Source organism: Parambassis ranga, chromosome 15 (genome assembly GCF_900634625.1).
Source record: "Parambassis ranga chromosome 15, fParRan2.1, whole genome shotgun sequence".
NCBI lineage: Eukaryota > Metazoa > Chordata > Actinopteri > Ambassidae > Parambassis > Parambassis ranga.
The window spans coordinates 9,380,833-9,440,427 of NC_041035.1; the positions used below are offsets into that span (position 1 = coordinate 9,380,833).

Sequence of the window (59,595 nt, forward strand, 5' to 3'; positions counted from 1 at the left end):
TTTGTGTTTAAAGGTTAAAATTAATGAATATGACTGGATATGATATTATCAACATCAGCTCGGGGAAAACAAGCTGTTTGTGATCATCACTTGTGTCAGCAAACATGCACACTTATCCTCCAAAATGGAAATTATCTATTGCTGTTGAATAATAAGTGCCATAGTGCCATCTAGTGCACAAATTTGCACACTGTATAGAAAACATACAATCCATATACGACAGCTTTCACATGCAGGTGCAGAGCTGAATGATAAAAAAAAAAAAGTCAGAGGAGAGAGTGCGGTATACACTGACCGCTCGTGTGTTTCAGTCAGAGCTTTAACTCCATAACCACACTGAAAATTTCCACTCATGTGGGAAATGAACGGTAAGACAAAGGTTTGTCTTCCAAGCCAGAGTCTTTGACAACCCTCAGCGGTGGAAAGCCGCAAGGATAATCTCCTTCAGACAATGAGACAACGTTGAAGGCTGTGCATGCAAATGATTATTCTGCCATCTAAATTACAAAGACGTACAAAGACCTCAAGTCATCAGGCCTCATATCTCACTGGTCTGGCCTCCTAGCTGTTAGGTTGCCAGAGGATGCTATAGAAGCAACAGAACAGAAATAATAAGAAAAAAAAACACACGAGCCAAAACAAGAGTCTTGAATAATTGATTGTGTTTGTCTTTGCTGTTTGTGTGTGTGTGTAAGAGAGAGAGAGAGAGAGAGAGAGAGAGTTAAGACTGAGAGTCTGGACAGAGCTTATGCCCCTGAGCAGACCAGACACATCCACTGGCCAATGGTTTGTGTTAAAAACTGTCTGATGGACCAAATGTGGGGGGAAGGGTGTGTTTGTGTGTGTTGGGTGCAAATGAATGAGTATGGGTATTTATGCTTCTGTGTATGCATTCAGATTAAAACAGTACTGACATTTAGTAAAAAGAAACTTGATTAGCTTGTGTTAAAATTCGCTTGTGTTACACGTGAAAACAACAACAAAGTAAAGGTCTCCAGGATAACAAACGCTTGTTGTTAAATGGCCCAGGAATAGGTGTGTTGTAAGATGTTAAAAAGTCAATATACCTTCATTTTGTCTGTGCTGGTAATGAGCCATATTTTCTGGGGAAAATGGCTGCTTCTCCGGAGGCACCATGTCTACTGAATGTGGCCCTGATCCTGGATAAAACAGAAGGCTCACCAATCAATCTCTCCAGGTTGCCCACAGCCAGAGAAAGCAGCTGCACCACATGTTTGCCTTGCGCGATAGCGACAAGTTAACATACGGGCAGCACAGTAACCATCCACAAGCAGCCTCTAGCTGTCTTATAATGAATTCCCACAGGGATGGGGAACTATCAGAGTCAGTGGTGTTACTGGAGGCTCGGAATAAAGTCAACACCTCTCCTTATACCTGATGAAGCTACGGCACGGCAGCACACAAACACACACACACACGCAGTCGAGGGCACAACAGTGAACTTGTAAAAAAATGTGGAAAACGTAGTGTACACAACAATTAAGCTGTACGGTTTATTAAAGCACAAATTAGGCTCCATTTAAAAGTGTCACCTTCCTGTGGTGATGGTAAATAGTGAGTTTTTTCGTCTCTGTTTAAGGTGCACTATTAGTCAGTGAAAATCATTTTAAATATTTAGATTGCAGGCAACAATTCTTTCAGCAATTACTGCATAGTTTAAATCATTAGTTTAGTTTTGGTACTTTTTTAGTACATTTTCCAGGACGAACTAGCTTTAAATGCTCATTATGCTGCATATATTCTCGTGTCATGTGTGGACTTGGCTTAGAGACCAACTTATTTGCACCAGTACTCCAGGCACAAGTTGGTCCACCTTATTGATAGATAGGTATATATAGTATACACTGTGTAGTCTTCCTAACCTCCAGGCCTCTGCTCTGCTTCTTCCCATGGGATGGAGTGTGAGTGATGAGAGGGATGTGTAGCTCAGGAGTTAGTGGGGAGAAGGTTTTGGGTGAGATTTGGTCCAGGTCTTACAGGGTGCATCCCCATTTATTCTCATGCCACCTCCAGGACAATCTGCAGATACACACAAAACAAATACAAGAAACAAAACAAGCACACTGTTATCTGGAGCTCACAGTCACAGAAAATATACAAACTGTATCATTTAAATTTCATTATAAACAAATATGGTTATTTTAACAACAGGCACATACAGGTGCTTGGTTCACTTTTTAGTATAATTCATTCATTGGAGTCTATTTAAATAGTGTTTCTAACAATCAAAGATAATACTATTTTACTCATGTAAATGTGTCCCAGATTTCACATAGTCTCACATTTCATGAGCCTTTTTGCATACAGTATTTTTTTTAAAGTGAGACTTTTATTGCACAATCAGCCCCTGTGAGTAATCCTTTCTTTCAAATACACACAAATAAACTCTCACCCAGCAGAGGCCCCCTTTTTTACCAGAAGTATCACAGCTCTAATTTCTATTGATGTGAATATTATTTCATCCAGCGGTGCTGAGAGAGTTTGCTCACGAAATAAATACACAGCGTCTTGATAGCAGATAGCAGAGTGGGTGCGCTTGGTAAATAGAAGCGCATACTCGTTATTTAGAAGAACATCAAATAAATTTGACCTTAAGTGTCCTAAACATTGTTTTCAACTTAAGTTTCTTACCGTAATAACTTACATATTCTACTTATAACTTAAATATATCTGGGGGAATGCCTATAGGAAGTATAATTTGATTCAAACTCTTACATTCACATTGTGTATTTTATTTTTTAACACTTATTTTCAGTGGACTTGTCAGATTACTCATGTTTTGAAAATCTTATAGTGAAAGATGCCTCTGTTAATGTACTGTATGTGCAGTGGAGATTCAAGGTACCCAACAAAAAATGAACTGGAATTTCATTATTTGGCCACTAGATGTCACTAACTGACCATTTATTTCAAGCTATGGTACTTAGTAAGGAGACATACTTTTGAGTGACAATATTCAAAACTGTCATTTGTTATCTAAAATAAAAAATAATAAATGAATAAAAAATGTTATAACAGTTAATGTGTTTAGTGTTTACTTCTACACAAATCACAGCAAAGAAGCATATCTCTGTTAAATACACTACTCGAAGATGTGTATACTTTAAATTAAACTTACTTTTAAAATAAATTTTGTTAAATTCAACATAGATCCAAATAATAGCCACACAATGATGTGTAAATATTACTTGACCAGTTCATCTGAAGGCAGGTGAACTGTTTTTAAATGAGTCAGTAAGCATGTCTTAACATATAACTCAATGAAATACAGTCAAGCTAACGGATAAAAATAGACGAAATGTACATTTTTACCCATTGATGCTCGGGAGGATGGATGGAGCCAGGATGTGGCATGTGTGCATGACGTCATTTCTCCATGTACTGTGCGCCATTTTGGAAGAAAAAAAAATCACGGATAATTTCCGTGGTCTTGACAGATCTGGACCCGAGTCTTCACACTGATTGTGGATGCTATCTCTTTCTCCGAGCAAGCCGCATTGGTTGATTAGGTATTGGAAGCTGTGTACAGCAAGAGCTGCTAAATGAAGCAATGGCGGGTAAGCTACTTTTGAAGGGAGGAAAAGGATCCACCTCACTTGGTGTGTGTGATGGCCTGAATCTGCAAGTTAGCTAGCCAACGTTAGCGCTGGCTAGCTAACTTGCTAGTTGTCAAACTGTGACACTGTCAGGTCATTTTATCGCCATGCGGAACGTGAATCAGTTACCAACTAACGCTGTGCTCTTTCTACAGGAGTTGCAGGAGGAAATGATTTTCAGTGGTGTTTCTCTCAAGTGAAAGGAGCGATAGATGAAGATGTTGCGGAAGGTATGTGGCTAACGTTAGCTTGGTGGCTAGGCTAAAACGGTGGGCAGCCAGCTAAGATGGACTGATGATGGTGCTCTGTGGGTCTCATATGAGATGCACGATAGCCAGCGATAGATTGGAGTACATGTTTTAATTAAAGACGACTGTCCTTATACACACAAGTCCGTTTGTGGACCACTTGCACAAACGTCCTTTAACTACAATTTACAGTATGTCGCTAGCAAGCTGTATGCTAGGTGGTGGCTAAACTATTAAAGGGGAGCGACCGTGTCCATGACGTCAATGTGCTGCGTCCATAAATTGCCGAGTGACATCATGCTTGTTTTCATTCATTTATGAATGGGTGTATTTAGCTGTCAGTGCCTGAAGCTGTATGTAATCAAATTGTCACTAGGAGCAGACCTACACTCCAGTCTGTCATAGTAGCATTAGTCTAGCTGTCATCCTCTCATGTTGTGATTGCTGAGCTAGTAAGGGTGATTCACTCCACTCTGTCTATTTTCAGCTGACATAATCTCAACAGTTGAATTCAACTATTCTGGAGAATTACTTGCAACTGGAGACAAAGGAGGCCGCGTAGTGATATTTCAACATGAACAAGAGGTACGGACTGATGAGCAGTGTTTTGTTAAAGTGATACTGCTCACTTGCAAGTTGTTCATTTACGTTATCTTGTTTTGTTTTTCACAGTCTAAGAATCGTCCACACCTGCGTGGGGAGTACAACGTCTATAGCACTTTTCAGAGTCACGAGCCAGAATTTGACTATTTGAAAAGTTTAGAAATCGAGGAAAAGATTAATAAAATAAGATGGCTACCCCAACAAAATGCTGCTCACTTTCTACTTTCAACAAATGGTAAGTTTTTTTTTTTCAATCATTGTTTAATATAAAGAACTCACACCCTGTTATATGACTGTTCTGACCTCTGTATAACTATCATTTCTTGTCAGATAAAACTATCAAATTGTGGAAAATAAGTGAACGAGATAAACGAGCAGAAGGTTACAACCTGAAAGATGAGGATGGGCGACTCAGAGACCCCTTTAGAATCACTTCTTTACGGGTATGTTTTACTGCAGACTGCCATTTCTAACACTGGTTATGACATCATCATAATGACTTATGTTCCGTGTTTCAGGTACCAGTACTGATGCCAATGGATCTCATGGTAGAAGCAAGCCCACGGAGGATCTTTGCAAATGCGCACACCTATCACATTAATTCCATTTCTGTAAATAGTGATCATGAAACTTACCTCTCTGCAGATGACCTAAGAATAAATCTATGGCACTTGGAAATCACAGACAGAAGTTTTAGTATCCTTTTTCTTCATCAGAATGTGGATATCCGATATGTTGTTTATGTTCCAATAGTCGCTTTGCGGTGTTATAATAAAACTGCTGGTTCCTTAACACTGTGTTCCCAGATATTGTAGACATCAAGCCTGCCAATATGGAGGAACTGACAGAAGTAATCACAGCTGCTGAGTGCCATCCACACCAATGCAATGTATTCGTGTACAGCAGTAGCAAAGGCACTATCCGCCTATGTGACATGCGAGCAGCGGCACTCTGCGATAGGCACTCAAAGTGTAAGTACCCCCACCATCATGTTGACTTACTTATTATGTGGTGTTAGGACACCAGTTTTAAATGATTTTATAGTATTCAGGTCAGGTATTTGATGATATGGTGATAAAAATGTTTTTATTTGGAATTCTTGTAGTCAATCAAAGTCTAATCTGAGATTGGTATTCATTAAAAAGATCTGAGGATTTTTTCCCTTCTTTTTTTAAGTCTTTGAGGAGCCTGAGGATCCAAGCAGCCGATCGTTTTTCTCTGAGATCATCTCCTCTATCTCAGACGTGAAGTTCAGTCACAGCGGACGCTATATGATGACACGTGACTACCTCTCCGTCAAAGTTTGGGACCTCAATATGGAGAACAGGCCAGTGGAGACGTATCAGGTGCATAAACATACTTTCTCACTGATTCAAATATAACTCTATGAAAGAAAAATCTATTACATTGTGAAAAACAATCCTCAGTGCTTGAAACAATATAAATGTCAGCATTTTTCACAAAAGTATACAACTAATCTTGCACCCTGGAAGCAGTCTATGAACCAATGCCACACAAGTTCCTTCTTCTGTTTAGCCATTATCATTGGCTGACAGGTAAACAGTTTGTATGTAGTAAGCATTATGTAGCTGAATGAGCTGTCTTACACTCAGTAATATAATAATATATCAGAAGAGCTATAGCCATGAATGTTTAGGTTAAGTGATATGTTTTGTTTTAGGTCCATGAATACCTTCGCAGTAAACTCTGCTCCCTGTATGAAAATGACTGCATCTTTGACAAGTTTGAGTGCTGCTGGAATGGCAGTGACAGGTATGTGAACCTTGTAGCTACTAAGGTTACAGCCTTTATATTTCCGTGTTACATATTCAATCAGTGTTTCAATTTTTACGTCCATCAGTGCCATCATGACTGGCTCATACAACAACTTCTTCCGAATGTTTGACCGCAATACCCGGCGGGACATCACACTGGAGGCGTCCCGAGAGAGCAGCAAACCACGGGCCACGCTCAAACCACGTAAAGTATCCACAGGCGGCAAGAGGAAGAAGGATGAGATCAGCGTGGACAGCCTGGACTTCAACAAGAAGATCCTCCACACTGCCTGGCACCCCAAAGATAACGTGATTGCTGTGGCAGCCACCAACAACTTGTACATTTTCCAGGACAAAATCAACTAGAAGATTTGGGGCTCCAGAGGATAGGGCTTTTACCGTACCTGTGTAGTTAAGCCTACTACTTGTCTATCTGTATAAGAAGAAACAGCCTTGTTGTCCTCCTGGTGAAGAATTCGAAAGCACGTGTCTACTTTTTTTGCCACAGGAGGTTGATCCATAGGCCTGTTTTATTTTGAGTCTGAGCTTAGGTTGTTTTTGCCTTTGGCACCAGGGCAATCAACATGCCCCCCCTCCCCTGACCCAGAAAGCCCAATGTGGGTCTAATTGACAGAATGGCACTCCTTAGAGGTCAAACTCTTGAACATTGGTGTTTGTGTTGACATTTTAAGCCTTCATTTCACAATTTAACAACAGAACTCTTGGAAGTCCTTAAAATGACGTCTTGTCAAGGTTGTATCATCATTTCAAAGATTTTTTGAGCCCTCTGAAGCACGGATTAATGGCCAATAAAGCCTAACTGTAACATTCCCCCATTGGCCATGTATTCAGGCCAAACTACTGGTGGAAAAGGCCATGAATTTGGAAAGTGGACTTGTTTCTTTTCCTCAGCTCCCTCCTCTCTTAATTTTTACCCCCAGTCAAATGCAGTGACATAATTTCACTGACTGTATCTACTCAAGTACACCTTGTCATCCACATAATAAAAGAAACTAAAACTACAGATGTGTTTTTAAATTTAGAAGTATGTATTAAAACATGTTTATTGCTTTGCATGTTTTTATGTTGTAGAGAGGTGGAAAAATGTCCAGTCACACCACTGTCTTTTGAGCAGATCTCAAGCAAACCTGTTAAGGATATATATTATTTGGGGCGACCAGTTTGAGAACCACTGTTGGGAGACAACTGATTATGTGTCCATGTCAAAGAGATTTAAGTTCTAGTTTTTGATCATGTTTTAGGATGCAGGCTGGAAACGGAAAGGCACAAGATAGAGTCCAGGACAAAGGGAATCTGCAGCCTTAATACCTACTTCTATCAGTGACAGCTACGAGTTATGTCCCCAAACGTTTTACAAACCTCATGTGCATTATTTGTAAATCCTATTTTATAGAGTTATGTCCTCATATACTGCTGCTACACGTGGCTGTCTATGAAAACACATACAGGAGGAAATTGCACACCATACAGTTTATGTAATAGAGTGCCTCCGAATCATTAGGTAGGAAATTCAGACAGGCCTCATTATGTGCCCTTATTCATTCATTAGGGATGTCACCCAAAATTTGAGCAGCATAATTGCGAATGTGGATCTTATCTCTGTAGTTGTGAATGCAGAAATGAAGGTTGACGACACAAAACATATACTGATAACATTAAAACAAACATAATAATGCATTGTCTTTGTCCATTGATTCCTAACATGGTGGCAATGTATTCACTTGTTTATTATTTTGACCAAAGTTCAATAAAATTTTAATTGTGTTCATCTGCAGGTTTTCCTTTGCTTGGATAAATGATTGGTATAAATCAAACAATTCAACAGGGCCATACATGCATTTCCAACTTTTATTAAATGTATGGTGAACAAATGAACACACATCTGTGCTTAATAAGCTAATATTTGTCTGTTCAATCACAATTACCAAAAAAAAATCAACTGAGCAATCACAGTACAAGCAAAAATGATCAAAAACCATCCACAGCTGATCAACAAAACAGAACAAGATTTTAAATCAAAGTGATTTCAATAAATCAAAAACAGGCTGTGACAAAAAAACAAACATATACCAGTTCCCTAACATGCAGAGGAACAGGAAGCAGCAAAACAGTCATCTCCAGGACAGGGGCTACAGCAGGGAGCAGTAGATTGGTCACTGTTGTGTTCAGAGGTAAACACCACAGAACAGCAATGACGCAACCTCAACTCTCCAAGCTGGTGTGGGCGACGTGGGGCACTCAATCAATCTGAACCATGTTGATCTTAAGGTCCCATTTTAAGGCATGCCGAGATGGTGGTACAAAGCGACGAGGTGTAGCACTGCCACCATTTTTAGTAGGTGTTATGGGAGGTTAGGCGCTTCCCAATATAGATCCTAAAAAGAAGACACAAGTATGTTTGTTTAAAGATTCTGCCGTGACTGCCTTTAGAGGTTGGTATTAAAGTGTTTATCATTTTTGAGATACAGCAATCTATCCACAGTTTAAGATTACATGATGTTGCTTACCCCAAGCCAACAGCCAGTATGTGAGAAATTATTAATGAGGGAAGGAAAAGCTTCAGAAAGTCAGCAGAGAGAACGCCTCCCTTCTTCATGACACTGGTGTTCCTAATGCTGAGAGAGGTCGAGCGCTTAGGGTACTTCAGCAGGAACTCCCTACAGAGACACACATTAATTTTTCATTGTTTTGAATACATTAAAAATCAATGAGTGCCAGCTTAATGTCATACCAATAGGTTTGCTCATACAGACGCCACCTTACAAAGGTCTAAGAGTGTTACCTCCTAATCACTACCTTTAGGATTTTAGTTTATTTTTATGTCTATGTTGAAAAGGTTATCAAATTAGCAATAGCTACATACTTTGGTGGACTGTTCTCAGGTCGACTAGACCAGTCCCATATCCAGTCAGCATTTTTCTTCATCAGATTCTCTACTTCCCGTCTTCTTTCTTGGAAGTCTTCATCGGACTAAAAACCCCAATTTCATAATCAAATATCAGAATCAGTTTGGCCATAATGTTAAAAAACAACATTTTACTGTAAAACATCAAAAGAGCAACATACAGTTACGACAGACATTTTGACTTGTTACCAGCATAACAACAACAAAGGTGTAACTAAAAACATTAATGATCACTTTATAACTCTACTAAGTATCTCAGTAGCTCATGGCAGTAAGGCAGAGCTTAGAAAAGCCCAGGACCTCCCCTTAGTGGAATGCAGTCCTCATTATTACACCTGCCTGCCTGTTCTGACATGTCAAAGTGTCAGTTATGAAAATGTTTCACATGATTCAAAGCTACACTCAGACTGGTCAACTGTTCCAACATACCTGTGAGCTATTTCCCTCTGAGCCTCTCCACAGAAGAAGTGGGGTTTGTGCTCTTAGCGGGCTGTTGTGAAGAAGACAACACAAAATTAAAATTTAAGACTTGTCATCCCATATTGTTTAATCAGTGTTACCAGTGGTGGAAAGTATCCTATGGACACTGTATTTTAATACGATTGTAATGGAAAATCTATGTTCTACTATCTGACAGCTTTGGATTTAAAGCTTTCAAAGCCCTGCTTCCAAAAAGCAGATTGAAATCACAATATTAGTTGTTAACAGTGATTTGTCCCACTGAACTACATGGATCTATTTCAATAAAATGTTATCAGCTATACCTTCTCCACAATCTTTTAAACATCTAACAGAGAGAAGTAACACTTGCTCTTCCTCTTTTCTTTCCCTCACAAACCTGTTGCACTGAGAACTTCCTTTGGAGCTGTTCCTGCCAGACTCGTGCTGTGCTTCTAGCAGCCATTTTTCCAGGTCTCCCTCCTGGCTGGACGTGGGGATTTGCTCCTGGCTCCCATGATGACTCGTACTTTGAGAGCCAGTCCCACTAAAATGCAGCTCAACCCAGGAACCTTAAAGTTAAATACATTAGTGAGTGAACACACATGAATGTTGATGGGTGCCTTGTGTTGGCAGTTTGGGCTAAACCATAACAGAACATTAAACAGTGGGAGGCCGTTCTTGGCTTGAAAGCAAATTGATTTTGTAACATTGTCAATAAGCTAAACTAACTAGGTCGAGGGTCTGCTCTCAAATACTGTGTACATATGTTTTAAATGTCGTTAAATCCCTGTTATCAGATTATGCTTTAGCTTAGCCTGTTAAGACATTTTCACTGGTAAGCTTTCGTAAGATTACGCTAGGTGGTTTAACGCTACTTTCCTAGTGTTTTGTTAACTAGCGGCTAGCGCTAGCATTAGGGCTTCGAGCTAAAAGGGGATTCGTCGTTATACGGTACCTTGCAAACTCTCGTCAGATGAAACGTCCTTCTGGAGTGACATTACGGTGCTAAAAGTTCAGCAGGTCCGCAGTTTTAAAAACCTAAATGTGAGCGAAATGGTGGCGAAATATCTGCAAGCAGCTGGAGGCTCCAACTACCACAATAACAATGACGCAACGTTGTGTTTATCTAAAATGTGATTGGCTGAGAAAGGAGGGCACGCACGGTACGCACACTGAGCGCGTGTCTACCTGCAGAAACAGCTCACATGCTGTCTGAACGTCCTCTCTAAACATGTTTATACGTCACATGTGGGTTAAATTATATTGTATTAACAACCATGAAACACGTTTTGATCATGCCAGCTCATTTATATGTTGGTTCGGGGTTGTTTACTGTAGCAGCGCCACACAGCTGTCTGCAGGTGGCAGTCACAGCTCAGTTCTCTAGGTTGCATGTTTCCATAGAAAACAAACTAAATGACACAATGTGCAGTAAAAATGGATAAAAACAGTCATCCGTGCAACAACTTCCCTCATGATGTCAAGTTTAACTACACACAGGCCAACTCAACTGTTAGGCAGGCTACCCCATATACTACAGACCAGTATCTATGGACATCATTGCATTGTATGACTGTGAGGTGATTGTCACATGTATAGACCTTTAATATATATCTCTTACTGCACTGTGGCCCATGAGGTATATAACATTTAATATCCCGTTTTGTTGTTGACATGTATGTCGACTCTTTATGCATCTACCCTGTATTGATCAGCATTAAACAGCTCCTTGCTTATAAAAACATTTCCTTTAGAAATTACACTGCATTTTGACAAAGGTAAAACATGTGCATTCATTGCTCATGCATTTCCTGAGCAGCCAACTTCAAATTTGAGACTGGCAAATTAAATTATGCTTGCTACTATGGAGATTAGCGTGGCTGATTATTCTTGCAGAATTCAATTACTTCTACAATTGAGGGGGCTTATTATTGTGGGGTGTGTTCTCCTTCCTGGCACGCAGTATTTACATGGAGCCTACAAGATCATTTCAAAACAGAGACAAATTACTTATTTCCCAAAAACTTTAGCTGCAAGCAAAAACTTCAGATTAAGTATGTTTTGTGGCATTAGTGAGAGATCACATAATTGAGATTTTCAAGTCAGTGCTATACAAAACTCTATGGAAGTGGTACTGCTAACAACCAAAAAAATAATTTCTAGACAAATAATGGGCTACACACTATAATAAGAGCCACTTGAAGCTATTATGTTCAGTGTGTTCAATGTAGTAAAACATGCAACATGATAAAATGTTAGTGATAATGATCCACACACCAATGGGCCCAATAAAAACATTTATGAAAACATAAGTGATAAATTAGAAAATTCTAAGGCAATATCTGGAGTGATATTAGAGTCTGTTATTAAAAGTTGTTGTTGATTTCCACATTGTGCCGTCACAATTTATGATAGAGGCAATATTGGCAGTAATTTTGTTAAGTGTTATGAATGTTGTGTTCCACACCACATCCCAGATCTCATTAAAAAAATGCTCTCACCAGATGGCAAATGTGCCACAATGAATGCCTTGTATAGCGTTATAATACCCCTCCATTGCTACATTAAGCTGTTTGCCATGTGTTCCACATGATTTTAAACAAAAGCGTTATTTAAAAATTCTATGTAGAATCCGATGAAGTATTAAATAACAATTACATTAAAATTTACTTTGCCCCATGAGCTCACAGGGACAAGTAAAAAATAAATAGAGATATGTAAAATCTAATGGCTATGGCAACAAGAAAAAAGAGCCCCCCATTAGATCCTCACTGATCACCACCGATACTACACCATTATCAGCGATATTGTATTGCAGGTAGAAGTATTTAAAAACAATGTGTAATGTATAGCCAGTAGCACAAAGCACTACTATCTGTTCTCAACATTCTTGTAGCCATGTGTTAAGATGGATTTGAGGTCAACATTATCACGGTGAAATATTTCACTTGAGTATATTACACAGGCAATGTAACATATTTATTGTAGATGTGCCCTCATAGTGTGCATCTGTGCCATTAGGGAGATCACCACCACTAAAGCCTGATGAAGAGTCCCAGATGTTGGGCTGTGCAAGATGAAATAAGGGTATGCAAAACCTCTTTTTCTGTAATCTTCAGCTGAGCTATCATTTTGTGTGTATGTATGCTTACTATGGTCATGTTTTTCAGTATTCTGGTTATGTTATTGAGTCTTTTGAACATTAATAATGCAGTATATTTCTGAGAAATCAGGCATATATGTACAGATAATCAGAAACATGTTTACTCTTATGTGGCTTCTTATATCCTGCATATGAATAACACCAGGATAAGACACCAAATCTGGATAATACTGTGCATGTAAATGCACTCATTACCACCACTCTGTTTTCCTTACTTGTGATATAAGTCTGCAGAGGACAAGTTGAGAATATTCTGTTCTTCTTTGAATGAGGTGCTTTTACACCTATATTTATTATTTCCATATGGAACATGTGCACACTTTAGTCAATGTTGAGTTAGCTACATGAAAAATATTCAATAAAACCTTCAGGTAGTGTCAGTAGCTTTGTCAGTAAATGTAATAATTTAGGGATGGTACAATTAGCCTACCAATAATGAGAAGGCAAAATTAGAGTGCACTAGCTTGCTCAAATCTGACTTTGACTTTAAGAAATAGTACATTTATATTGTACAGGCCTCATTTGCAACTCTATTTTCTCCTCATATAAGCAGATGTGATTTATATTTTTCCATTTATTTTTAGTAGGCTTGTCAGTAGATTTTTCTTGTTGCCTGAGAGCCCTCTAAAATGACCTAAAACAGACAATACTGACACACAGAAGAGGTCAGAGCCTTTAGAGGGGCACCTTTGTGTAGGCGTGTAATAACTGACAGCATACTGTGGGATGAATTGTTGTGCTGAACAGCTGGCTGGTGAGAACTGATAAGGTACAATGATTGTAAGCATAATGAGGAGTCAGTGTTTACTTTGTGTGTGTGTGTGTGCATGAAGGGGAGAGAAAACCAAGGTGGACTATAGGATGCAATTGATTCTACAGACAGGACAAGATGGCAGGGAAAGAATTATGGAGTGTGGAGAAGGAGGTTTGCCAGAGCCTGATTGTGTATATAAGCAGTAACTACATAGTAGTGATCAGAGCACCTTTAGTTTTAATGATAATGACTAAAAAATGTCTTTAAACTCATTGTAACTGATATTTAAGGTCACAGATCTGAAAAATGAGTCCTATATTTTGAGATCATTCACTATGTAACCTTTTCACCCAACATCCCCCTCCCATCCCGCTCTCACATATACACACAAATACACTTATACCCAAAGGCACTTGTTGCTACAGGCAGGTCAAAAGAGTTTTGTTTGTTTATAGAATGAAATGTCAGGGGTTCAATATACTTTAAATGACAGAACAAGTCTGAGATAATAATCAACGTCATTATGATGCCAATAGAAGACACAAACATTTTATATCCCCATTGTTGTTTGATATTTTTTTGTGCAGAACAAACCTCACTAAACTTTTATTTGTTAATTTGAAATATTTAGACAATTCATGCACTACGGTCCTCATTATTCCAAGTTTAAAGCTCTTTTCCCTGTTTTCCAAAAATGCAGCTGTTGTATCATATATCAAATATCTTTTTTTTTAAATATTATATTATTATTATATTATTTATTATATAAGAGGATAAACTTTACTTTGGGGACATTAGAGAATGTTTCAGAAATCACAGCAGCAAGTTAAACAGGATCCTCCTGCTGCTTACATCCCACAGTATCTAATTAGATCATCTTGCATCCTTATCAATTCAAGAGGGAGGAAGTATTATATGCCTGTGTGTGCATGATGCATTGCACATAATCCATAATGAATGACCCAACATTATATTAAAAACACTCTATTCATCACTGGCTATGATTTAAACTTGTTAGTGTGGTCTTGATGCCTCTGTCTGACTCTGTCTCTGTTTGTCTGGGACACAGCCTCTTACATGACTAGCAGCTTTAAAAAGCCCTTATTGAATTGTAGGTGGGGAAAATCAGAATAAAGCAAACTTACTGTGGAGCAGAAAGTTGTGGGAACTCCTGCCAGACGCAGTGCATGAGGGATAGTTTTATATGCTGTGGTGTCACAGGCATAAATCGTGATGTTCTGTGGCCTTTAGAGGGGAAATAAATCTGTGTCCCATTAGACAGTGAAAGTGGATTTGTGTGTATGCTGAGAGTTTAGCAAGTGTGTGTAACCAGCTATAGCACAGAAACATCCACAGGACTTGATTCATTTCATAGTCGCTTCAGTATTAGTAATTCAGTGTAAATCAACCAATCATACATCAACTCGTGATACATTTTTATGGCGTTTCATTCATTTTTTTTTGGCCAGTTTATGTAATTAGTAGTTTGGAAATCTTTGCATTAATATATGCTTTAAAAGCACAGGAGGCATGTTGATTCATCAGCTTGCTGCTTGGAGGAGCAGTGAAACGTCTACAAGTCCAGTTGTCTTGCCTCAACCTTCTGAATAAGCACAAGAGGATTTGGCATTTTAAGGATGTATTCAGAGGGCAAATCACTGCATGTGAAATCTTCCTGACATGCTGATGTGCAGCGGATCAGCATCAGGTAGAATATTTGTACTTAATATTTCATATGAATACTTAGTATTACTCTTCTGTTTCCTCATAAAGGATGGTATAGCGACGCCTCACTAAGTCTACACACTGTTCTGGAAAGAGATTTATCTCATACCGCAAAGCCTCAAACATTTTTCTCTTGTCAAATCGACCATGGGAACACTCCTTTCAGCAATAATCAAGTTATTGTTTATCATTTGTGGTACGTTGCTAATAAATGTATGTATTTTAAGACTCTGAGACAACATGATTGAACCCAAACATGTGTGCCACAGGAATCTCTACAGGAACACCACAGTCCCAGAGAGCCAGCCATGGGAATGACTACACTATGACTAGTTATATGAGAGGTGGTTGGTGGAAATGTTTGCTGAGTTAAAGCAATTATGGATAGTAGATATAGATATTTAAAGTTCACATACTGATACTGGTGTTAGAGTATGTTTAGAAACATTGAGGGGGTTTTAGTGCTGTGAAAACCATGCTGGGAAAAAAAACAGGAAGAGAATGTTGATAACAAGCAAGTCTAGTCCTGGAGCACACATTGATAAGCATGTGTGGAGATTAACCTCACCATGTAATTTGCAGCAGCCACTCGTGGTATTTCTATTGCTGCACGACTTCTGTTTAACTCCGGGGGAGGATTTAATGATATCCTGATATGAAGGGGCTATAATTCATGATAAACTGCTTTCAATATTGTTGTGACACCCATACTTACCTCCTAGGCATCATTTTCTTTCGCTATCATTGTCTTCTCCTTCTGCCTCGTGTTATGAGAGAATGAGATGAGTTGCTGGCATGGGAGAAACATTTTCTTAGGTACTGTTTAATTTCATGGGCTCCTGCTATTATTTGTATTGCTGCACATTTTTAACCATTCACATTTTTTGCTTTATAGTTCTGATAGCAACTATTAAAAAAGAGTGAGAAGAGCATTTATATATACTTTGACACTTTGTGCTGTTCCTAACGCATTCCTCATAATAATATTATTTTTTGTACAAAGTCTAAACTCACAGGATATCACATAGTAATACTAGCTGTGAAGCAAACACCAGGTACTGAAGATTCTGTATTTTTGTATGATTTAATATTACAAAAACAACATTTAATGACATCAAAATGCTAAAACAAAAAGAAAACACTGCTGAAACCTCTCATACTGAATACAGATTATTTACAATCATAGTATAATCTATATAGATGACAAAAATACATTGAAATGCCTTTATAAAGATCTACAAACCTCTTCTGTCCCTTTTACAGAGTATCTTTTTAAATGCGTTCCTAAAGTCATTATTGAATATTGTGTATATAATAGGATTTAATGAGCTATTACAGTAACCAAACCAGAAGAACATTCTGAACAATAGATCTGGGATGCAGCACTTCTTGCACACAGCTGCGAGTGTGTATGTGAAAAAAAAGGGGAACCAGCAGAGAACAAACACTCCCATGACTACAGCCAGAACGAATGTGAAGCGTCTCTCTCTGTGCTGCCTTCCTTTCCACCTGCTCACTCTCATAGACGACTGCATCTCTGGCTTTGGCAAGGATTCCCCAGACTTTGCGTTGGTTGTTTTTGTACCCTTCTTTTTCTTGAGGGAACATAGGAGGGTTTCGTTTCCATCAGAGGAAGAGGGCTCTTCCTCCACATCTAGCCCATTGACCTCTTCACCATCCCCCCTTTTTGCTTCTTCTCCACCTTCTCTCTCCGGGGAGATCAAACCAAACTTTTTGTCTTCTGTGTTCCCACTTTCTCTTTGCCTTTCTCCAGGTGGGGCTCTTGTTCTTCTCTTTGCAATCTGGTAGATTCTAACATACACCGTAACCATAATTACGCATGGTGCAAAGAAGGAGGCAGTGCTAGAGAATATGATGTACCACAGCTCCTCATTAACCTCACATGTAGGGTTATCCTTTCTACCTGTGTCCTTTTTCATTGGGATAAGAGGAAGGAAGGAAATTATGGCTGCCAGTATCCAAACTAAGCAGATTGTGCATTTAATCCTTCGTGGCGTCCTCCTCGGGTTGTACACGATTGCTTGAGTGACAGACCAGTATCTGTCCAGGCTTATTGCACAGAGGTGAATGATGGATGAGGTGCAGAAGAGCACATCTAAAGCCAGGTGGATTTCACACCACACTTTACCAAAGTACCAGTAACCCATTAGCTCATTTGCTAAAGAGAACGGCATCACTAAGGTGGCAACCAAGATGTCTGCACATGCCAGAGAGACTAAAAATAAGTTCTGTGGTGCTCTCAGAGCTCGGCTCGTCATCACCGCTATCACTACCATGACATTGCCAAACACAGTCAGCAGGATGAGAAGACCCACCAGAATTGACAGAGGCACAGACGTCTGCACAGTATGAGGGTGTTTGGTCTCATTTCCAGTGGTGAAGTTAAGGCAATCCATCAGGACGTACTGTGGTGTTGATAATATTATATTAAGAGTGTTCTGTCAGGAGGTTGGGAAGCTGTGCCTGCCAGCAGTCTATTAATTGCATCCATTCAAGAACACAGCATTTAGTCTTTTCATTTTGGAGATTGATGAAAAAAAATCTGTCCCTTTTTTTGTTGTTTTCAATGAAAAAACCAAGACCAAGAGAAAAGCAGCACCAAATGCTTCTCTATAATAAAGACAAGAACAATAACAGAAATAAAGTAAACTTTGATTTATCCTCTTGATGTAATGACAGATAGTATATATATCCTTTAAAAAAAAATCATACACCGACCTTCAAGCAACTTGTGGTTAAATCCTTTGAAAGACATTTCATAAAACAGAAGAATATTGCAGAGTGCTGGCTCAGGCAGGTCTTTTCATGTGTTGCAGTTGAAGTGGAGGGTACGTCTTTTATATGGGCTTGATCTGACGCTCAGGATCTGTGATGCTGGCTCAGCTTCAATGAGAACAGAATGGGTGGGGTTCCTCTACTGCTGAAGAGATTTGGTGTTGCTCCTACTCACTGAACCACTGGCTGACTATGGCATTCATTTTTGATCTATAGAAGTAATATGCAGTCCAATAAATTACAATGGAACTGGAGTTTCACGGCTTCATTTTATGAACAAAATGTTCTATCTTGAAAGAAAAAACAAACATGAAACAACAATCTGCTCAAATTCACAAAACAGCATTATATTGGTAAGAATTTATTTTCAAGAGTGTCTTTTGCTGCTTTTTAATTCTTGTTATTTGTGCATATATATATATATATATATATGCTTGTGATGCCTATAGCACTTTTTAAATACACTTTAAACCTATTGATTAATCAAGCAATCCTCAAGCTGCTTTTGAAAATGCTTTATTTTTATTACTTTTAACTTGCAAGCTGGTCAATTCCATAACACGAAATGGTTAGGTAAAGAAATTGACAACACACTGAAAACATTATTGCAAACCAAGGGGGCGCTAACGAGTCAGTTTTTCATCTTTTTTTTTCCTTTGTTGTTTCATTTGACGCGATTCGCCATGTCATCGCGAGAAACCCTTTTACGGACTTCCGGTTGACATACGGGAGGACGGAGCGAATACTGTTCTTTCTTTTAAGCAGTCGTTTTGAAAAATTATCCAGTTAAAATTTGAATACTTGATATATTTGTCGACCAGTAACGATAAAAAAGGTAAGATCACTTATTAATCTGATGTTGTTTCATTTACTATTTGCTGCTAGCATTAGCCTTCGCACGTTCAGTTTGCGTCGACGAATGGGCCAAGGCTTCTTGATAATAATTTTGGCTTATGTTATCCTAATTTTGTGCTTATTACACGGTGTAAACGTTCTGTATTGTCCAGAGTTTGCATATTAAAGCAAAATACATTTGTAATTTGCGAGGTTATTTTAAAGCTAAGCTATCCTAGCTGGCTAACGCGATGTTTACCAATTAGCTTGTGCTAATGTGCCTAGCCTAGCCATTTTCTCGAGGTAATATTTGCCTTTTTGTCAACGCACAGATGTCGGAGGACTTAATGAAACAACTGAGCAACTACAAAGCTCAACTGCAACAAGTAGAAGTTGCCTTATCGACCGACCAGGACAATGAAGACCTTCTTAAACTGCAGAAAGATTTACAGGTTGGTGTGTATTTGTGAATTACGTACAGTATGTACGGTTATGTTTACACGGCATTAAAGAATGTTTCTTACTTCTGGATTTGTATGAAAGCATTCGTGTTATGTACATATACAATATGTATTCAAAAATAGCATCACTTTGAACGTGATCAAATAGTAAAATTCTCCGTTTTCTACATTTAAATGAACTGTTAAATTGTTTTAGGTTTCTTGTGTCACCACACTGTATCTCAAGAGTTTCAAAGAACAGTTTGACACAATTAACTCTTTACTGAGTAGTATGTCCAATTCCAGCTGAAAAACGTTATCATTCAACATGGTGATGAAGATTCTCAGTCATCCAGGTCATCATACGTAGAGAAGATTGAAGCAAGGCGTCTGGACCTTAAGTTTTTTTACCCAGACCCACCCACATAGGTCTGTAACCACATATAAACCATGTTTCCCCACCAAACAGTTAGAACTGATGAAGCTGCTTGGATGAGCAGTGAAACGTCTTCAAGAAAACTCTACAAGTCCAGACGCCTTGCTTCAATCTTCTCTAAGTTTATCATTCAACCATTTTTACCTTTTCTAGCTAGCATACTTGTGGGAAATAGCCTCTTCTGACCCGAGGCTTTGGTTATGTTTTTTTTGCAGGAAGTCATTGACTTGACAAAAGATCTTCTGAGCTCACAGCCTGCTGAGAGTGTACCCAACACCAGTGGCACAAAAGCAGTTCCCCAGAAGCTTGGCTGGAGTGTGGGAGACAGGTGCTTGGCTGTTTGGAGTAATGATGGAGGGTAAGTGTCGCCACACTCTTTAAATGAAAACCTCACACGTGACGGTATACTGTTATTATAGCAGTGTGGTTCTTTGTTTGCAGGCCTTCAGTTAGTTCTGACCATTCATTTTAGTTGTTCTAATAATGTTTTGTAGATACACATTACAGATATAAACGTAAAATAAACTTATGTACACAGCTTCTTAAGTAGAGCTTGAGTCGTTGGCTCATACTCACCTGCTTACAGACGTGATTTTTTGGCAGGGTGTATGAAGCTGAGATTGAGGAGATAGATCGAGAGAATGGCACCGCAGCTGTGACCTTCAGTGGATACGGGAATGCTGAAGTGATTCCTCTACAGAACCTCAAAGTAATAGAGGAAGGGACGCTTTTAACTGAAGATGGGAACCTAAAGCAAAAATCAAAGTATGAACAAACTTACTAACTCACATTCATCCATTCTGTTCTGAAACTAATGAATGAGCACCTTTGTGTTTGCTGTTTTAAAATGTTTTTCTAAATTGTGATCGCTTGGTACCATGTCATATATTGTATTCTAAAACAGTTGATGTTTACAATACCTGTTATCTATTCATGATTTTTTTTTTTATGATTTATAACCCGTACCTGTGTTTATCCAGTGTTTTTGTAAATGTATTCGTACAAAGTGGGCAGGATTTGTTATTGTTTTTTTCTTTGCTGTCTTTCTAGAAAAGAACAAATAGCAGAGCAGAGAGAGTATAAGAAGAAGAAAGCCCAGAAGAAAGTACAGAGGATGAAGGAGCTGGAGCAAGAGAGGGAGGACCAAAAGTCAAAGTGGCAACAGTTCAATAATAAAGCCTACTCAAAGAACAAGAAAGGACAGGTAAGTTTTATGGAGAGGAGTGCTGTGAAACATGCGCCACACACACTAAGGATACATTGTATTACATTAGATAGATTGTTTGTGTGACTTGTATTACTTTATACATACAGTAATGTCTCACAAGCCAGTCATTGTAGTACCATATTTTTGTGACCATGAGGCGCACCAGATTAGGCACAGGCACAGTCTCAATTACATTCGACCAGCGCTGCCTCCCAGTCTTAGTAACGGTGTGCTCGCAGTGTGCCATCCATCACTCCCACGCCGCTCGCAACTTTACTTTGCACGCCCTGTTTACACCATTGTCCAGCAGTTGGAGTTATTTTGTTAACCCTCCTGGGATTATGGCAAGCTCTGAATTCATCTGCTTCACCTGGTTTTTTACACCGACGATGAGATGGGCATCGCAGATCAGCAGGGAGCACTTTCCATTACCATGGCAACCGAGAACAACAGTGGTACTTATTTCACAGCAACAATTACTTTAGAAATCTATAATTTTACAGATCACAGACATATAAACCATGGCTCTTTTGGATTTTTATGAGCAGTTATAATTAAGTATGCAACACTCTGTATAGTAATATAAAATATTGCTGTATAATTCTAACCACTAATGGAGGGGTTTCTGTCTTTTGTAGGTAAAAAGGAGCATATTTGCATCTCCAGAGAGTGTCAATGGAAAGGTGGGAGTGGGAACATGTGGTATTGCCGACAAACCAATGACCCAGTACCACGACACATCCAAATACAATGTCAGACATCTAATGCCACAATGACCTCATATATTGTGTATATAAGCGCACTGTATACTAAATGTATCGGTGCTTTCAATTGTGTTAATACATGAATGAATACATGAATCAAGTTTCTCAAGTAAAGAAAGATTTGAAAGTAATTGCCTGCACATCAGTGTTTGAAATATTGTTGTAGTTTTCTTATATATTATGTAGGCGCGACAAAGGATCTATATACAAACAGGATTTTCCCTGCATCAGAACAAGGTCACCTGTTATGTAAAAACAGGAAGTAGTGTTTTAGAAAAGCACAGTTTGCTGTTCGTCACCAGGTTAGACTGAGGCCACATACCTGCCAAGATGTATATTGACCTTGTAGATTTGGTGTGTACGTTTGAGGCTGAAATTTAAACACTGACATATTGTCGGACAGTCTGAACAGTAAAATTGTTTTGATTTGATATGGCTGAATTTATGTTTTAATTTCTGTATATATATCAGTGAAATAAACATTTTTGTTGTCAGTTTTTAATGATTTGCTTCCACTTATTTAACTTATGTTGCATGTCAAAGTTAGAATGATGTGATTAATTATGTAAGAAATGAAAACTTTCACATTCTGTATTCATTACATAAACTACATCAGCCTGGTTTTGTATAAAATGTTGCTGATTAGTTTGTCTACCTCAAAAATATTTTATACACTCAAAAGCTTGGGGCAGGCATCAATGCGGCATGGCTTGAAGACAGTCAGACCGTGGCACTGATAAAGTGTTAAGGTCCACATGGTGGCTTTCGGCTCTTCGGCTCTCTCAGCTTCCTTTAATGTACAGGAGTTACAGGCCATTTGGCTTGACTGTCAACATTTTAGATTATGTGTAATGATTTTAGAGTATACTTTCTACGGGTGATTAAAAATACTCAACTTCTATGTTTTAAATTGACCAGTCTTATGTCACTATTGTTGTGGTGCTGTCAGGTGCTGTAGGTGGCAGTAGAGAGATTTACCATTACATCATGTAACCAATTTTCCATCAGCTGTGTTCAACTTTTAAAATCACAATATGTAAAATACATGTGTAATTATAATGTGATGCCTGTGTAGTTAAGACAGAAGAAATGTGATTTGTTTGAACATCAATACACATTTAAAAAAAAAACATTGGATTATGTCAGCGTGTAGAGTTTTATTAAGATTCCAGGGATAGTTTCCAGGAACTGTAGCAAAGTATTAGCAGGGGACCAGCAGCACATGTTTTGCAAAAAAGTCACCTTGGATGACTGATTAAGCACAAGAAAAACATTCTGGGCTGTGCTTTAACATATTCCTTAACAAAAGTGTTTGTCATAGTGCATTTTATAGTTTTCCCAAACACTGGGAGGGGGGGAATAAAAGACCTGTAACAAGGAACTTTGTGCAAGAGTCGTATAACCATGTTAAGACACAATTTGGTGGAGATCTACTTATGAGTTGGAAGAATGCAGAGAAATATTCATATTGAAATGTCTTCTTTTTTGGTTTCATGGATTTAAATAGGTCAGCAGTGCAATTCTTTGTGTCAAAACAACATTTAAATATCATCAAGAAGTCTCCAAATTTAAAAGAACATTTTCTGCTACAATACAAAAAGATACAGTATTAAACAAGTATATACCAAAACCAGTGTTCTGTAGTGTTTATGTAGTTCATGCTACAGACGTGTTTATAAGACTTGTCAATCCAAAGCACATTACAACATGATTAGAAAGGCTACATTCAATACACACATGCACCATATTGTTTAAAGTCAATTACAATCATTTTACTGCTGATTATTCGCAGTTGATCCTACTACTGCAGAGTGGAATATCTGTGTAATTTGGAGTTGGACGGACAGAATAATGTGCCAAAATCAGCCAACGTTTTTTTTTTTAAATAAAACTAGATGCATTATTGCTTGAGCTTGTGCTTGGACAAGTGCAGGGTAGCTTATTACTGTCTAAATTGAGTTTGCGCAAAGTGTGAACAAAACGCCACTAAGTAATGCTTTAACCTTATAGCACTGCATGTGTGGGGATTTTTACAACATGTTAATTTAGTAAACATTAAAAACAACAACAAAAAATTTTTGAACAACCATTTTTTTCCCATTCAAGCATGACCAAGACCTAGCTACAGTATAATTAAATATACCAAAAATAAATACTATAATCATATGCAAAATAAATTAGTATAATAATGGTGGGCTACACCACCTGTTTGGATATGACAGAAGAGGGACGCCACATGGATTAGGGATGGTCGTGTGGGGTCCTAAAGCAGATGTTATTATAAATGTGATAAACATTTTGGAATGCAGACATTGTAGCCCTTGCCACTGGCTTGTAGACTGACAAGAAGTGCTGTCTGGATATGCTATCCAAAGAAATAGAGCAATGTTTTCATACAAGGCAAATAGAGCGTATCTTCCCAATGGTGAGATTCTAGCTGGTATTGGGTTTTTTGTGTTTTGCTGGTTTCAGGAGGATCAGCTTGACTAAAGGTAGGATTTCCCTTTCAGTGTTTTACACTGATGGAGCTGGTAAAGGGTCATTTGGATGATTGGAGAATGTTAAAAACTGAATATTGCCAGAGATTTTTTACGTCTTGGCTTTCGGAAACCGTTTTTAACTTTTAGACAGAGTTTAAACTTAAGGCTGGTTGTTGGTTTGTGTAGATGTTTTGTTTATCAGGTAAAAGGTGGGATTCAGGGTAGTTCTTCCTAAACTGTAAGAAGGGGTTGGAGCGGAAGGCTGGTACTTTGAAAGGGAAAAGCCATTAAAGACTGCAGCTGAAGTGAAAGTATAGGCTGGTGCTGGTTTAAGCAGAGAAGGCCACTTTTAGACTGCAAGTGGAGTAGCCCTCATCGCTGGCTGAGCTCTGCCGGCTGCTGTGGTCATCCAGGTCACTTGCACCACTGGTGCTTACACTGTCCATTTCTCCATGGGAGAACTCAGTGCTTTCCACGTCAATTTCAATCTCTTCTGTTGAAATACAAAACAAATATCTAGATTAAAACTTCAAATCACTTGCAATATTTGAAACTGGTTAAGGTTTAAATGTGCACACTAACCTCTGTCAGACTCTGAGCGATCAGAGTCCATGCGAGAGTCCAGGCTGTCTGTGCGAACCCTCTCCCTCTCTCCATGAGTCTGCAGCTGAGCTAGCTGCCTCTGCAGGTGCCTCTGCTCCCTCTCTAGAATCTCCAGCTGGTGCAGACTCCTCCGGTCCACCTCTTCAAGTTTCTGAAGTGGCATGTATAAATGTTAAATGTATTATAGCTATGCAGCAACTGAAAGGTTATGTAGACAAAGTGCACAGCTCTCAACTGGCACAGTTGGTATTTAACCTATCTGGCTGGTCTAACTATAAGCATGAAGCCAGGTTGAGCTTCTCACATATGCACTGATGTGATGGTAATAAGTCGTTTTTGCTGCTGTCAAAGTGATGCCCCCCTCCTTCTTGTAAATTATTCAAACAAGCACAGCAAGTTACTGTTTGTGTTCTTGAGGAATAGCTGGTGTCTGTGTGAGGTGGATGGAGGCAAAAGATGGAAAAGACAGACAATTGATTCAGTATACAAAGGCCATCCTGTCCTGCTTTTAGCAGGAGCAGATAACCAAAGCTGGAGATGCACTATGAACCTAAGCAAAATCCAGTCACTCCATGACAATCATCACATTAGATTGAAAAAAAGTGGGTAACTATTTCTGTACAGCTATGATCTGTAAACATGACGACACTTATTGTTGCTTTTCCTGTACCACAATACAAAGTTTGTGAGTTTCCTACTGACTGCATACGCTCCACCTTCTCACACTCTTTCCAAAAATACAATACAGCAGCATTCATAGCCACATTTCCTGGACTTAAAACAGGCAAGTCTAAAGTCAACATCTGACATCACAGGTACCTCACCCATTATCCCCCACTGTGAGAAACTCCCACAGACTGCTGCCAGGATTGCTTTCATATTGCATCCCTCAGTGATTCCTTAACTGTTACCTGATGCTGGGGCCTGCACAGACAGGGCTAAAATGATCATTTTCCCCAAAGTATTGATCTGACTCAAAATGAATCAGTCAAAGTTATGGAGTTTTCAGAGCATGTTCCTCTACCATCTATACTATTCTATACTATGCTGTTCTCACATGTAGTGTAATCAAAGACTAAAGAATAAAGGACATTTTAAAAAACGGCAATAACCAAGCAGCAGCTGTGATGTCCTGACACTCAATGTCAAAGTGCCTGAAGTTGCTCACTTCCCATGAAATTGCTACTTTTTTACCACAAACTTATGTGTTTCTGCTAAAATCATGGTGCTACGGAGCACACATCCACCCCCTTAAGCAAGAAAAAGCTCCGTCTGCTCTGATTGGTCACCCAGAATGGCCTGAGCCGGCACTGCCTATTGCAGTGCTGCTAGTGAAAAAGAGACAAATAAAAATATTCTATTGGACACAAAACTAAACACCTCCCAGTGCAAGATGAGTCATCAACATGTTTTAGTATTTTAGCAGCAACTTAGCTACTAATGTACCTAAAAACGAGCTCTCTGCAGACAGTGTGAGGCTGCCCTGTGATACTGCTGGATGGACATGTCCTCATTTGTACTCCACAGCACAAATGAGGTTTCCTTTGAAGTCTTTCTCTGTTGTACTACAGCATGACACCTTTTATTCAAATGAGCAACTAGATATCTCTTAATTAAAAATGTAGGGACAGACTGTCTTTTGCATGCACTGACATCAGGTTTGTGCAAATAGCTAAAGTCTATGATCACTAATGGCTGCACATTGTTGCACCATAAACACATGAGTATTTAGGTGGTCTGAAATACATTTGCAAATGTTTTAAAACAGAGACTCGCAGACATTATCTCTCAATCCTACAAGTGTGCCATAACCTTAGATTACCACACCTTGATATGTGCTTTGGCCTTGTTGAGCAGTCCCAATGTGGTGTGCCGACTGCAGTCTGGTCCCAGAGGAATGAGAGACTTCAACCTCTCTAAACACAGGCGGAGATGTGCTCGTCTGTGAAAAAAAAGACGCAATCACAAAAGGCATCAGCATGACTGGATTAATGTGCATTATTCAACTCAGCAATTATATGTGACAGAAAACTGAAAGATGAATTGAAACACTGTCATTTCCTCCTCTGCACTGATCCTGATCATGTGAGATTATATTATTATCTCCCTATCCAATCTGATTTGCACTGTAATAGTTGAACAAATATTTGATTGGTCCTGATCAATTGTATCATGATGCATCTGTCTGCGATGAGCGAATCTAACTGTCAAGGTATTCAGGCACTTTATCTGTTTATCCATTTTGTTCATTAGCCTGGCCATCTGACTCCTCTTTTACAATTACATATGGATCTGTCTGGCCCTAGATTTAAAATCTGCTGAGCTCAGCCTGATATTGTGTTTCTGATCCACCAAAGCCTCTAGTCTGAATGAATACAGAAACTGGCAAAGGACAGTCACTATCCTTTCAAATAAGGGAGTAAAATGTAGGTCAAGTTATGATGTCATCTCCTCTCTCTGTATTAGCCACCATTTTATGATGTAAAAAAATAATCCAGTATGAACTGCGTCTTGGAGACAGCCCCCTTTTTTCTTTACGGTTTATAGTAAGATTCTGACACACATGGCTGGGCATTTAATTTTAGGATAAATGTGTCCTGACATTTGTTTGCTGCTCAAAGCAGAGGTCGTCTTGTCCTGAAGCAATAGAGGCAAGCTGCTGTTAGTTTTGCAGCTGAGAATCTCTCAGGAAGGAGCCCTGTTGTCTGGAAACAGACGGTTCCCGTTTGCTGACTGGGGAAATGTCTGCATGTCCTTTAGGACCAGCACGGCTACAAAGCGTGCATCACATGCCCCTTTTTATTTGCCTTGCAAAATGCACAGTGCAATCAGGAGAATTTTCACGTTATTGATTTGCAACGCTAATATATGTTTAAATTATAGGCCTGCAGTGCAGTTTTGGTATGGCTCACATGTTTAGCATGTGACGGAGATATGCAAACATGGCTGAATGGAGAAGTCTTTTGGTTTATTAGCCTGAAGCTCCATTTTGAGGCTGCAGGCTCTGCAGATAAACTCTGACACAGCAGTTTGAAGCATGTGTCATCTTCCTCATATGCATGTCCACACTGACAACTTGTTATGCATATATTGACTGAAGTAAGTTGGATGTGGTCATCTTGCCATCTTGGTCTTCGTCAGTGTAGTCGTTTTTTTTATCAACATGCATGTAAATGTACCTCTTCAGCCTGTTTGTACTCACCTATTCTTTTCCAGTTCATTGTGTGCTGACCTGTTGAAATAATAAACATATAAACAAAACTGTCACACACATCAAAAACTGTCACACTCATACTGTAAAATACAACACATTATACAATCTGTGTCACATGACATTAACCTACCTTGTGTGAATATTATCCAGCTTCCTGTTCTTGAATTTGCGCTGTTTCTGTTGATGTGTAATCTGGTTTGCAGGGTATGTTGAAGCATATCCATGCTCACATTCTGGTGATGAAGCAGATAAAGAGGATTTTGTTTTTAACACATTTAAAGGCTGGATTTACTTGATTGCTATACATTCTTAACATGGTTATCACTACACAACAATGTAGGGCTGCAATTTGTCATCTGTCATAATCTCTGTTTAATCACAATAATCCAGAATAACCCCCCCCCCCCCCCCCCCCCAAACATGCTTTTTTGTAGCATTTATGTCCTCCTATACTTTTGCTTTTAAATACGCCTACAGATCCCATGATCCCTCCTTCCCAGTAACATATGAGGTCAGGCACAACACCTTGCGTGTGATTGGTTATCCGCGGTGACTCTCGCGCTGGGAACATGTGTGCCGACCAATGAAAACTTTGCAATTTGTTCCATGTGGAAACCATGTGAACAACACATACAAGGAAGCAGCGGCTGGCCGAGAAAAGCATAGCTGGACTAAGAATTAGGAAATTGTAGAGGAAACAACGTGCAAATCGTGTTCTTGAGTTTGCACGATGGGCTTTAAATGCAGGGGGATAATAGGGGCATAATCTTGAAATGAGATTGAGATTAAATAACATATATTTAACAGGAAACTGGGAGTCTCGAGCGTCAAACGTCTACACGTATGAATGAAATGCGCACACCTGCAAGCCTCTTTACAATAATGTATTGCATTGTGCGTCCAATCAGCCTGCCATAAAGACCAGTTTTAATAGGAGCGGATAGCTGCAGGCTATATTGTTGCAATAAAAGCAGTCTCATCACTTCCTGGCTTCCACATTAAAGCAGTTTTTCGACTTCTTTTCAAATGATTATGTTTTGTACGAGTGAGGCTGGTTAGACTGCAGTTTTCCAGCAGCAGGTGAGCCGTCGTCGGCTGCTGTCGGGGCCACTTCATCTGTCCGCTGCGCGTCTTTTGTCGCCTTCGCCTTCTATTGTTGTCTGCTCGGCGCATTACGTGTTAATATCCCCTACAGCCCCGTGGTTACTTACTTCCGTTGTTCTTCTCGATATTTTCAATGTAATTGGCTGCATCGAGCAGCACTTGTACGTTCTTCATAAAAGTGCCGATTTGGTCCATTGCGGAACATTTGGAGTATAAAACGTCGCTGAAAGAATAGTCGGACATCTCTCCGAGATCCTGCTGGTCCATGGACGCATCAGACTCCGACAGGACCTCTTCTGCTTTCAGCTCGCTGTGCTGTCGCATGTACTTTACCATTTTTTTTTGTTTGTTTTACTTTAGGCTTTTTCTGAGGGGGAGCTTTGACAAATAAGCAGCGCTGGAATTGCTCTCCTTGTCCCGTCAGTGCACTGAGCGGATGACTGAAATGAACTAGGCTGGATGGAATTGCAGTCCTTAGCCTCAGCCACTTGCCCTACTTGGTGGATAATCCCTCCCACTAACGCATGCACATAGCATTCATTGTGAACTGTGCCATAATAAATCCTCATTATCAATACTGCTGGAGAGCAACAAACAACACACTCATACCCAGTGACATTATAATATAATACCTGCTTTCATTTGCAATAAACTGCTTTATTGACAATCATTATGACAAATCCTCTTCCTTTCAGGGTTATCCCTAAATGCATGTGATCAGACTTTGAAAGTGAAAGACCATTAAGATTGCATGGCAGTCGAGACAGTGCTGGGTCTGATCAATAGTTCGACTTGGATAGCAGGGACAGCTGCCAGTGTCGAGCTCAGGTATAAATATGTAATCACTCGGGGCTTTGTGTCGCTAAAGACATGATTTCACACACAGCGTATTATTTTTTGCTGTCATGGCTTTTCCTTGTTACCTCGGCCCCTTGGCACTCTCACAGAGATAACAACTAGTAAGCTTGTGAAATTGTGTTTACAAACCAATTCTGACCCCAGTGGCCCTTTCAGCTTAGCACACAAAAGAGGTCAATAATGACCTTACTTTACCATGTGTTGTCAATTGTTTGTAAAACTTGAAATTCATTTTTCTTCAAGCATGATGGTCCCCTGACTTCTGCTGTCCTCATTTGAGAGATTAAGAAGTCACCCCCCCCCCCCACACACACACACACACTGTGAGGGATGGAGGAGAACAGAGGGGAGAGGGACTGCCTTTACGAGGCCAGCCATGCGTGCAGAGCTGTGTTGTGCCTCTGAGACAATGGGTGCAGATGGCTGGCCCGCTGCAGATGTGGCCAGGCCTGTAACGGACGCCTGTGAGAGAGTATACACCCTTCCATAGTCTATTTACGCTGCCTGATGAGGCCTGTCACACAGACAGCCCTGATCTGTGCTACGGAACAAACACACAAATGACAAATACATTCTATGTTTCTCTCTCCCTTTTCAATTTCTTTTAGGCTTTTTTAGCTGTGCACATATCCAGGAATATTTTTAATGTCAACTCAGATCTACTGCTGCCGATGCGCAGAGGACAAACAGACGTGTTGTTCTGTGTGTGTGCGTGTGACAGTATTTCACCAGGAAAAGGTTCATCTGTGCTGTGAGGCTTGTGTGCAGAGCGACTGTGTGTGCTGCGCACCGATAGTGACAGCGTGGAAAGCTGACCCGCAGTAGGTTGGTGTAGAATGTGACCCCAACTGGAGTAATCTGAAAAGCCTGAGGATTACACCAGTGGCTCGGCTGTCACAGAGGAGGCAGAGTCACACAGTGCTGCAGTGTTAGTGTGTATAAATGAAAGAAGGTGGCAAACATCCCACTGTAGTTTCACACATCAGAGGCTTTTTAGATCTGTCTGCCTCTCTGTTGGTGTGCTTGTCTGGCTGTCGAGGACATGCCGGTGGTCTGTTAAAATAATGGTCTCAGATAATGCATTGTCCTCTGGGTGTCCTGTTGTTTTAAGACAATAGATGAACTTTGCCCTGAGGTCACAACAGAACAATCCAGTGGGCCAGACATGTGTCACCTGCTCGTCTCATCTCCTTAGCACTGATGATGTAGAAGAGCTCAGCTTTGCCAATCTTTTCTCTTACTTGTAATTTGGCTTTTTCTGTGTTCACTTAAATCCATATTTGCTCTGCCTTCTTACATCACCCTTCTCTCCATATGTCATCCCATAGGAGGCGTGTGTGTGTGTGTTTGGTTTGGGGGTGGTGTAGGTATAGATCCTGTTGGGATCACTCCCCCAACACGAACACCTGTTGGAGACACCAAATCCTCTCTTTGTCTCCACAGCCCCTCTCTCAGTGGATTACCATGACAACGCCCATTCATATCATGGCTGAAGACTGATTATACAGCTTCACACGGTCAATTATTACTGAACAGGGTGCTTTGTTTTACAGGAACTGCTTTTCTTTTTTAGAAAAGGGTGAGCCTGTGTAAGTAGCTTTGCCAAGAAAGCTTTCCGGCAAAATGCATTAGAAAACCCGAAGAGAACAGTTATGATAATATATCTCGGCTTTTATTACATTATGCAGAAGGCAGTATTAAGAGCAAGGTGAATGTAATGTAAAGCACCATGGGAAAAAGAAAACTACAAGCAATGTAAACAACAGAAGAAATACATGAACTAGGCACACAAATACAACTTGTAAACAGAGCTTATTTAAGGTGGGTAATAAAAAAAACAATACTAGTAAAAGAAGTGTTAAAATATTGTTATTAGATTGTACTGTAACACCTCTATGTTTCATTACATTTGGTTTAGAGTAACAAAAGAACATCACAGAAACAAAACTATTTACAAAGGCAGAGAGTTCACTCCCTTTGGGTTCAAACATTCACATTATTGACTGGGATGTAAATATATGGTCCTCTATTATACTTTAATATCAAACTCAAAGAAAGCTTTTCCACAGCGTATTGCCTTTAAAAGACTATTTGGACAACCTCAGCCATTAATGTTGTGTTATTCAGACTTGGCACTTTCATCGTCAACATCCTCTTCAAAAGTGATTTTCTCTCAATTCTGTAAAACTCATAAACAACAGGCAACAATCATCACTTTGCTGTACTCGTCCTGTTAGTCACAGTCAGTTCCTTTTCACAAGTACGTTAAAGCAGCAACCATGGGAACAATGCCACATAATGTAAAAACAATATGAATTATTACTGTTATTATTAATCACTGCATCTTTAGTATGAGATTTAGTATGTAAAGTCTATCAAACACTAACTTGAACTACCTATAATATAAACCAACATATATTATTACAAGAAAGTAGAACTATGATTATGTATAGATAGAAATCGTACTTCTCATAAGACTATACCATCATATAATTTTAAAGGGACAGTTCACCTTAAAATCAAACATTAATTATATTTATTTTTGGCCTGCAGTGCTCTCCGTACACCTAGATTGTTTTCTAACAAAATCCTCCCAAGTATGTTGCAGACACTTTCATTTTAGATCTTTTTGTTTTTTTTTTTTACAACACAAGCTGATCTCCAAGGAAGCATTTTCTACAGTCTTACACACAACCATACAATCTAGATGGATAAGCAGCCCTACAGGCTATGGGGGAATTTATGAATAGTTGATTATAGGTTAAACTGTCCCTTTTATATTCCCAGCCACTGTTACACTTCTGGCATGACTGTTAAACTTTAAAATTGTTAATTTTCTTTATAGCTGTCAGTATACATTCAACAATGTGCAAAAAGAAAAAAAAAAGAGTAACAGGTCCAATCTGATTTATTCATGAACTGAAAAACCTTGTCTCCTGTCTCATTTTAAACCCCATTAAAATATGGGTAATAACCGCTCCAATCACAAGGTCTCGCAGGAATAAAAAACAAGCTTCAATTTTACCATCTGCTGACACATCTTGGAAAAACGTTCGCACTGAATAATAGCTGTGAATGAGAGTGAATTTGCGGAATGTCGAAAAACAACCCTCTACTGGAAGTCATTTCTCTTATTTCACTTCCCTTCATACAAACGAAAAATAAGAAAGGCAATTTATATGTTTTCAAAGCCGTCATTGCTTATAGAAACTGCTCTCAGGCCTCTGTCTTCTCCTTCTCCTCCTTCTTCTTTTTGCTTTTTTTCAGGAACGAAGGTGTGCGGAACTTCTTCTTCTTTTTCTTTGGGGACTTGCTTTGGCTCTCCGGGGTCTGAGCCTCCCCCGTCTTCTCCTTTGTTGTTATGGAGATTTCCACTGTCTCCAAAGTGCTCACACTCAGCTTGGATACCTCAATGCTCAGATCCTCCTCCAAGTCTGCCAGGTGGTCCTTCCCGTTGGGTATTGAGTCTGTCACCAGGTGAAACCAAGTCAATGAAGAGGGATGTTGATAAGACAAGGAGCACATTCACACAGACAAGGCTCTGATAATGAGTTACACTATCTCTGACATTAGAGGAATTTCATGTCCTTTTACACAACCTGAAAATACATATTAATGTGTGAATTACCTTGTTTAGCTGGTGTCATTATGGGTGAGAGGGAGAGAGAGATAGTGGAGCCATCAAATGTTGTCATCTCATCCGCATCAGTGGCATCATCATCTTCTGTAATAGGATTTAAGTCACAGAGGTCAGTCATCTGGTACGTTCTCGTGAGTGAGGAACAAAGAGCTCCACATACAGTAACTGTAATTAGTGCCAGTGGTGTCTGGAGCCTAATGCTTATGTCAGGACGCAGGGATGGCTACTGAAAAGTTAGCATGCTAATGACATCATCAAGTGGAGCACAGATGAGGTGTTTTGAAAGCCATTTTTTAAACACAGCAATAGAGTCATCCACCGAATCTTAAGATGGGGATATGTAAATGTCTGACTCAAATTTCATGGCAATTCATTTGGACCCGTTTAAATCCTTGTCTTAATGATGGCTTCATAGAGGATCACTTTATATATTCAATTAGGCATATAATATAAACAACAGTTTTTAGTGTCTCTGTGGCTTAGCTACATAATCTGTTTTTCTTTCAAGAACAAGTGATCTCACAACAGGTTCCCAGAAAAACTAGTCCAGATGTTGCATGTTTATGTACTCATTTTAAGAAATCTAGAGGAGAGAGACCAAGGCTGCAGTGGCATTAGCTGCACAAGAGGGCATGGCCGTGAAGACCATCCAGTGACTGAGCTGCTGAGAGCAAACTGGTGGTACCATTGCTCAAACTGTTCTTCTGCTGCCATGAATTAATTGTCACCATCACCAACTCCAACCTTGGAGGAACCCATTTGTCCAGTTGCTACATTAAGGAAAGTGTCCACTTAGCAACCTTCTTCGAAATGCCAAAGCTAAACTGAAAAAGGACAACCGAGACCTGCAGATCTGAGATAATAGATAACTATTGATTATTTTACTCAAGGTGCCTGTGTGCATGTAGGCAGTATAATATTGGCAGAAAACTGGAATGAGGAATTTGTTGCTTCTGCTGCCAAAACACAGCAACAGCACTGAGTGGGTTTTTTCCCTTTTAATGGAACTGAGCCTGTATTTATACACTTGTAAATTCTGCTGTGACAAATAACAATGTCTGCAGAGAATAAGGCCTCATGTTGACATTTTACACACAACCTAATGATGGCACTACAATAAAAGGTCATGAAATAAACATGTTCATTGAAATCTTCTGTTCACCATTAATGTGCGATCCAAAAACATTTTGAGATATTATAGTCAGCACCAAAGACCTTCCACTCCTCCACTAATGGCACTAACACAGAAAACATGAGACTTTGCAAGTTATCGTGACAAGTGAAAAATAAAGACGGTACTCTGATGCAGACAAGTTTCCCCTCTGCACACACATTTTTCCCTTGTCTACACTCATAACCAAGACGAGAAGAGTTTGACAGGACTGATGTCTTTGCAGCTCATCTCTCACCACCCCTTCAAGCTGCTTCACAGCTCAAAGGAAGAGTGAAACCATGGACTGACAGTTTTATCCTGATGGCATTTTATGGAGAAAACTCCTCATTTTTGTTAATGCTGTTCCAACATTTCCTCAAGGCTGAAACAATTACCTGCCTGGAAAACAAGCTAATAACACAGGTTTTATATAGTGAGCAATAGTTTGCTAATGTATGAAGGATGAGTACCTTCTTGGCCTTGTTGCTTCCTCTCCACCATGCTCTTGTATTCTTCCAGCACCTTCTCTGAGAGTTCATTGAAAGGGTTGGGGGGAAGAGAGCGGGTCTGCTCCTCATCCTCAATGATGAAAGCCTGATCCAGAAGAGAGCATAAATCAATATGATAGAAATGTGATGTAATTGGTTGAATGGCACGCACACTTTTGTCTGTCAATCGAAAATAGTTTCAAAGAGACGTTACTGTGTTTTCCACTGACACATTGAGGCCAGGATTAAATTCCCTTGCAGATATGGACAGCTGCAGATACAACAGGCACGCAGTTGTTGTTATATTACTTTCAAGTCAGCTTAGAGGAAGGATCTATACATACACAGTAGATTGACATCTGTGGGACAGTGTACTCCACACCGACACTGTCTTTTTTATTGTCTCTTGCACAGTTTGTTCTCCTGATATTCTTTTAAATGTAAGTTGTATAGATGCAGTGACAAAACTCACAAAGCCTCTCTGTTCAGTGGCTGTATTGATTTTGTAGTATATGTGCAGATGAGACCTATATAAGTATAACAAATGATACTTACTGGTCCTTTTACAGTGTCCACAACAATGCCTGCAAGTAACTGAGATTTTGGTCCTGGAGTCATCTGGTCACCTCGGTGCTGTTCCTTTATCTGAAAAAAATGTATTGAACAAAATCATGTGAGAACAGATTCAGGATTGTCTGACATTAAATATTAATGTAATACAATACTAGACCTGCAAACATATGTTGGATGTGTTTAGTGGAACGATTCATTGGACTCATATGATGTAGTTTCTATACTACAGGATTTCTTATGGGCAGATGTGCTCACTGAGCGGCATTTTTAAGAAAAGCTCAAAAGTTTCTGCTGCCCAGGTTCAAACATGTGGGGTCAATGTTGTACAAAATGTGATGTTTTGTTTTTACTGACCTGGTTCCTTTTGTCCAGAACCTCAGTAGGATCAGTGTTGAGTGGGACAAATTGATTTGGGTCCTCAATCTTTATTGGGGTGCCAGCTGTGTTGCCGGGCTGCGATGACTTCATCCACTGTAGGAGATCATACAGTTAGGTTAATAACAAAGTTTAAAGAACGCAGTTATCAAACTTGTCACAAGAGGGCAGACTTATACAATGGAATACTACCTCATGTTCTTAAGAGACCATAACAGAGGAGCATATCATTCAATTCTGAGTTTGACAAGTCAACACACCATGGTTTTGGTCCTGGGGCTGACATCCCCACTGGGTGAGTGTTCAGGAACGTTGACCCTCAAATAGCTGTTGGGTGAGTTGAGCCATCGGGTCCTTTCCCTCTGCTGCTTCTGTGCCATGAACTTGAAAGGGCTACGTAGACCCATCTCAGAGTCTTCCTGTGGCACACCCGACACTGTTGCGGGGATTTCAACGTCGTTCTTAGACCGAGGCTTTTCACGGATAAGGGGGTTCCGGTACGAGTAGCTAGTTCTGTATCCCTGCCAGGTCAAACAGTGAGGAAACATCATTTAACACAGTTTTACTGTAAGTGTTTGGAGTTTCCTGGTAAGTATTCACACAATAAGAATAAATATGAGACATCACCTATAAACAAGATACACAGAGAGCCCTTGATCCACTTACACAGTGCTGTTAAATATTTAAACAACACAGTATACAATCAGCATTCTTGCAGATGTGCCCAGTTCAGAGGGAAAAGATAAAACTTGTGTTTGAGGGAGTGTGTTGTTAACAATACATCAAAGACCAAGAGATACAGACAACTATAGAATACTTCACTGATGGGAACTTGCAGTTCGTGCTAAGTGTAGCTGGCAGAACATCACTACAATAAAAAAAACGTATGTTTTCACAAGGGAAGATGACAAGCCTGCCACATGAAACAAACCCTTTTAATGCCCCTGTCTGAGCATAGTTTTTTTCTACACAACCAAGTTTCCAAATATGAAATTAAAATACAGAAAACACTACTGTCACTACTGTAGTACTGTACATATTGCTTAAAGTGCCATTTACCCTTCCTCCATGTTGTCTGCCCCCCGAAGTCACTGTTCATGTGTGTCACTTATACAAGCAGTAAGTAAGGCATATGAAGGAGGAAACAAAAGTTTAGTTTTACTTTGTAATCTCAAAGAGAATTCAGGGGGGAAAAGCCAGCATGGTGAGAAAGAGGAATTTTACTGTAACGTGGAAACATGCAGTACATCTTTTATAGTATGCCCAACAGCACAAAGACTGTCCCAGTTTGTGCAGTTTGTTTCCGCTGGTCTCATGTTAGCACTTCACACTGGTTATAAGAGGAACACAAGCCCAGTGGTTTAGAAAAGACACACAGCCTGTCCCTTTTTGTCATTTTTACAGGTGCATAGGCCTCAGTCTAAATCATCTTCTTTCTCCTGTATTATTAGCCGTGACCTTTAGTGGTCTGAGCTGTTGTCTTTGTTTGGAATAATTTCTGTCATCACCACAAGTTGTAAACTCTTTTCTTCTGGCATGGAAGGTCAGACCTCCGGTTGAAACGACTGTAGTGGCATTTGTAGCACCAGTGTCTTGGAGAAAATGCCAACTCCCATTTCCAAATTGAGTGCAGTAGAGTCCTTACACTAATGGATTTTGTGGTCTCCGCGGCTCTAACTGCCCACAGCATGCCTCGCCATCTGGAAACTATGATTGAGAGGGTGGGCGAGCCATGATCACACAGAGCTAACCCAGCTGCAGCCAGCTCCAGCCACAGTTGTTAGTGAGCAGCACGCTCGAACAGACAGTCTGACAGTGTCCACAGAACATGTGAGAGGCTGGCCATTATCAGTGCTGTTATAATAGCAGGGTGTGTGAATTTTCAGGGCAAAGAAATCTTGAGGGTGGAACAAGCCTGCTAGCCATGGATCCCTGTGCTTAACACGGAGTTCACATCTACCCCAGATAAACCTTTTTCAACATGATATGATTCAATTCCACAAATCATTTTCAAATGTTTCATTGTCTTCTCTAATCAGACGCTTCCCGAGGAAGCGCCTGAGACAGGAAACTCAAAAAGAATCATGGGTAAAAGTCACAGGTCAAGGTTCACTCACCAGGTTGTCCAGCATCCTCATAAGGGATTCAAACTCAGCTTCGCCCACTTTCCATTTGACCTCGTTGTCCATCACCACCCCAGCAGCGGCCACTCCCTGCGTCAGCGGTTTAAACTTCTCCCTGTCCAGTAGCACAAGGTTGTCCACGCCGCCTGAGCACCTCAAAGCATTCACCTAAAGAAAGGCATCCGTTTAAAAGACCGTACCCCCCAATACAATTTTTGTTTTACTTCACACGTGAAACAAGCCAAATTATTATTCTATGCACTGAAGATTTCCCTTATGCATTCATTAAAATGCAACTATTTCAAACTAGAGAGAACATTCATTTTGTTCAATATTTGCACTTCTTAGATAGAGCAGGATCTTTATTTCAAAATACATGTAGTGTAATTATATGTGAACTGAATTGAAAACATGTGTCAAAAACAAATTTCCTCCAGACGCAGTGGAAATACAGTTCCACCTGTCTCTCTACATTACATATTTGACTTATACTTGTTCAAACATACTGCATGCTCGAGATGCTATTTTGTTCTATCAGTCTGACTCATGGAGGGAAAAAAAACAATTCTACAAGTGAGCGATGAAAAGTGACATTACTGATTCATACGCACAAAGTGTCAAGGGTGTGTAAAGGCCACACTCCAGTTTACAAATTGTTTGACCTAAGTGGAGCAATTACCCTTCTTTACCATGCAGGACCAAAAGTCATGTTTTCGTACCTGGATTTCACAGGCTTGCTGTGAGTGATACACATAGTGAAAAGCTTCCTCAACTGTTTCTCCCAAAGCCAGCAGACCATGGTTCCTCAGGATCATTACCTGAAAAACACAGAGTAAATGTCAACTGTTCTGTTTTCCACTGCTGTTTTATGTCTGTTGTTAAAATTTTAGCTACTTTTCTCGTTGCTCACCTTTAGGTGACAGATGTGGTTTTGTTCCAAAATAGTAAAATATTCTGTTTTTAACGTGCTAAGCGATCTGTCAGTATGTAAATAACAATATCATTAAATATGTAAAGCTGTGACCTGTGTACAAAAACATGTAATCATGCTGCTCTTACATTAATCTACATTTACTAACTAACTGGAGCAGATAGTCTGATATAAGCAGATAAATGGAGTTAACTATAATAACTGAAGTTCTATTTTCAAGCTGTTGAAAGCCTCCTCTGTTCCATGTGAAAGTTAGCCTGCCACTAATGGAGTGCCTTGGCTTGACAGTACCTTGGCAGTTGGTCCTAGAGCTTTCTGAAACTCCACCTTCTCCTCTTTATTATCCAGGCTCCCATGGAAACCAAAGCAGCTCACGTCTCCCAGAAGCAAAGCCTCCTGGGAAATGGGCATGATTCCACATTTCATGGAGGACACCTGTTAGCACGGGATAAAGCAAAAGACTGTGATGTGCCAGCATCTAAATAGAGGCACACCTTTTTTGCTATCAGGCACAAATAAAACTTTACACAGCGATGTCCATCATGTGCTGTGCATTTTACAGGCAGGCTTCAAAGGAAGTGGTAAAAATGCATTACAGGGTGTCTGCATCTGAAGCAACCGCACATGCAGGGGGCCGCCTTTAATTCAGCTTTCTCCTTTTTTTGGTGCAAAATAAGCATTTAGGAGCAGCTTTTATGCGGTGATTAAAATGAAGCTCATTTAATATTAGCCTGAAGCAAACTTACAGCAGCTGTAGCTGGGGTGTGTATGTGGATGATACATCTCACATCAGGGCGCATGGAGTAAATGGCGGCATGTGGTGCGAATCCAAATTGGTCAATGCCGAGATCAGTAGAACCCTGGTCCACAACTTCACCGATTATGTTTACTTTCACCTGCATGTGGCAGAAAAACACAAACAATACAGCCATAGTATAGGTAATTATATCCAGCATAACCGAACCATTAAAATGTACCCTGCAGAGTGTTTTTACAAAGTTCATTAATTTTACAATGTATGCATCCGGAGGCCTTGCAAACATGTTTGTGTTTAAAATATTATGGATAATATGCAACGTTCTTCACTGGCATTTGGAGATATGCAGCATGCATTGCACATCTTTGTGTGTGTGTGTAACTTTGTGTATATCACACAAAAAAACATGGATCCACACCTATTTTTAAAATCATGCCCTCACTCTACCAGCATTTAAAGACTCCAGAGTGCCTTTAAAGTACTTTGGCCTCACTGTGTAAATCACTACTGATGCAATCTGATAGTAATAGCCTCCCTGCATTTTATCCACAAAAATCGAGATTAATATTCATTTTAAAATCCTAAAAGCAAAATAAAAAAATACTATTAAACCTTTGAGACACGGTATACGTAACATTACTGCAGTATCAGAGCGACATTTAGACATGGCTCAATGCTATCCTGTCCTCATGTATCCTCCTGGATAGAGACAGCCTTCCCTTCCCTTTTATGGTGGTTCAGACTTAAAAGTGTAAAATAGGACTGACCTATTAGCAGAAGTCTTCCTTTTTAAAAAAAATAAAAAAAATACAAAAGTGACCATGGACTCTCATTCAGATATGAAACATTCAGCGGCTGTCAAGTTAATGGAACAGAGTGCATGTCTGAAAGGGGCCATAGTAGGTCAATCTAAACACTCTTTGACAAGTTGAAACTGAAAAACTAAAAGCTTTTATTATTTTGAATCAAAGATGTCGAAAAAGAGAAACTGAGGTTTTTGAACTCCATATGCATTAAGACATTTAAATGCGCTGATCATTCTGTGTGTCTTTATGTATGCTGAACACAGAGACAGCATAACTATCAGATGTGGCTGACAACATTGTTGACATTTTCAGGTGGCTGCTCATTCACAGTGAAATAACTGTCAGTCTCACTGCACTTACACAGCCTTCCCTTTACTTTTATGATCACATTCATTTAGAGGATTATCGGCGACACTACTGTTTGTAATTTCACCCAAAACACTGAAAACCACAACAATAAAATGTCGCTCATAAGTTGAAAATGGCACATTAAATTGCACTCACCAAATTTGCTGCTGTCACCTCAGCAAAAGACAGGCCTTGTGGACAAATAAGGACATGGTCCTGCTCTTTACTGAAGCGCACCTGAGACAGAATGAGCAACACATCAGTAACATCAAAACAAATGGTGAAACACATAACATAAGGTAGCTATAAAAGACACTTCATCAAAGGGCCTCTGCTTTCTATCTAGCAAGTCAGATTAGCATTAGACAGCAGGTCCATAAGATCACCTCTGAAGCAACGTGCACATGTAGCACATCAGCAGTAACTTCATTTATTACCTCAAATTGAAACTTTTAGGTGCCGAGCTCCTTTATTACTGTTGATTTTATTTGTTATTGTACAGCTAGTAAAAGTCTGATTGCTGTATTTTTGTACGATATAGGTTGTTTATTAGGCAGACTTATCCATTTCACTGTGTCAGCAGTATCTCTGCAGCTGTGACATTATTGAGAATGTGGATGCTTCCCAAACGATCTAAAGGCTATGTGTGTATTTGCATATAAAGTGGTTAACTGTGATCTGATCACAAGTGGTCACTGGAGACGCACTCTAATGCCAGCCGTGAACTTGACACTGCTTAGAGCTGTCAGCTTGGGACTGCATCACCTGCACCGGGTCCAAACCTACATTTCTTCTGCTCGGCTTTTTTTTTAAGCTGGGTTAGCAGCTGCTCGCAGCAGGGAGGACCATTTCATTGAATGGAAACTTTTAAACCACAGAGAAAAGCTCTCTTTACTCTGAAAAACTCAAAAATCAGCATGTGGGATGATAAAATTATCTAGGCTCTGTCTTTGGGGAAAATCGGAACTTTACATCTTCACATTTCAGAGGTTCGTCAAATATTGCACTGTGAATTCTCACAGCTGGGAAGCATATATTCACAAACCATTCAATGATATAGCATGACATCAGAAAATGGAGATGTATTCTCCCTTTAGGACCTCCGAGAGCCAGAGAACACAAGGCTCACATAAAGAAACACAAACCCTGTGCTGCATACACAAGCAGGCGTGCACTGGAGCGTGATTGTGCAGTTGTACTCACAGTAATGTAGGAGCTTGTAAAACGAGACCAGCTGAAGAGGTCAACGAGCCTGTAGAGGCTGGCCAGCCTGCAGCGACTCTGTTTTTCCCCTTTGGCATAAGCAGGAGACTCGATGCCGTACAAGTCATTGACTGGAGTCACCGTCCCAATGCCTGCCACAAGACATAACATCGTCAGTGAAGAGCCATGCATGCAAAACATTCAAAAGGGTGTTTACATTGTTGTTCCCGCTGTGTATATAAAGTTAGACATCTCAGGGAAGACTCCGCAGCTGAAGATTAAAAAAAGGCCTTTCTCAGAATTCCCAACATGAAACTAAAGGATATTTTTGGACTGTATGACCATATAAGGGCATTTAATGATACTGGAGCTCATCTTTTACAGCCACTTTAGCTCTTTTAAAGGTCTGCCTCAAAAGCCATTTTCTACCTGTGACATTTCCGAGGCACTTTACAGTTTAATTGTCAAACTAACATAAATGAGTGCTGTGACCTCGAGGCGAACAGGTCATGCTAACATAATCAGCAATGCAAACCGGCAGTAATTCATTACTGAGATTGGTCATGGGGGCTGCCTAATGGAAACACTGACAATGAAGAATGCTGTTAACAACTTTCTGCCTTTTCTGCTGTTTCAGGGTTGTTCAGTGTCACAAGAGTCTGACAATTCAGTCTCCCACAATGAAGATATTCAGCCTGCATAATGCCACAGACAGACGATACACACTGAATGACAATAAGGCCCAAAGGGAGATGGGTATATTTACACACACACACACTGCTACTCACTGATGGGCGAAGTCAAGGGGCCAGCCCCTCCCAAGGTGCTCGCCATGACCAGGTCAGCAATCTGTCTCAGGGCCAGGAGGCCTGTAGGGTTGTTGCCCTTTGTCATCTGGTCCTGGATCAGGCCCTCCAACTCATCTTTGAACACCTGTAAACAAAAAAAACAACTTTCAGTCAGAGAGAGAAGAGGTGACACAAACACCCTCATAAAACTACAATTACTTAGCAACCTACATCCTAACCTTGACCTCATTCCAGCACCTTCTCAGGATAGGACTACATTCTTTATTACATCTGTACACAAATCACTTGAGACTGCTTAAAAAGCTTTGTGTGTCTGTGAAAAGGGGGTCCATTAGAAAAAAAAGGGGAATCAGAATTAAACCTCACCATCTTTTATTTCGCATCAAGAGTAGCCAGTGAGTCTTAAAACGGCACTATTTTCATCTGAGCTGCAGCTAAGCTCTGGCATTCTGTTTCATCCGACCACGGTTCCCATGGTGATGAGATGAGTTCCACTTGTTGGATCCGTTATGCAATCGCAGATGAGTGTGGGCTCGTCTTATTTCCATGCACTTCATTGGCATGTATTTATTGCACCTCCTCACGCTTCATCTAACCAGACTGCAACGCTGTTTGTCACTGTCACACTACACTGATATTATATACAAATGCAAATAATATTTTATCCACCCCTCTTTTGTTGATGAGGGTAGACTAAATAATAGAAACACCTTTCTGTGTAATGTTCATTTACTTTGATTGTTCAGTGTGTGCACCATTGTTGCTCTAGTAAAAGCAAATTGATGGGTACAAGGAGAGTCTTAATGAAATCTACATTACACAGAGCCAGGTGGATGACAGAGAGCCATAAAGGTTGGACTGCGAATGAAAATGGCACCCTGCACTTCCTGAAGTTTCCACAAACTAAGTTCGGTGGGAACAGGCACACAGTACACTACACACCATCTTGTTTGATTGCTGCCATCTAAACTGAATAATAAATCCAACTTCAAAGAGTTTTTTTATGAAGGAAAATGCTGTTCCAAGAACACAGAGTCCTGAGGTAGGATAATGATATTAGCTGAAGTTTAGTAAGTTGACCTCAGTGCACACGAAAGCAGGATACCAGCCAAAAGGATTACTTTTCATGGACTTGTCAGAGCTGCTCCATCTGTGTCATTGCAACCATTTTGCTGTATGGTGTCCTCACCGCATATTTTAACAAATATCTGTATCTCTATTTATTATTTCTACCTCCCAAAAAATGTGAAAATTCAGTCCCGGTTTTATCATCCTCAATTTGTGATGTAACAGAAAGATGAGCCCTGGTGTGTCAGAGTAATGAAACAAACATACAGTGGTAAATACGAGACGGTCTCCACACTAGGATCAGTACTGAGTGAAGGAATGGTTTGCCTGTCTGTCTTCTTATTACTCATATTTGGTGAGAGCTTGTGTGTAGGAGGGGACTAATATGGAGCTGTGGGCTACTTACTGGACTCTGCAGAATCTGGGTGACCCTCTTCTTCTGCTCCATCATGTTGAAATCCTGCCTCAGGTCCGGTGACATGTTCTTGCTCCGCAGGTACTCGGGGTCATTCTCGTCCACACGGTCAAAGTAGCGCTCCTTGGAGTCATTGCTGGATAGGGACAGGGTCAGAGACCCTGCCGTCTGCCTCATGTGCACCAGACTCATGTTGGCCTCGTACTGTTACTCTGAAAGGAGAGCGGGAAACATCAGTTTACTTCACATTCAGGCTGTCAAGGCAACATGTTGTTTTAGCTGAAAAGATGCTGTATGGTGACTCATGTAATTACAGAGACGGAGACAGGAGAGAGAGGCGAACATTGTGATGTGATTGATGCAGCTTTGTGAGGAGAAAAATGAAAAGTTAGTCACAGCTGCTGTGAAATAAGTGCAAGGTAATAACAATTTGAACATCTTACCTCTAGACAAACACACAACTGTTTGCTTAGATTCCTTGTTTGCTTTTAGCAGCAAAGTTTATCTCTTTTTTTGTGGATGGAAGGAGCAACACTTTCCCCCTCTACACTATATGTACACAGAGCGGGTTCAACAGTAAACAAAGGTAGGCCGCATGTAAATGAGCTGAAGAGCTGTTGGTGCTGCAGTGTTACCTGGATGTGGGGGTGGAGGCAGAAAGAGCCAGGACTACTTTACTGTTAGGCCAGAGAATGAAATGCATTCTTTTATTGCTGGTTTAACAGCAGCAGCATGTTACCCAACGACTGCACGGCATCAAATTACAACTTTAAACCATTTGCACTTCAGAAAGTGATACAGGAGGGAAAGCACGAAGTATAAGCACAATAACAACACACAAAGGGAGAACAAGAGTAAAACTCCTACTGTAAGTTTAAAATTACCTGAAACAAAGTAGTGCGGGCGACGTGAGGTCGAATGTATCCGACAGAGGCTTCAGAAACGTGGAGGAGAAGCACGCGGATGTTATTCCTGATTCGCATACATTGTGTTTAAAAATAAAATAAATAAAATAAAAAATAAAAGCTTGTGCAGCTACAGTATCCAGACGGAGCAGACTGCCCGCTGTGGGTGAGTAGTGAGTGGAAGAGTGAAGAGAGGCTGCATGGAGGAGGCTGTGGGTGTGTTTGTGTGGGAAAAAGGAAAAGTGACCATGTGACTTAACTTATCCACCCACCAGGCCGTGTGTGTATTCAGCGGGACAAAAGAACGGCCCCTCAGGAGTCGCTCTCTCCAACCACGCTGCAGCGACCTTGTTCCTGTTTTATCTCCTAACACTAACATCCCGGAAGGATCTCGATGTGTAGAGTTTTTTAGTGAGGATTTGCAGGAAAAAAATAGTGATTTTTTTTGGCTACCTCTCTATCTCTGTGTGTGTACGTGTGATTAATTAACTCCTGCCTCTTCATTGCATGAGTAACTGAGGCTCCTGTGTTCCCACAGCAGCACAGAAGAGTTTTATCAAAGCTCTGTGGCCCAGCCAAACCAAAACACGCCGCTTCAAAGACGAGGCAAGTGTCTCCCTCTGAAAGTTTCCCATAATATAAGATGTTTTTTGTACACAAAGCAATTAAAAGCAGCTGTTAGACAACTATTTCTGATTATCAACAAGCACAATGGTTTGGGTGATGTGATGGTGATGTGAATACATCTTTATTATGCACAAGCTCAACCACACTGGTATAACTGATATTGATATATCGATACACACAACGCTACGGACTCACATCATATCATACCTAATGGTAAAATATGAGAAACTTTGTAAATCATTCATGTTCATCTACTGAAAATATGTGAAAATAACCCATTCAGAATTGAGCCTTTTGCTTTATTCCAAAGCAGTTCCATACTGTTTTTATTCTCTCCTAATTGGCAAAGAGAAGATTTAACATCAAAGTGAACATGATGCGGTGCAGATTTATCTTAAAAAGAGCAGGAATCCCTCTTCTTCCTGCCACCTCTCTCTTTATTTCTGCCTTTCCGGTTAGACTCTCTTTAAAAAAGGGTCTTGTGGCAATATTGAAATGTAGGCTACTCCATATTAAGCATCTCTGGAATCTCTCATTTTCACAGCACACAACTCCTGCCAGCCTGCAGAGTTATTATCCTTTTAATCACACACAATCAGGCACAAATATCTAGATATGGGGAGTAAGAGTGGGAAGGACTGGATCACTGGCTGACATAACAATTCCAGGAAACAGAATGTGGAGTCTGAGAGGCGGGGCAATGTGGACATATGGGTTGATGTAATGAAAAGCAGAACTTTCTCACTCCAGAGCAGTGTGGACCCCACTAGCCCCCCCCCTCCAACCCTGCCGTAACCCTGCTGCCCTGTTTTCTGGCAGAGTTCCCACTGAAACCACATGCAAGCCTAAATGTCTGCTGTGCACAACATCCTCCCACCTCTCAGCTCCTGCATTCCTGCTGACCGTTTGAACTTATCAGCCAGGGCAGTCTATCTTGAAAGCATTGGCCAAAATGTCAGGTGTTATTAGCCATCGTCTCATTCATACACATAGACACTGCTGAGGATATTGATGTCCACAAATAAAGGTGCACCCTTTGTCTTGTCACAAACCAGCTTCTCCACCACAAACAACCTCAGAATGCAGCCAAATACTTGGTGGATAAATTAAGTTACTCTTAGAAATATTGGCACAAGTAGATTTATACAAAGGAAAGTTATTTGACACCACCAACTATGAAAAACAGTCAAACAGACCAAACTGCCTTCGCTGAGAGGAGCAAACTCCAAGACATCAGCATTAAGATTGAGGATCAGTGTCAGGTAGCTGAGCTTCAGGAAGGGGTCTGGCTCTGTGGTAGGCAGAGCATGTTAAAACAAGAGGGATACATGATGCCTCCTTATGACCTGTGAATAGGTCCCATTTCTGCCTCTGATGGGTTGGATGAAGTTCACTCTGAGTTTGATCTTTTATCTGAGCAAGAAAAAGTCGATGGAGTTTTTCTTTAAGAAGCACAGATAGCCACAGATAGTTGATTATATAAGTAGGTTGAAGGTTGAATCACATACGTCCCCCTGCAGACAGCAGCAGACACTGTTGTTGCTGCTATTGTTTCTGTGGCAATGGCATCTTAGAATTTAAACACTGTGAACTATAGTGCTGGTGATTTAGACATCATCCATCAACCAACCTGTATAATTATACTCTGGACAAGATGTGATTTTGTGACTTTGGCTTGGGACCAATGTCTCTCTTCATTGCCTGATGCATGAGGCTGGGGCTTTTACCCACACTGAAAAAGAACCAAAGAGCTCTTAATTCTACTCTGCATAATGTTCTTTCTTTTAGGGTCTTTTATCCTGTTATATGAGTCATTTTCCAAAAAAAAATATATTATATATTTTAATGTAGTGTAAATATATTCTAGTGCAGGTAGCATTTGTTATTTTGAAACAAAAAAATCATGGCTCATTATTTGGCATATTTCTTTTTGGTTTATTTGTTTTAGACTGCTTTATCTACATGTTTATCTATAGTAACACTGGATCATGTCAAACCAGACAATCATTGATGCTGTTTTGCTTCAGTGTGTCCTGGTTAAATCAGATCCGGTCCTCTTACAGCTGTAAAACCTTGTGCAATGGGAAAAAAAAAGTTTGTCTCTGCAGAATCTCCTCTCTGCTGTTCAAACTGTCAGAAAGAGGATGGTAGTCTAAATTCAGCCAGCACGACACACTGCAGGAACAAAAACCACAGCATTACTGAGAACACTATAAATACTGTGGGACCTTTATTGCAGTGTTCTTGTTAAAGACAGTATACAGGTTTATTCTTGCTAATCAGAACCTGCTAATATTTATATGATGACTAATCTGGCTGGAGGATGGTGGTGGCAACTTTTAGGTCCGTGCAAACATAGTTGCCATGGTAACCGTTGCTTATGCTGTCTGAGGCAAAATTAGTAAGAGGAGAGTGAATGGGTGCCAGATAACATGCACTTTTACAGACAGGAGGGTGTTGTTATCTGCACATAGCATGAAAACTCCTACACTGAGGAGAACTTTCTCCTCTTAAGATTGATTAATCCTGCAGCCTTGGTCGATGTAACAAGAGCACAAAGGTAAAGCTTCTTGTATATCTTTATTGAGTAAAGACACTCGGTATAGATCTCCTTAAAGGCACAAATCACAACTCTCTTTTCTCCATCCGCTGGAATGTTTGAAATGTTACCCTCTCAGTTGCCTGAGCCAGCCCATCACCTTCCAGATAAGCACTTCTACGAGACACATTTTTTTTAAGTCACTGTTTTTATATCATGTTAAAAATCAAAATTCATATTATTGCCACCAGTTGGTAGAAGGAGAAGTCTTACAAGTTAGCTACTAGCTCCATTTGCAGCTATTGCTGATGCACAAAGTCATGTTATCTGAAGTAACTGGCCAGAGCACAGATTAGAAATCCTGATTAATGATGTGAACCATAGAGAGTACGTGAAGATAGTTTGCGTTCCTGAAGAGGAAAGAGCTACATCAAGGAGTTGTTAGGGTTAAAACACCATGGAGTAGATTGCAAGCATTTTCTCAGCTTTTAGACCATTAGAACAACATCCCTAGTTCTCAACTCAGTCAATCTATCATGCTGACAGTTTTCTGTTTTGCTGCAATTCACACAGGTGATCAGTACATTGTTTAATGCACAAACAAAGTTTTAATGGACGCTTGCCGTGTGGTAGATTAAACTGTTTTTTACCCTCTGAAAACAACAACTCGCCTACACTGGTGCTCCAGGTACACTGGCTTTCAGCTAGACTTGCACACAAAGGTTTTGAAAGAGAAGAAAACTTGCCTTTAAACAATGCCATTGTTTTGCTAACTCCACACAGATATATATGTCACTTCACCACATGCTAAAAATGGCTTCACTACACCCCCTCAGCAGGGTGGGTGGCAACAACAGAGCACACTTTGAACCTGAAACAATTTACATTGTTACAGTTGGATTGGTGCCTTCAGTGCATCAACACACACACATATAATCTCACACACACACATTGAAGTAGTGTGCAGATGCAGACTTTGTTAAAGTGGAGGAGCAACAGTCCTTGCAGTGGTTGTCTTTGGACGGCCTCCATGTTGGAGATTGAGTGGTTGTGGTAGGCTTTAATTGAGGCTGTGGTGGCGGTCTGGCTGACAGAGCCATTGTATGTTGTCACATTTAAATCAATATAAAAGAGTTGGTTCAGTGTTGGTCATTTATTACCCACCGATTGGAGAGCTGATGACAACATAAAGTTTAAACTGTGAGAAGAACAGTCAGTGGGGTGAAAGCGGTTTGGGTCACGACCTGCCTTTTCCAGTTTTATGGCTGTCTGTAACTCACATCACCAGGCACACATATTATGAAATCCTGTGCTGCCCCAGCTCCACATCTAAAGTCAACAAATGCTTGTTCAGAGTAATGTTTCTAGTGGGTGACATTAATTGAAAGCAGATGTTTGAAGCCTCTGCAGCTGGAGCTGACAGTGCAGCTGCAGACAGGCCAGTTTTTGGGATGAAGATCTGCTACACTGTAATAAAATGTAATAGAAACAGACACAAAAAGTCTTAAGGCAAAAAAAAGAAAAATCTATCATGACTTGGTGTTTTATAAGCAGTATACAGAAAGAAAATTCTGTAAAGTTTCCTTTATCAGTTATCATGAAGTATGAAAATAGCCTCGTACTTTCCAAAAAAGCTTCAAAGCCAACATATCACAACATTTCCCCATGCCATATAACTGATTTGCTTTGATCAAAGCTCGAGCAAATGCCTGCTTCTGTAGATAAAAAAAGGTAAAATGAATACAACTTACATTGCTGGCAGTTTTCACACTTATCCTGCTGAAGAATTCTTCACGTATTATTTCAAACTCCCACAGTTCCAGACGTGGCTAGATAGCTGTTTACATTATCACTTTGAAGAGGGTCATCTGGTTTCCCAGAAGAGCAGCAACTTCGTCTTTGCCTCTGATCTCCTGAACTCCCTTAGCTCCTCTGTGACAGCCGCTGACTATTCTCATAGGAAAGCAGGAAGGGTTGACAGAGGAGGTTCTGGAGATGGAACCAGACTGTGAGAAAAAAAGGGAGGGACAATATCTGCCTCCACACCCGGCATATGTATTTGATAATTTTCCTGAATCACATTTGATTTAGTTAATTAACATTTCTAAAGGTGCTTTTTATTAAGTATAGATCACATTTTTTTGTATCTAACTGCACTAATCTCCTACCAGGCATATTTTTCCTCTGCATATTGAGTGTGCCTCATGTTCTAAATGTTGCTTTCGAGGAGGGCATTGCTCAGAGTGAACACTAGCCTGCTCTCACCTCCTCCCACATACTCACTTGCAGTGAATGAGTAGGACGTGCTGCTCTCCCTCTTTACTGCACCACCTGAATATATCAGCCTTCTAATGTGTGCATGTTAGAGCTGTAGAGAAGCTCAATTACATGCTGTAGACCGTGTGCTTCCATTTGTGCATAAAGAAAAACTAATGGCAAATGAGCAAACTGCCTGCCCGTGATTGTTTGTCTGATCATGATAACAGACCTCCAGAAACAACAACAGCGTCAACTTCAACGTGTAAATTCCCTTTCTTACGATATCAAGGCTCTGCTATAATATTTACGCTCTCAGTAAACATCGATGTTATCTGTCCGATGTAATTCCAGATGTTTTGGAAGTGAAACCGACAGGAAACGACCGCTGGTGATTTTATTTGACTTGGCATCAGCTGATGGGTTAAATTTAGACGTTTCTCCTTTTCCCACCCACTACATTGCTGTTGTTGCTGTCTTTGTACAGGCTGATAAAACATTCATTTCCTGAGCTTTCTGCAATCACTGAACCACACCCACAGGACGGCCCCACAGTCACAGAGCATGCCCAGGCAGGTCAAAGGTCACAGACTGATGAATGCCAGTTATTAAAATAAACATCCATGTGGTAAGACTCAGAAAATTTCTCTATAGAGAAACTCTTATTGCATTTTTGTTATACCTGCACACACCACACACACACAGACACACACAGTAAAAAAAGATCCAAAAATGATGACATGTCTAGTGAGACTTGTCAAGCAATATTCCAACACGACACTGCCATCTAGTGAGGACTTGGCAAACACAATGACACGTAAAGGATGTCACCTCGCCTCCAGTGTCTCTCCTCCTGTCACAGACACTCTTGTGGTGTCTCTCCTTCGTTTCAGTTTTGTACAGGCTCAACCAGCTATCTGGAAAATCAAGAAAATAGGAAGCTCATGTGGTACAGGCAGAAAATGTCACTCTTTCTGTGTGTGTGTCTCTGTGTTGGGCTGGGAGGGTTTTTTTCTTCACATTTGTAAAAAACATTCCATAGTTTCTCAGTGATGAGTGTAAGTCGGATATCATGCAAGGCTGTTATTTATAGAAGTCAAAGAATGGAAATGTTCAGAGAGCAGGCATTGGAGAGAAAGCTGTACATGATAGTTTGTTTCTGGGCTATGGATCCATTTAGTATTGAGCATTGTTCCCACAGGAAAGGCACCAATATGGTGTCACCTATTCAACAGATCATCATCAGGCTGGTTGCTGAATGATCACTATCTGTCTGGGCTATGTTGCTTCTTGTTCCTTCTTCCCATAGTGGTACTACACATGGATATGGGTAGCAAGTAGTTGTATTGCATGCTAACATAGATATCTTTGGCCTGATGTTGTTATTATTTGTTATTATACAACATGTTGAAAATGCCTTTAGCTCATTCAAGAGTGTACCAGCATTGGATCTATGAAGGCTCTTCTTCAGGTCATAGAAGATATGACCTGAAGAAGTGGTGACATGATCACAAAAATTGGATGGAACAGGATATCATGCAGTGAACCAGGGAGCATGTCAGGTATAATGACATAACAGATATGACAAAAATAACATGTTTTCTTCCGGCACAGTGGCTTATAGAAACTCCACAGATGACCTCGCTAATAAAATGAATGAGCAGTGATTTTCTAAAAGATCAAATAATGTTCTCTTCAAGATGTACTTCAAAAAGTGAATCACGCAAAGCAGTCAGTAAAAAGAGACAATGTTCCCTCTTGGGCACGAAGCTAGAATATTAGTTTTCCAATGAAGAATCGTGACAGACATGATGTACTCAATATCCTGTAACTCACTCAAATTGAAGGAATGGTGCACGTCAAGATTCCTCACAAGAGGGAAGCGGTTGTACTCGTGACTGTGACTTGTCAAAAACTCTGGCTTCAGCATTGAGCATCACTTCAAAAACATGCAACTTATCACACACAGCTTTCCATCCTTCATGTAGCAGTGGAAGGATGATCATGTGATGGCAGTGGGAGACATCATCTGCTTCGTGTAAGGAAAGGAATAAACAATGAAGATTAGAGCTGCTTTAGTTTTGGCAACAACATGAGTATATGCACCAGTCACAGTGTTTGACTCTGCTGCTGTTACTTATCACAGAGCTCAACAGTTTGTAAATAAATCAAAGCTTCTCTCTCTCTCTCTCTCTCTCTCTCTCTCTCTCTGAGGGCCATCGGGCTACAGTCTTTGTGTTCAACAGTCTCTGCATGCAGTGCAGTTCTTGTTTTCACTAATGTCATTCAAGCGCTTTCCATAGGATGTTTGCTTTGGCTGTTTACATCGCCAGTAGTGTGAAATGGTAAACTGACCATTCCCAATAGAATCAAAGATGCTGGAAAGAAAGAAAGAAGGCACATATCCCTGCAACTCTGAATGTCACCATCACTTTTTTATACTAATAAATAGCTGACTTTCAAGGAAGTGTGGAACAGTGGACTGGAGGCAGGGGTGAACTGTCCCTTTAATCAGACTTTTTAACCAGTGTCTGCCCCACTCATCTAAAAAGCAAAGCCCCATACCAGCTCTGGTCTCGGGTTGCTGTCAGACCAAATTCCCAAGTACGTGAGGAAGCTGTCTCAGGCACAAAGCAATAAAATGTTGTTGTGGTTGTTATGTAGCCAAAGGGGACGCTCCACTTCCTTAATTATAAAAAAGGTTTAGTTCTTTATTGATATTATCATAACTCACAGTGCAAGGCGCAGCCTTTATTTTTCTATAATTTTTGCCCTCTTATATTGTGATTAGTCTCACAATATTCAGAGAATTAACTCAGGATTCATACCTTTGGACTGCAGGTAATTTGTCTGACAACAGACAGGCCTGTTAACATTAATATTTGAAGAGAGGAGTCGCTACTTAAATATAATTTCCTTCTGCAGGGCCACAATAATAACTCCTTACTTAAAACAATTATGTCTCAGTCATCCTAAACAATACCAATAGACTCAGTTAGGTTCATGAAGACATGAGGCACTTTTCCTAACTCCACCCCTCTGCCTCAGCCTGAACTGTGTGTAGAAAAGCTCTTCATTTTATCACCTACTTTAGATCAGGAGCTGCCCTCAGATTCCACTCATTTACCTCAGCCTCACAATACATGCACGCATACAGAGACACACAGATACGCTCTCATGCATACATATATTAACCCCCGCCTGTGTCTCCATGCTGCGTCTTATTGCCTAAGCCAGCTAGTTTGAGAAGCCTGAGGTGACTCCAAACCTTAATTACCCCAGAAACAGGAGGCAGAGATGGATATCTGAGACAGGATCTCCCCGAGTGCTGCACCGCCTCACAGTCCCTGTAAGGCAATTACTACTTTTGCAAAGAATTGTAGAGGCAAGGTATAAAGAAAGGAAAGCAAACTCCATTAAAATGAGAAGCATTTAAGAGTATATCCCCTTCTGTGATCATTGTTTTCTTGTCCTACAGTTCTCCAAACCTGGCTGAAGGCCAGTCTCAGACCGTGCACTGTCCAGCTATAAGAGTAAGAGGGACTTAAAGACTACACAGATCCGAAAAGTTTCATTCCTGTCAATGAGTCAAATTGATTTCTTGACCCTGCACACACACCCTGTAGGATTTTGGAATCAAGTCTACCCCCCTAAAATTCATAGTTATGGATTAAAAACAATAACTGCCTAATGGTGGAAATCCCAGACCTGGAGCTCTACCAAAATCTAATCAATTGTTCTTTGGCTCAACGCCTACCTGTCCAGATACTGTCATGTAAATTCATTTGTACATTTTGAGCAGTTTTAGTGGAATGTAACAATAATAAGAAAAGGCGAAGACATAACCTTGTTAGTGCAGGTAATAAGAGAGTTGATGTGAGATAAATATTTAACACATGCCAAGAAACTTTCTATATTTTCTAGGTCAGCGGGTAGTTTCTACCATTGGCGTTTAAAACGTAATTATATTCGAGTTATTTCTAGTAAAATAACAAGGGAACATGCCATTAAAAGTTACTTTCACTGACTTTTAATGACTGTGATGATGATGCGGATGATCACTCCTCTGAGAGCCGTAATACTTTGATATGCTACATAAGTTGGCTGTATAAGTGATACAAGAACTTTCTAATGTAAAACAATCTTGGGAAGGAATGTTTAAAGCAGTTTTTTTTCTTACAGATAGTGTCATTTGTTACCCTTTTTATTGTCCCCAGAGAGCTCAATTAATTTGTTTGATCTTGCAGGAATTTTTCAAAAGGAACAAAAGTACCTGTGATCTTAAATTCTGCGTTAAGTTATTAACGTAAGTCACCCGGTCATTTGGATTCAGATCTGAGGGATCAAAAAACATTTGTTTTTGGCTGATAGAAAAATAATATGACAGACTTGTTTTTTGCACACTGTGCCCTCTTCACTTCTAAGATTTGAATAAACACATCTATTCATTTCAGATCAACGTCTATCTTTTCTCTCTCAAATAAATAAAGAAATATATTAATAAATCCTTGAGAAAGGTTCAAGCTTTTCACACATGCCAGGGTGGTGCATGTTGAACTTATGCCTGAACTTAATCCCTGGGTGGCTCTTGATGTGATTATCCTCAAATGTCTCGGTCTTTTCACTGTGCAAGGTGCCGGTTTGCATTTACCTGAGGGGACACAGACATGTGTAGCTGATCTAACCTTAATTTAATGCTGTGCACCTCTGTGTGTGTGTGTGTGTTCAGACTGGTACTTATTCAAAGAACCATGGCAACATTTCTTTTTTATTTTTTTTTAGTGTCATTCAAGGTATGTAGATGTGAGGAACTCTTTTGTAATTCAATAAGACTAAAGCTGGATTTATAGTTCTGCATCAATTCCTTTAAAAGGTTATGTCATAACCATAAGCATGATCTGCTCAGGTTAGCTGCTGAAAATACATAGGAGAAAATCTGTTGTCACCGAGCTCAGCTGATTGATTTGTCTGGTTTTACTGTGAGGTGTGGCTATATTTTTGGAGGGGGATTGTGGAATTATAAAAGTCTGAATACATATATATATATACACACTATATTAATATAGTGTATATATTTATGTTATGGATTGACCAGAATCATGGATCAATACCTTCAAGATTAATAAACATGTATTTTTTATTTTGTTGTTATTACCTGTGTTTACTTATGGTCCTTTTGAAGTTCCTATGTTTGAGAGGAGGCACTCAGTAGTCTCACTCAGTAATCTAATTCAGACTCACTAAGATACGTACTGCTGTTGAAGTAAAGAGGGAGTCACATTGTCTTTAGGCCAGAGAACAGGACCATCAGTGCAGAATGCAGCATGTCTCTTGAGTTTAAACTTCACTTAACTTAGGCCACAGCTGACAGTTTAGATTCCCAGACACGAAACATCTCTGGCACAGTGCTCAAGTGGAAATGAGAGAAAAGACTTAATGATTTTTCTTATGTTGAAAGGATTGTTAAACCAAGTGTGAAACTATTCAATATCAATTTTCATCATTCAGAAAGAAGCCAAGAGCTTCGCTTTATACTGACTTGGACATGAGGTTTTTCTTTGTGGCACAAAAACATGTTTTCCACCAAACACAAAGAGTGTATTAGTGTAACACACACAGTGAAGAGACACATTATCACTCACAACTCAATTATCTTTCTGCACCAGCTACCTGCCCTCTGGAACATTAACAGTGTATTTGTGTGTAGATTTTTGCATTTCAAGGCAATCCAACAGCAAAATAATACTTTTAAAAAAATGATTTTCCAACAATGAAATCCTGCCTTACCTGTTGGGGGCATGCCTGTTGTTATCTATACTGTAGCATTTAAGATACTCTATATATACTACATTTTATTCATGAATGTATAGTGTTCAACAAAAAATACTACTGACAGTTTTTTAAAATGTAAAAGCACGTAGAGATACCATAGGTTTCTCTAACAAAAAGTCGATCACAGGGCTGCAGCTCATTCCAAACCCAGCTGCTGCGAGACATTAGAAAGAAAACCAGAACTCCTCTTGTCAGAGCATTGCGCTGACTTCCTGTGTTTCAGCAAATTGATTTTAAAACACTACTGCTTTTATAAAGCACTGGATGGTTGAGGGCCAAAATACATTTCCTATCGGCCGCTACAGTGCTTTACACTCCATCCAGACCTCTTATATCTGCGCTCTTTCCCCAGAGTTACAACAAAACATGGAGAAACAGTACTCAGTTTCTCTGAACCATCTGAGATCAACTTCCTGTATTGGGTTGCAGAGATATCTGTTGAAGTAAACAGGCTAACCAACTACCCTGTAATTCACTGCATAGTGGATGAGGAGGAGGCGCTGCCCAGACAGGAAACACACTGAGCTGCAGATGTAAGCACACCCTCATGTGTTAAGGTTCACCATGGTGGCTGGTGTGGTCTTAGCTTCGGCTTACTAATGATAGAGGTGGAGAGGTCATCATTTTGCATGGGACTGCCATGTGGTTTCTTACCCAATACCTCATTTGAATTCATAAACACCAATATGTGCCATTATAGCACAGCACATCATAATGAAAGCAGCACAATAACAACCCATTTTTTTTTACAAATAGTTCCTTTAAAATGCTTCAAATAACAGGCATGCTTGTGTTGTTTTACAAGTTCGGAGAGATCTAAAATACAGTAAAAGTTGGAAAGTCTGAAACCTGGGGTGAGCCTCAGATTGATATTGAAGTGGTCAGCAGGGCAAATGGTTTTTAATCGACATCTAAAAGCCTGCTTTTAAAGACATCGGCATTGTGTGCATCTTTGTGTTCAGCGTGTCTGTCTGTCTGTACATCGACTGACCTTTGAAAGGGGCTATAAAAATGAATCACAACTTCATGTTTACCTCACCTTCCTGTCTCTCACTGCACCATCCTTCGTTTTATATTCAGAAAAAGAAAAAGGTGTAAGACAGACCCTACAGAAAGCAGAAAGGCCTGGATTTATAGCCCAGGGTTTGATGTTGTACCAGGTGCTTCTGCTTGTCATTGTCATTATTAAAGAAGAACACGGTTAAATGAAAGAATTAAGGTCATGACTTTAGTATCTTGGCTCTCATTCACGCTAGCTTGCTGTCCTGGGATTTGAACTGTAGCTCTTTGAAGACCAGCTTCCATCATTTTAATGAGTTCATCATATTGTTGCTGACTGAGATGTCCCAGATGTCACTGCAGGGTACGCACTAAATGTATTCCACTGTTGTAATCATTGATTTTTCTCCTCTGATACATTTATTTTTAACGAGGCAGGTCTCCTCCTTGCTCGTCAGAGGCAATCAAAAAATGACACATATACAGTAGGATTCCCAGCGGCACTTGAACACCTCACAGCTGCAAGCTAAAGGTGGAGAAAATCCCTTAACTAGGCCAATAGGAATATACGCTCTGGTATCACCTATATTTGTACTGTTCCTAACTATCCTAGAGTTTGTTTCAAGTTACATGAACTCAGCACAGTTTAAATTCTAGTAAAAACACAGTGTCCTAGAAATCAGCTTTACAAGAGGTGACTGATAAGTTCATGGCCTCCAGTAGGACTCCTCCGGGTGATTATCGAGAATGTCTGAGGTCAAAATTGTGAGTATTATTTCTGACTCAAATTGAGTTCCAAGTCAGCACTGCCTGAGAAAATGGACAACATCAGCCATCATGCAGTTCTCTGCCACCTCCGTCTTAAGTATTTACCACCCAGGGATGTCTGGGATTTCTACGCAGCTGTCCACAACACACTCTAAATGACCACACTTTCTGGGTGCTGTCTAGTTGGACCACTTTAAGAGCATGTCAAGAAACAATCACATCTGAGGCAAAGTGGCAGGAGAATTTCTTTTTTTTTACTTCTTTGGATCTGACTTTGGAACATCTAACTTACAATGAAAGAACAATCCAAAAAAATAGAAACAGCCAGAGTCCGGATTTGAACTTAGCCAATGCCTTATGACTTGCAAAATTATATGTGAGACTTAACAGTGAAGATGTCATCAGCGTACAAACAAATAGAGATTACATTTTCCATACAGCGTCAGGCAGCAACAGGGCTTGAGTCTAAGCAAAGATGAAGGTTTTGATTAAGTGATAATAACCAGTCATAACAACACTACAGGCCAATGTCGGGAGTGGTTTTTGGGAGGTAATGTGCAACCGGTGTTGCGATTCATAAATGAAAGATGGAGTGAAAAACCAGCAGGGTGGGTGGAGGAGTGATATCTGTTAAAAAGACCCAGGCAGACTCTCCTGGAAGGCAGCAGTGGTGTTGATCACATGAAAAGTGACAAATAATTGTGTCAAGAGTGAAAGTAAAGAACTAGAGATGAAACCCTGTCTCCTTTTTTTTTAGCACTGCACAGCTGGCCAGTCTCGCTGTGAAGTGGGTCTAAGTGGTGGATCATCAGTTTCAGAAAGGGAAAGGAAAAGAAGGTGACAACTCTGACAAGTAGCTTTAACAAGGACAGTAATGGTTCCTTGTAGATAGGTGAAGTGATGCTACTGCTGATGTTTTTAAACACAAGGTAACCTTCATAATTTAACAGATGTCTGTATTTGTTCTTAAAGTATTGAACAAATTAAAAAAC

At 40.0% G+C, this 59,595-nt stretch overlaps 6 protein-coding genes across 7 annotated transcripts; 2 read left to right on the forward strand and 4 right to left on the reverse strand.

Moving 5' to 3' along the window:
• The first annotated feature begins 3,417 nt into the window (after positions 1–3,417).
• LOC114447042 (protein phosphatase 2, regulatory subunit B, delta) lies at positions 3,418–8,028 on the forward strand. The gene is made up of 10 exons (XM_028423015.1): positions 3,418–3,578; positions 3,773–3,847; positions 4,353–4,450; positions 4,538–4,703; positions 4,799–4,911; positions 4,987–5,164; positions 5,275–5,439; positions 5,645–5,814; positions 6,150–6,241; positions 6,330–8,028. Exons 1-10 carry the CDS (start codon positions 3,572–3,574, stop codon positions 6,607–6,609), a joined length of 1,344 nt encoding a protein of 447 aa, XP_028278816.1. The 5' UTR covers positions 3,418–3,571; the 3' UTR covers positions 6,610–8,028.
• A 72-nt stretch (positions 8,029–8,100) lies between these two features.
• Positions 8,101–10,724, reverse strand: bnip3 (BCL2 interacting protein 3). Its single transcript, XM_028423016.1, has 6 exons — positions 10,566–10,724; positions 10,008–10,179; positions 9,599–9,659; positions 9,128–9,234; positions 8,772–8,921; positions 8,101–8,639 (listed from the first exon to the last, which is right to left on the reverse strand). The coding sequence occupies exons 1-6, from the start codon at positions 10,606–10,608 to the stop codon at positions 8,597–8,599; spliced, it is 576 nt and encodes a 191-aa protein (XP_028278817.1). The 5' UTR covers positions 10,609–10,724; the 3' UTR covers positions 8,101–8,596.
• A 5,763-nt stretch (positions 10,725–16,487) lies between these two features.
• On the reverse strand, positions 16,488–18,078 carry LOC114447312 (alpha-2A adrenergic receptor-like). The gene is made up of 2 exons (XM_028423514.1): positions 17,992–18,078; positions 16,488–17,883 (listed from the first exon to the last, which is right to left on the reverse strand). The coding sequence occupies exon 2, from the start codon at positions 17,667–17,669 to the stop codon at positions 16,488–16,490; it is 1,182 nt and encodes a 393-aa protein (XP_028279315.1). The 5' UTR covers positions 17,670–17,883; positions 17,992–18,078.
• A 652-nt stretch (positions 18,079–18,730) lies between these two features.
• smndc1 (survival motor neuron domain containing 1) lies at positions 18,731–22,231 on the forward strand. The gene is made up of 6 exons (XM_028422755.1): positions 18,731–18,883; positions 19,215–19,334; positions 19,974–20,116; positions 20,362–20,523; positions 20,809–20,962; positions 21,604–22,231. Exons 2-6 carry the CDS (start codon positions 19,215–19,217, stop codon positions 21,739–21,741), a joined length of 717 nt encoding a protein of 238 aa, XP_028278556.1. The 5' UTR covers positions 18,731–18,883; the 3' UTR covers positions 21,742–22,231.
• Positions 22,232–22,878: 647 nt separating this feature from the next.
• Positions 22,879–29,595, reverse strand: LOC114446880 (max-interacting protein 1-like). Its single transcript, XM_028422754.1, has 6 exons — positions 29,238–29,595; positions 28,157–28,259; positions 28,015–28,044; positions 26,640–26,754; positions 24,792–24,963; positions 22,879–24,702 (listed from the first exon to the last, which is right to left on the reverse strand). Exons 1-6 carry the CDS (start codon positions 29,464–29,466, stop codon positions 24,539–24,541), a joined length of 813 nt encoding a protein of 270 aa, XP_028278555.1. The 5' UTR covers positions 29,467–29,595; the 3' UTR covers positions 22,879–24,538.
• Positions 29,596–32,585: 2,990 nt separating this feature from the next.
• Positions 32,586–50,829, reverse strand: LOC114446879 (gamma-adducin-like). Of its 2 annotated transcripts, none has more exons than XM_028422752.1 (15): positions 50,500–50,829; positions 44,669–44,889; positions 43,174–43,318; positions 42,386–42,537; positions 41,339–41,419; positions 40,018–40,167; positions 39,563–39,706; positions 39,060–39,158; positions 38,335–38,508; positions 36,478–36,738; positions 36,197–36,313; positions 35,825–35,914; positions 35,252–35,375; positions 33,617–33,712; positions 32,586–33,455 (listed from the first exon to the last, which is right to left on the reverse strand). In XM_028422752.1, exons 2-15 carry the CDS (start codon positions 44,867–44,869, stop codon positions 33,205–33,207), a joined length of 2,085 nt encoding a protein of 694 aa, XP_028278553.1. In that variant the 5' UTR covers positions 44,870–44,889; positions 50,500–50,829; the 3' UTR covers positions 32,586–33,204. The 2 variants fall into 2 exon arrangements, with proteins under 2 accessions (XP_028278553.1, XP_028278554.1); XM_028422753.1 differs by lacking the exon at positions 50,500–50,829 and adding an exon at positions 45,562–45,799.
• Between the last annotated feature and the right edge of the window lie 8,766 nt (positions 50,830–59,595).

Excerpts from the sequence above, each read along its gene's own strand:
- LOC114447042 (XM_028423015.1), top strand. Across the intron at positions 4,704-4,798 it reads CTTTCTACTTTCAACAAATG|ATAAAACTATCAAATTGTGG; the intron begins GTAAGTTTTTTT and ends ATTTCTTGTCAG. Across the intron at positions 5,165-5,274 it reads AATCACAGACAGAAGTTTTA|ATATTGTAGACATCAAGCCT; the intron begins GTATCCTTTTTC and ends CTGTGTTCCCAG.
- bnip3 (XM_028423016.1), bottom strand. The coding sequence starts at position 10,608 with ATGTCACTCCAGAAGGACGTTTCATCTGACGAGAGTTTGCAAG. Across the intron at positions 9,660-10,007 it reads GGAAGTTCTCAGTGCAACAG|CCCGCTAAGAGCACAAACCC; the intron begins GTTTGTGAGGGA and ends TCTTCACAACAG. Across the intron at positions 9,235-9,598 it reads CAGAGGGAAATAGCTCACAG|TCCGATGAAGACTTCCAAGA; the intron begins GTATGTTGGAAC and ends TGGGGTTTTTAG.
- LOC114447312 (XM_028423514.1), bottom strand. The coding sequence starts at position 17,669 with ATGGATTGCCTTAACTTCACCACTGGAAATGAGACCAAACACCCTCAT.
- smndc1 (XM_028422755.1), top strand. The coding sequence starts at position 19,215 with ATGTCGGAGGACTTAATGAAACAACTGAGCAACTACAAAGCTCAACTG. Across the intron at positions 19,335-19,973 it reads AACTGCAGAAAGATTTACAG|GAAGTCATTGACTTGACAAA; the intron begins GTTGGTGTGTAT and ends TTTTTTTTGCAG. Across the intron at positions 20,963-21,603 it reads CAAAGAACAAGAAAGGACAG|GTAAAAAGGAGCATATTTGC; the intron begins GTAAGTTTTATG and ends TGTCTTTTGTAG.
- LOC114446880 (XM_028422754.1), bottom strand. The coding sequence starts at position 29,466 with ATGGTAAAGTACATGCGACAGCACAGCGAGCTGAAAGCAGAAGAGGTC. Across the intron at positions 28,045-28,156 it reads CTGGATAATATTCACACAAG|GTCAGCACACAATGAACTGG; the intron begins GTAGGTTAATGT and ends TTATTTCAACAG. Across the intron at positions 24,964-26,639 it reads AGGCCAAAGCACATATCAAG|AAACTTGAAGAGGTGGACCG; the intron begins GTGTGGTAATCT and ends ATGCCACTTCAG.
- LOC114446879 (XM_028422752.1), bottom strand. The coding sequence starts at position 44,869 with ATGAGTCTGGTGCACATGAGGCAGACGGCAGGGTCTCTGACCCTGTCC. Across the intron at positions 41,420-42,385 it reads TTACAAGCTCCTACATTACT|GTGCGCTTCAGTAAAGAGCA; the intron begins GTGAGTACAACT and ends ATTCTGTCTCAG. Across the intron at positions 35,376-35,824 it reads TGGACACTGTAAAAGGACCA|GCTTTCATCATTGAGGATGA; the intron begins GTAAGTATCATT and ends CTTCTGGATCAG.